The sequence below is a fragment of the Thrips palmi genome, unplaced genomic scaffold (genome assembly GCF_012932325.1).
Source record: "Thrips palmi isolate BJ-2018 unplaced genomic scaffold, TpBJ-2018v1 HiC_scaffold_7, whole genome shotgun sequence".
Lineage (NCBI taxonomy): Eukaryota > Metazoa > Arthropoda > Insecta > Thysanoptera > Thripidae > Thrips > Thrips palmi.
In genome coordinates this window covers 2,234,580-2,299,518 of record NW_023144634.1, presented here as the reverse complement: position 1 = coordinate 2,299,518, position 64,939 = coordinate 2,234,580, and the positions used below count along the sequence as shown (strand labels likewise).

General features: G+C 53.0%; 5 protein-coding genes across 10 annotated transcripts in view; 2 read left to right on the top strand and 3 right to left on the bottom strand.

Annotated features, from left to right (window-relative positions):
* Nucleotides 1–4,274: 4,274 nt before the first annotated feature.
* Nucleotides 4,275–28,587, top strand: LOC117652707 (protein eva-1). Its single transcript, XM_034397800.1, has 11 exons — nt 4,275–4,431; nt 10,858–11,007; nt 12,477–12,620; nt 12,718–12,957; nt 24,970–25,238; nt 27,607–27,629; nt 27,674–27,772; nt 27,852–27,908; nt 28,029–28,056; nt 28,235–28,331; nt 28,490–28,587. The coding sequence occupies exons 1-11, from the start codon at nt 4,275–4,277 to the stop codon at nt 28,585–28,587; spliced, it is 1,362 nt and encodes a 453-aa protein (XP_034253691.1).
* LOC117652432 (phospholipid scramblase 2) lies at nt 27,972–32,163 on the bottom strand. Of its 3 annotated transcripts, none has more exons than XM_034397330.1 (9): nt 32,013–32,163; nt 31,359–31,603; nt 31,111–31,257; nt 30,337–30,444; nt 29,968–30,185; nt 29,690–29,857; nt 29,454–29,615; nt 29,326–29,367; nt 27,972–29,101 (listed from the first exon to the last, which is right to left on the bottom strand). In XM_034397330.1, exons 2-9 carry the CDS (start codon nt 31,588–31,590, stop codon nt 29,090–29,092), a joined length of 1,089 nt encoding a protein of 362 aa, XP_034253221.1. In that variant the 5' UTR covers nt 31,591–31,603; nt 32,013–32,163; the 3' UTR covers nt 27,972–29,089. The 3 variants fall into 3 exon arrangements, with proteins under 3 accessions (XP_034253221.1, XP_034253222.1, XP_034253223.1); XM_034397331.1 differs by lacking the exon at nt 32,013–32,163 and adding an exon at nt 31,878–31,997; XM_034397332.1 differs by lacking the exons at nt 31,111–31,257; nt 31,359–31,603; nt 32,013–32,163 and adding an exon at nt 30,520–30,838.
* A 1,542-nt stretch (nt 32,164–33,705) lies between these two features.
* On the bottom strand, nt 33,706–41,404 carry LOC117652415 (beta-taxilin). Of its 4 annotated transcripts, none has more exons than XM_034397308.1 (11): nt 41,251–41,404; nt 39,634–39,884; nt 39,364–39,546; nt 39,147–39,293; nt 38,860–39,054; nt 38,634–38,762; nt 38,324–38,482; nt 38,029–38,242; nt 36,570–37,936; nt 34,676–34,832; nt 33,706–33,920 (listed from the first exon to the last, which is right to left on the bottom strand). In XM_034397308.1, the coding sequence occupies exons 2-10, from the start codon at nt 39,862–39,864 to the stop codon at nt 34,713–34,715; spliced, it is 2,745 nt and encodes a 914-aa protein (XP_034253199.1). In that variant the 5' UTR covers nt 39,865–39,884; nt 41,251–41,404; the 3' UTR covers nt 33,706–33,920; nt 34,676–34,712. The 4 variants fall into 4 exon arrangements, with proteins under 4 accessions (XP_034253199.1, XP_034253197.1, XP_034253200.1 ...); XM_034397306.1 differs by lacking the exon at nt 41,251–41,404 and adding an exon at nt 40,360–40,502; XM_034397309.1 differs by lacking the exon at nt 41,251–41,404 and adding an exon at nt 40,121–40,272.
* A 5,572-nt stretch (nt 41,405–46,976) lies between these two features.
* On the top strand, nt 46,977–60,823 carry LOC117652325. The gene is made up of 7 exons (XM_034397150.1): nt 46,977–47,248; nt 50,652–50,860; nt 56,543–56,674; nt 58,312–58,569; nt 59,067–59,154; nt 59,238–59,328; nt 59,821–60,823. Exons 2-7 carry the CDS (start codon nt 50,654–50,656, stop codon nt 59,915–59,917), a joined length of 873 nt encoding a protein of 290 aa, XP_034253041.1. The 5' UTR covers nt 46,977–47,248; nt 50,652–50,653; the 3' UTR covers nt 59,918–60,823.
* A 638-nt stretch (nt 60,824–61,461) lies between these two features.
* The window catches only part of LOC117652324, an 8,561-nt gene continuing 5,083 nt past the window's right edge, over nt 61,462–64,939 (bottom strand). Inside the window, exons 7-13 of the mRNA XM_034397149.1 lie at nt 64,910–64,939; nt 64,192–64,306; nt 63,528–63,791; nt 63,024–63,227; nt 62,522–62,668; nt 62,024–62,437; nt 61,462–61,776 (exon numbers count right to left, since the gene is read on the bottom strand). The exon at nt 64,910–64,939 is cut by the window's right edge and continues 149 nt beyond it. Coding sequence (XP_034253040.1) covers nt 61,631–61,776; nt 62,024–62,437; nt 62,522–62,668; nt 63,024–63,227; nt 63,528–63,791; nt 64,192–64,306; nt 64,910–64,939 — 1,320 coding nt within the window. The 3' untranslated portion in view covers nt 61,462–61,630. The remainder of the gene's footprint in view (nt 61,777–62,023; nt 62,438–62,521; nt 62,669–63,023; nt 63,228–63,527; nt 63,792–64,191; nt 64,307–64,909) is intronic.

The following is a 64,939-nucleotide window of genomic DNA, read 5'->3' as shown; positions in this document are numbered from 1 at the left end:
CGGCCACCCGCCCACCCCCCCCCGCGGCGTCGGAAAAGCCCGCGGCGCTGCCGCCGCAATTTTTCACCCGCCCGAAAAACCACACAAAATCCGCACCCCCCCCCCGTGGTCTCCCCCCGCTCTCATCATGGGGCTTCCGGGGCGGCCCCCCGGAGCAGAGAGGGGGAGACGAACCGGGGCCACCGCACCGCACCCACCGCCGCAAAGGTTTTTTTGGCCCGGGACGAAACGCCCGCGCCCCCCTGGGGGGCCCAAACCCGGGCCACCCCGGGGCCACGCCCCCCGCCCCAGCACACCCCCACCACCCCCCCCAAACCCCCCCCCCCCCCCAAGGCAGGGGGAGCAGGCGCAACGCCCAAACAGGGCCCAGCCGACGCCACCCCCCCCGCCACCCCCCAAACGCCACCCCCGCCACGCCACCCCACGCCACTCGAGAACGAGCGCGACCATCTCGAAGGTCGAAGGGAGTTTGGATTTGCATCGGGATCAAGTTCGGGCTGGTTCGGGCCTGCTCTCCAGCGCCTCCCCCGGCCCGGCCTCGCCCTTTTCAATTTCTGCACCATCACGGCACGGCACGGCGCCGAAAAAGCCAGGCAGGCCGGGCACCGGCCCCCGTGGCTGTGGTTACAGGGGTACTCTCCTCCTTTCCAAAACCCGCGATCCCCCCCATCTCTCTTCCCCCCACCCCGCTTTCCCTTTTTTTCCCGTACCCCCCCCCTTTCCCTCTCTCTCTCTCTCTCTCTCTCTCTCTCTCCCTCTCTCTCTCTCTCTCTCTCGCCCCCAGGGAACGCTCCGTGAGTGCGAGAGAGAAGCAGCTCTGCAGGCAACGGCGCTGCGACCTCGCGGAGCGCACTCGTCGCGCGCAATACATCACGCTGCAGTATGGAAAGTGTCGCGAGTCGCGATGCGTGAAAGCAGGAAGGGGCCCGACGAGGCCCGAGGGGGACCCGAGCGACCCGAAGCGCGACCCGAAGCGCGACCCGAAGCGGGGACCGCGCGTCATGGACAAGGCGGAGGATAATTAATGGCATCATGTTGTATTGCATTTATGTGGCTCATTACAATGGGGCACACACACGCACTCACACTCAGAGACACGCAATTTACACACACACACACACACACACACACGGGCGCGCGCACTTGCCTGAGCGTCACGATAATGCATGTGGCCTTCTCGCGCCTTTTTCCCCCACGTCACATTTGCCCTCCCCATTGTCTTTCTCTCTCGCACTTCTCGTTCCGCCTCGTTCCGCCCACAACGCGTTGCAACGGGCCGAACTTTCTCGGCTAATTTTACCTGGAGGAAACTGTTGCTCCAACTCGCGCAAGCTAACACGTGTCTTCTCCTCTTTTTTTCCCCCCCCCCCCCTTTTCCTCCGCCCGGCGTCGTCGGGTGTTTCGTCCTGTTTTTCGCACTCGCCCGAGTGTTTCTCCACTTGTCCCAGTCGGCTTTTCCGCGCCGTACACATTGTCATTTACATTATCCGCGTGTCGGCCGGGAAACGAGAAAACAACGCGCAGGAGGCGACCGCTCAAGCAGCGGGCTCTCGTGGGACAGGCGCAAGGCCGCGGCGGCCGCGACGCGCGTAAACCTGAAAGGGGCGGGGCGGGGCGGGGCGGGGTGGGGCGGGGGGGGGGGGGCGGGGGGGGGGGGGGCGGGGCGGCGTGGAGCTAGCACACAATGCTTGGCTTTGTGCTCGGGCTGCGGGTTCGCCGCCTCGTCCCGGCAACAAATAATATCCGCGTCCGAGACGGCTATATTCACTACCCCGCCGCCCCTTCCCCCCCCCCCCCCCCCCGGTCCCTGCAGCCGCGCTGCAAAGGCGCGGCACTTGCGCGTTAAAATTGCTATTTTTCATCCGCGCCCAGGGCGGCCCTAGGCGGGGCGGCCCAAGGCGGCCACCGAATCTGCCTAACCGCCGCGCGATTTTCCATTTTCTCTCTCGCGGACATCGCGCTGCCTCGCCTTTGGCTAGCAGCGTAGCGGCGCCCCCCGGCCAAGCCCCCCGCGGCCTTGGCGACACAAAGAAGGCGAGTCGCGCTCACTTTCGCTCGCCCTCCTGTACGCCGGGCTCATCTAACCGGCCGCACTGGGAGCAGCGCCCCGTCTCTGTCTCTCTCGCACCCTTGCAGAACAGAGGGGAGAGGGGAGAGAGAAAAGGGGGAAGAGGAAGAGAGAGAGAGAGAGAGAGAGAGAGGGATCAGCCCCGAGCCCGGTCCCTCGCTGAAAAACGGCATGCGAGCACGCGAGTTCGAATTTGTCCTTGAGGTCCTCAGGAGTTCAACCTGATCTCGCTTGACCCGGAAACGGGAAAACCTCACGAAACGGACCCTGTAAACGTGGAGGTGGGTTTTCCCGGGACTCGCTCCCTAGCTTACGGACGGTCCCCGGGTCGCCCTGCCGGCCTGCCGGTCCGTCTACCCGTGAGGTCCGTCCCAGTTCACCCCGGTCGCGGCCCTGCCCAGTCCTGCCCAGGCTCCGCCCGCCGCCTTGCAATGACCCTCCCCTCTCTCTCACTCTCGCCAACAAAGCCATCTCCGTTTCCGGTCCGAGTCGTCCCAGAACGCAAAGTGGTTGTCACGGCCCCGACTTCCGGCGTCGCGCCACCCTCCCGGGAGGTGGACGGCCAGGACGACGGGCGGGGCGGGGCGGGGCGGGGGGGGGCGGGGCGGGGCGGGGCGGGGCGGGGCGGGGCGGGGCGGGGCGGGGGCGGGGGGGGGGGCGGGCGGGGGGGGGGGGCGGGGGGGGGGGGGGGGGGGGCGTACCACAACAAACTGTGCTGCACTCTTGCGGCATGTCCCGTCCGCCGCCTGTCGAGTCCAGGGTAGGCTGTCCCGCCACGCAGGCGTGCCGTCGACCTGCCTACGCTCACCATTACCATTGCCATTAAGGACTCACGGCTGCTCGCCTGCCCACCATGGCCTGCCCCGCCCCGGCCTGCCCCGCGGGGACCGGGCCCATCCAGGCCAGCCAATCGGCGGCGTCGGCGAGGCGCGTCGCTGCGCTGCGCGTTAACAGCCCGTGACGGCGGCCGTCGGGGCCTACTGGCTGGGCCCGCTGGCTGGGCCTGCTGCCGGCAGCGCTGGGAGCAGAGCAGGAGCAGAAGCAGGAGGGGGCGCACAGTGGGCCAGAAGACCGGGTGGAGGCGGACAAAACTCTAGACGCGTTTTGAGCTCCTGAGTCGCTAAATTGGACTCGAACCGAGCGTGTGACCCCATCAATGGATTCCTCGTTCGAAGAGCAATCCATTGGTGGGGTCACACGTTCAGTTGGAGTCCCATTTAGCGACTCTGGAGCTCAAAACGCGTCTAGAGTTTTGGCCGCCTCCACCGGTCTTCTGGCCCACTGTGGGGCGGTCCCGGATATGGCCAGCGTGGCGTGGTCGTTTAAGGGGCCGGGGCTCATCACCGGTCCCAGGCGAGGCGAGGCGGCTGCTGGCTTATTCATCTGCAGATGGCTGCGGGACTTATCCACCCCACCGCTAGGGGGAGCCACCTGGGGGCGCTAGTGCGGCCCGGCCAGCCCGGCCACGGCCTCGACAACGGCGCCCCGGAGGAAAAGACGGACCAGCCCGTCTCGGAGCGGCCGCGGCGCTTCCTCCTCTGTCTCTCTTGCACCCCCGCAGCACGTCCGCACGCCGCGTGAGTGCGAGAGAGACCGAGCAAACCCAATCAAAGCCCAGGCTGCACCAGCCGCGCGGAAGAGACTAAGCGCATTTCGAGCGGCTGGATTCCGGCACAGCCTGCTCGCGGCCACTTTTCCTTGTCCTAGAAAGTAAGTCAGAGAGCAACAGGTGTGTGAAAAACGTCCAAAGGACGAATTTAAAAGACTGGGGCCCTTCGACTGCCACGCCAAGCACTCGGCGTCCGCTTTGATGTAGTTTCGCCGACGTCTGTGATGTCGACGTCGTTTCATGTTTTTGACGTGTTAATCTGTGTGTTTGTGTGTTGCTGTGTGTGTGTGTGTGTGTGTGTGTGTGTGTGTGTCTGTGTCAGTTTCTATTTTTCTGACGAACAAAGTTCATTATCAAGGTCAAAAAGGTGAAAGGAGGTGGGGCGCCATTCGTTTCTTCCCCCCCACCCCTCACACACACACACACACAACACACACACAACACACACACACACACACACACACACTCACACACTCACACGCACACACACTCAGTGAGGATGGAAAATGAATCTGATTAAAAGCGCTGTGCTGTCGCTGCTGTTGCCTGGCGCTCATGCCTCACGCTCATGCCTCATGCTCATGGCTCGTGTTGCTCATGTCCTCGTGGGGGCAGTACTCTCTGTTGCAGACCGTGGTAGAGGCGTGCCAGAAGAAGCGTCTCTGCCAGTTCCAGACGGCGCCGCGGACCTTCGGCAACGACCCTTGTCCCGGGGTGCGCAAGTGGGTGGAGGTGGCCTACAAATGCAGACCATGTAAGTAATTGCCGTTTAAACCAAAATAATTTAACGCCGGTGGTTTGTAGCTCTGCTTTTCGGCAAGATTCAATCGCGATTTAGAACGTTCGCTCTCATGAATCTTTAGTACTTTTCCTTTCTTTGGAGGGGAAGGGTGCTCTGCAAACTCAAGAGTGTACTCAGTACACACACAAAATCTATGTGTGTACTCAGTACACACTTCTAGGTGCGTGCTTACAAGCATGCACTTCTAGGTGTGTACTTGCCTAAGCACGCACCTAGAAGTGTGTACTTGAATGAGTACACACTTATAAGTGTGTACTCAGTGAGTACACACATAGAAGTGCATGCGTTTTCCCTATGCCACGCATGCACCTCGCAAGTGTGTACTCACTAAGTACACACTTATAAGTGTGTACTCATTCAAGTACACACTTCCAGGTGCATGCTTAGGCAAGTACACACCTAGAAGTGCATGCTTGTAAGCACGCACATAGAAGTGTGTACTGAGTACACACATAGATTTTGTGTGCACTCTAGTTAGAGTGTGCTCATGAGTACACTCTAACTAGCGTGTACTCAGATGAGTACACTCTAACTAGCGTGTACTCAGATGAGTACACTCTAACTAGCGTGTACTCAGATGAGTACACTCTAACTAGCGTGTACTCAGATGAGTACACTCTAACTAGCGTGTACTCAGATGAGTACACTCTAACTAGCGTGTACTCAGATGAGTACACTCTAACTAGCGTGTACTCAGATGAGTACACTCTAACTAGCGTGTACTCAGATGAGTACACTCTAACTAGCGTGTACTCAGATGAGTACACTCTAACTAGCGTGTACTCAGATGAGTACACTCTAACTAGCGTGTACTCAGATTAGTACACACCTACTCCACAAACTCAAGTGTGTACATAGTACACTTCAACCTGAAGTGTACATGCATGTACACTTCAACCTGGAGTGTACTTGGCATGTACACTCCAGGTTGGCGTGTACTTGCCAAGTACACGCCAGGTGGCGCATACCTTCAGGTACACTGTTGCTGGCTCCTGCAGGTATGAGCCACCTGGCATGTACTTGGCAAGTACACGCCAACCTGGAGTGTACATGCCAAGTACACTCCAGGTTGAAGTGTACATGCATGTACACTCCAGGTTGAAGTGTACATGCATGTACACTCCAGGTTGAAGTGTTCATGAATGTACACTTCAGGTTGAAGTGTACTATGTACACACTTGAGTTTGTAGAGTAAGCACGCCTGGCAATTTATGCAGCTGAAAGTGTGTACTCATTTGAGTACACGCTAGTTAGAGTGTACTCATCTGAGTACACGCTAGTTGGCTGAGCGATAGCGAAGCCTGTTACTCCAGTGGGGTTGAAAAGTTTTGTCTGTCTGTCTGTCTGTCTGTCTGTCGGTCTGTCGGTCTGTCTGTCCGCACTACTCCTCCTGAACGGCTCGGCCGATCTCGGTGAGATTTTGCACACTTCTTAGGTATGTCCTTGGCTCGGCACACGCGAAATTTCACCATCCTAGCTCAACTGGTTCAGTTTTTATAGGCGAAAAACACCTAAAAAACGGCGATAAATAGAGATTTCTGCAGATAGACCACTTCTGTCTTGGAGAAAGGGGGGTCTGGGGGGCGGAGCCCCCCAGCCTCGACAAGTTAAAAAGTGACAAGGGTCAAGATCGTGTTATCTGTAGATAAAACAACTCTATTTACAATGTAGGGGGGTCTGGGGGGGCGGAGCCCCCCAGCATTCAACAAGTTAAAAAATAACCGACAACGGACGAGCCATTGCCTGCCGCAGGCAGGCTAGCGCCGCAGGCCAAGGTAGGTACGCCAGGCGTGGATTGGAGGAACAGGCAGCGAGACATCGCGAAGCCTGTTACGACAAGACGCGGTCTGGCGTAAACCTACCTTGTTAGAGTGTACTCATCTGAGTACACGCTAGTTAGAGTATACTCATGAGCACACTCTAACTAGAGTGTACTGAGTACACTCTTGAGTTTGCAGAGTGAGTTTTGGTCCTCAGTAGTAGAGTTACCCCCTTTGCTCTTCCCGTCAAAAGTGAGCCGCTTATTAAGTGTGTAGCTCCACGTACGTGGCGTGAGCCCAGCCCTTGGCCCAGCCGGGCTAGCCCTTGGCCCAGCTCTTGGACCAGCTCCTTGGGCCAGCCCTTGGGCCACCCCACTGCCTTATTAAGGATTCACCTTCATAAAACAATTTCGCTTCCTTCTTTTTATGAACCCGGTCATCAACGGCTTGCGACGGACCGAGCGGGCTGGCCGATCAGAAAGACCCTTTTTATCATTTTTTATTTAAAAAATCGCTTCATTTTATTTTGTTTATCCAAGAATTTAAATTTTTGCGCGCGCTGGGTTGTGGCGCGTTGCGGTGGGGGTATTATGGACTTGTTGCGGCAGTTGATTAAATCTAGAGAGGCTTTGCATCTTTGTACGTCCTTCCCCTTCCTCTCTCTCTCTCTCTCTCTCTCTCTCTCTCTCTCTCTCTCTCTCTCTCTCTCTCTCTCTCTCCCCCTCTCCCTCTCTTTGTCTCTCATTCCCTCTCGTTCCCTCTCAGTCCGCTCTTATTACCGTCTCACAGGGGCTCCATTCCCTATATCAAAGCACACCCCCTCACCCTCTTACCTTTATCAAGAAGAAGAAGGAAGGGAAGAAGGGTGGAGGGTGGGGGGAAGGGGTGTCGCTTTGCTCGCAAAGCACGTCCCATAGGCACGCTGGAGGGAAAAGTTGGCCCACCTCCGCTAATCTTTGCTGAGTTACATTGTTCTCGACGCGAACCTAGACGTGCCCGTCTCGTCTCCGTTCGGCTGTGCCCGGCTCAGCTCAGCGGCTCGGCTCGGCTCGGCTCGGCTCGGCGTTGGCAAGTAATAGCCATATCGACGCCCCACAATGGAAGCTGAGCGAAAAGGTTTACGAGAAGCAAGCTCCAGCCTGGGCCCTGGGCCCCGTCTCGAGGCGGGCTTGGCCCAGCCAGGCGAGCCCCACTTGCCCCCTCTTCCGTGACGTGATTTCTGGATGTTGTTATCGCTTCCTTCGGCCATGAATATTTATCAGAGTTTTATTTTGCGGGCCGTGCGGTGCGAGGAATGGGACCTAATTTACCCGAATGGCATCATACCGCGACCCCACTTTTATGTTCTTTTTTTGCTGTTGTTCTCCTCTTTTTTTCTGGACCGCGTAGTGGAAGCAGATTGGCCGGTTTTAGTGGGGCTCTCCCTCTCTATCTCTTTTTCTTTGGATTGTCACCGCCGGGGAAAAATATGGACCGCGGTGTCGTTGAGTGTAATTCGGTCTTTCCACCGGAAATAACGATGGTCTTTGCATGCCATGCCGGTGCAGCGCGGGAGGGAACGCCCGGGGAACGCCCGGAGAACGCCCGGAGAACGCCCGGAACACCTTGTGCTGGGCCGTGCTGGGCACAACACGCAAGCGGCGCACCGCGGAAGGTGGTTGGGGCGGGACCCTGTTGGGTGGGGGCGCAGAATTTCGACAAGGGTCGGGATTTTTCCATTTGCCCCGGCTCTTGGCACGGTGCTGTGTTCATGCCGTGCCCGCTGTCTTGCCGTGGCGTGGCGTGGCGTGGCGTGGTTCGGCCACGTGCCTCGAAATCATATCACAGAACGCCACGCCAACGGAACGTGATCCCGCCCATACTTTATGCAGGTGGTGATGTGGGGTGTGTCTGGAGGGCGGGGTGGGGCGGGGCGGGGCGACGTGGTGCGGCGGCCTAGGCGTGGGCGTGAGTAGGTGCGCCGCCCCACCCAGCCCCGCCTGAAGCGCGAAGGTGCGCGCCGGCCCGCCGAGGTGGGCAGTGTTTTTATAGTCCTCTTTTTATCGTCGGTAAAACTTTGGGGAGGGACAGAGAAGGGACGCTAAAAGTGACCGTGGTGGGGAGGGAGGGGTGGAAGGGTTGCGTCTTTTGACGTGGTCGCGGCGAGTAGCCCGAGGCTAGCCGCCCCGCGCCGCGCCGCCCCGCCCGGCGCTGAATGGCGGATCGAGTGGGAAGGATGACTGTGCCTGGGGGCTCGCTCGGTCGCTCGGCCGCCCGGCGTGCCCACCCCTACCCAGCGCAGCCTGGCGAAGCCCCGCCGAGGGTAAGGACCTCCTTGAGACTGTGCGGCTGCTGGGCAGACCAACGTCCTTGCCGTCCAACCGGAGGAAAGCCTTCTCTTCTTTCAGCGCGCGGTCTCTTGGGTGCTCTGGAGCGCTCTGGAGGCTCGCGGCGCTACTTGATTGCATTTACCGGCAGCACTGCACACCGCCTCGGTTCAGCAGGACCCGCTTCGAGAGGAGGGCTTTCATTGAGTAGCCGTCGAACCGTCGCCGAGGTGGCGCTGTCCCCACACGGTAAACTGTTCCTGGTCTTCCCAGGAACTCCCTGGAAATCGTCTATGCCTTCACCTAGGGCCTCCTGGGAAAACCAGCTTCCGTTTTTACCGTGCAGCAAGCCCCGGCCACTCCGCGGCCCTGGAGGCCACGGGCTGCCACGGGCTCCTAGGGGCCACGGCTCCTTGAGGTCACGGGCTCCTGGAGGCCACGGCTCCTGGAGGCCACGGCTCCTGGAGGCCACGGCTCCTGGAGGCCACGGCTCCTGGAGGTCACGGCTCCTGGAGGTCGGTCACGGCTCCTGGAGGTCGGTCACGGCTCCTTGAGGCCACGGGTCCTGAGACACGAGTCCGGAGCACCCAGTGCCTTTCCAGGAACACGAAGACGGTCCACTGTTCTCTCGGTAAAGCCATGCAGGAATCGAAGCATGTACGATCTACGCAGCACCACCCGGCACCACCCTTAGTTGACTCGGTTCGCGGAAAGACCATGTAGTTCGAACTGTCGCGTGCCTCCGAGTACGATGTGGACCGAATCCGGTACACTCGGAATAATTGATTCAAAACAAATACAATGGGCCCCTTGTGGGGTCCGGGTGGGGCCGGCCGTCCCGGCCGGACACGCGCGGCTAATCTCGTGCTGTCAAAGCACCGCTCTCGCCTTGCCGCTTAATTGAGTTGCCCCGGCCAGACCCGACTTGATGTGCCGCCCTCCTCGCTGGGGTGCGAGTTGCTGGAGGACGCCGCCACGCCGCCAGCCGCCAGTCTGTGGCGCTGCGGCGCGCTGCGGAGCACTGCGGAGCTCGGACCGGGGCACAGCTTTGTTTTAGAACACAATGAAGCACTCCGGGTATCGAGATCAGAGTGCGGACAGTCTGTGTTCGGCCGTGGCTAGCGTCCCCCCCCCCCGGCCCGCCCAAAGGCCACCACGCCACGACACAAGGGCCGGCAGTCATCAAGCCCCTGAGCCATCTGCGACTACACTGGTTCCTTCGTCCCCCAGATTTGGCCCTCTCCAGTGTAGGCCATGTATGTATGGATGAAGGACACGATTGCCGCAGGCGGCCGTCTCGAGCTGGCCGCCGCTTTTTCGCTGCGAATCTGGAATTGATGATCGATGTCCTCTTGGCTGGAACGCGCGGTACATGGAGTGCACGCGGAGCGACGCAGAGCGACGCAGGGCGATGCGGCGGCAAGGTCAACATCATGTTTCTGCTCCTAAGCCGGGGAGGCTGCTCCTCTCCGGGAAAAACACGCTTACTACTTTTAGTGCGGGAAATGGCCGGTTTCCGCAGAGGATTAGAGCGAGACGGAGGCATTCATCTCGCGTGCCAAGGCACTGCCAAGGCCTGCCGAGGCCTGCCCAGGCCTGAGGTTGCCGCTGAGCGACGGAGAGAGCGTCGGAACGACTCGTGTGATTTACTCGACTGCATTTGCATAAGTCGAACACCCTTTGGCATGCGTTCACATACTTGCTGTGCGGGTGCGGCATATTTCACTTCGCCTGCTGCCCGCCGCTATAAAACGTACGTTGGCTGCATTTCATCCGTTCAGAATTGTAGATGTATTGCCGCCGCAAAAATGCGTGTGTCGCTCTGCGCGTGGGCGTGGCAGGGCGTGGCAGGGCGTGGCAGGGCGTGGCAGGGCGTGGCAGGGCGTGGCAGGGCGTGGCAGGGCGTGGCAGGGCGTGGCAGGGCGTGGCAGGGCGTGGCAGGGCGTGGCAGGGCGTAGCAGGGCGTAGCAGGGAGTGGCAGGGCGTGGCAGGGCGTGGCTGGGCGTGGCAGGGCGCGGCGTCGGAGGGGGTGTTATTTAAATCAGTGTACACGCGCGGACTCCAACGTGTGCTTGGAGGGCAGGCTGCCACCAATCATTGCACCGCCGGAGTTTGACAAGAACAGTCATCACATGGTCGGGCGGCGCCGCGGGCTGCTCTGGCCTGGATGCCGTTAGCGCGCACTAACAAAGCAGAAACTTTTACACCCCGACATTTAGGGCGGCCAACTTCCCGCTCCTCGGTTTTGCGTCGTCGTCGCGAAATGAAAATAATTAATTTGTCTCCATTATTCTCGTGTTTTTTTGTTGCAGACGAATTCCGCTCCAAGGTGGCCTGCGAGAATGAGATAGTGCAGCTGCAGTGCAACCCCAACTCGAGGATCGCAGTGTACTCCGCGTCGTACGGCCGCACCGAGTACGAGTCCATCCAGTGCCCGCAGCCGCAGAGAGTCCCGGAAGAGAGTAAGTGCACCGACAGGTTGTTGAGGAACAATAGAAAATGTTCTGCTGGGGGAAAAAAACTTAACAAGGAGGAAATCTGCCTGGTTTAAGCGCTGCTGTCGTGTTTTGCGTCGGCCGCGCCGCCTCCTAACGATGCAGTACCCGAGTCCAGGGTTGTGGGTTCGAACACCAGCTGGCCGCTTCGTTTCCCCACCCCGCAAGAACGGCGGAACGCAACGCGGCGGGACGGCCAGTTATTGTTGCTTAGTTTTCATGGCCTTTGCTTTGATGGTGCCGGGCGGCCCGCCGAGGCCGCGCTCGCCAATGCCGATGAGAGATGCTCCGCACAGTGGGCCAGAAGACCGGTGGAGGCGGCCAAAACTCTAGACGCGATGTGAGCTCCAAAGTCGCTAAACACGAGTCGAACCGAACGTGTGACCCCACCAATGGATTGCTCTCCGAACGAGGAATCCATTGGTGGGGTCACACGTTCGGTTCGAGTCCCATTTAGCGACGCTGGAGCTCAAAACGCGTCTAGAGTTTTGTCCGCCTCCACCGGTCTTCTGGCCCACTGTGCTCCGGCCGGCGTCCGAGGATGGCCACGCCATGGCCACGCCGTATTTTAATTTCGTCTTCCTTTGAAAGGTTCGAACGGCAATGTTTTGATAATTTATCGCGCCGTTGGGCGAAGCAAGGCGAAGCAAGGCGAGGCAAGAACAAGGGTGGCTCTGATTTCCCCGCGGAGTCGCAGGCCGGGGCTGGCCAGGGCTCGGCCAGGGCTCGGCCTGGGCCGGGCCGCCGTGAACAAGTAGCGTCGCGAGGCCGCCGTCGTGGCGCCGTCGCCAAGTATGATTCCGCGGCACTGCCCCCCAGGGGCCGCGCCGGGCCGCGCCGGGCCTGTCGACGGGCGTCGCGAAGGCGCCACGTCGCCGTCAATCATCGGCCAGGTGCTTGTTTACCGAAGCCACGGCGGCGGTCGGCCGGGCGCCGCACAGTGGGCCAGAAGACCAGTGGAGGCGGACAATACTCTGGACGCGTTTTGAGGTCCAGAGTCTCTAAATGGGACTCGAACCGAGCGTGTAACCTCATCAATCGATTGCTCTCCGAACGAGGAATCCATAGGTGGGGTCACACGTTCGGTTCGCGTCCAATTTGGCTACTCTGGAGCTCAAAACGCGTCTAGAGTTTTGTCCGCCTCCGCCGGTCTTCTGGCCCACTGTGCGCCGTCGGAATAGAGATTGATTCCGAATAGCCCGACAAGCGTTTTGTCTCGCTCGCTCCTCGGAACGCCCCATGTTGGGGAGAGAGACAGAGCGACAACGCCACTGTCCGGAATCGGCCAGCAGGTGGGGGCCAGCCCTCGCTGCGACCAGCCGGTCCGGTGGCACCCTTGTCTGTCTCGCTCTCGTGCGGGACGCCCCACGAGTGCGAGAGAGAGGCCTGGGAACCAGTCTGCTTGACGCTCTGCTTGACGGCGTCTCTGTTCGCAGCCTGCCTCACCAGCTACGCCACGGAGACCGTCATGAACATCTGCCACGGCAAGCGGACGTGCAACATCGCCGCCGACAAGGACACTTTCGGGTCGCCGTGCCGCGCGGACTCCCGGAAGTACCTCAAGGTGGTGTACACGTGCGGTAAGTACGGGGACCGAGACGGGGACGTGCAGTCCCGTGGAGCACAACGGCGCGCGCGTGAGAGAAAAACTTAATTTGGTTCTTCGCTTCCTCTCAGTGCCGCGCAAGGTCCTCAAGGAGGAGTACGAGGGCCGGCCCGAGGCGGACGAGAGCCCCGACGACGTGGACAACGACTACGAGGGCTTCGACAACACCGACGAGTACCGCGGCGGCGCGGCCTCCTTCTCGCCCGCGCCCAAGCTGCACGGCGAGCCGCCCGCCGACAACCGCAGCGCGCCTGTGCTGCTGTCGCCCGGCACCAGGGCCACGCCCAGCGCCAAGGCCGTGGCCGACTCCGGTGAGTGGCCGTCGAACCCGGCCGTCGACTTGTCTAACAAAGAGTCACTTTGGGCATCTTGGCCTGTTAGAGTGCTAGCGTACTGCATGTGTATGTTTGTCTGGGTCAGTGCATGGCGGGGAAGCGACACGGTTTGGGTGACCTTTAGACCGGGGTTTTGCGGAGCACGCCGTGCTACAGTGGGCCAGAAGACCGGCGGAGGCGGTCAAAATCCCAGACGCGTTTTGAGCTCCAGAGTCGCTAAATGGGACTCGAACCGAACGTGTGACCCCACCAATGGATCGCTCTCCGAACGGGGAATCCATTGGTGGGGTCACACGCTCGGTTCGAGTCCTCCTTAACGACTCTGCGGCTCAAAACGCATCTAGAGTTTTTTTTTCCGCCTCTACCGGTCTTCTGGCCCACTGTGCGTGCGCGTGTTGTGTGGCGCAACGTCGTTCAGCTTTTCACAGTGCAGGCCCCGGAGTCGCTGGCGCGGCATGCCGCCCGGAGAGTCGTTCCGTCGCTCTGTCCCTGTCGCGCTCACGGGGCGCCCCCAGGGGTGCGAGAGAGACAGAGCGACGCTCTTCGGAATCGCTCGGCGGGCTCCGGGCGACGGCGGCACGGCGGCACGGCGGCGGCGGGGTTAAAGTCTCTCCAGGGTGTCCCTCTGCAGTGGCGCTGCGCTGCACTAGGAACAACGAACAACAACAAGATGCTGTTCGGGGCTAATGTACCGGAGAGCGAACCACAAATTAGAAAAAGCAACCCCGAAAAACAAGCGACAAACATCCCCTTCCGCTCCAACGGGACGACGGGGTCTTTTCCGAACAGTGCAGCCAATGCCTGGAGGTGGCAAAACTCGTGCGCGTTATTTTGACATTTTTACTGACAGAGGAGCGCAAGGCAGGCTAGAGAGAGAGGGGGGCCAGAGAGCAGCCCGCGGCGGCGCCCGTACTTACTGTCAACCTGGAGTGTAGGGGCGTGTGCGTCGGAATGTGTGCGCGTGTGAGTGTTTTTCCAGAGGTGTGTGAGCGTGTGTGTGTGGGGGGGGGGGTGTGGTGGTGTGTGTGTGTGTGTGTGTGTGTGTGTGTGTGTGTGTGCGGCTCCCCACTGCCCTCGAGATGGTAATACCTCAACTGATTTCACGGACAATTGAATCCGGTAGACCGGCCCCGCCGCTGGGTGGGACAGTGCCGCTCCGTATCGCATCGGATACAAGGAGGAATAAAACTTAAAATGGGGCGGCGGGCGGGCGCGGGCGGGGCGGGGCGGCGGCCCTGAGGGGCTAAAACGAGAAAAAGGGGGCAATGCTGCGTAAATGGCCGCCATAAAGAGTCCGGGTCTGGGCTGGGTGCGAGGCTGGGCGCGACCACTGCCCGGGAGGTGGCGCGGCGCGCGGCGCGCTCAGGGCCCATCATGGACTGCCCGCGCCCTCTCCGACACCTCGCCCCGTCAGCGCGTCAGCAGCGGCACGTGAGTGTGTCGCCCTTGTTGTGTATTCTTCTCGTGCAGTCCGTGCTCGACGATCGTCGTGAGTCTGTTAGTCGTGCCTCCGTAATTCTCCGTCGCGATCCGCGTTTGAATGCAACTCTATGTGCGTTCCTGCTGAGGGATCCTCGGGCTCCGCCACACAGTGGGCCAGAAGACCGGTGGAGGCGGCCAAAACTGTAGACGCGTTTTGAGCTCCAGAGTCGGTAAACAGGACTCGAACCGAACGTGTGACCCCACCAATGGACTCCTCGTTCCGAGAGCAATCCATTGCTGGGGTCACACGTTTGGTTCGAATCCCACTAAGCGACTCTGGAGCTCAAAATGTGTCCTAGAATTTTGGCCGCCTGCGTTGGTCTTCAGGCCCACTGTGCGCCATGGCTCCGCGGTGGCCGGCGGGGACCGCGTTGCCGCCATGTCGAGCTCGGCGACAGGACAGGACCGCGCTCGCCTTGCCCAAGCCCGGCCAGGGCCGCGCCCGGCCACGCCGCCTTGTGCCCCGGTGAACCGGCAGAGAAATCAGTAATGAAAGGAAGGAAAGGATGAATGATTCATGCCACATAATGAAAATAACCTGACGTGACTTGATGAGCCCCGGGCAGCCCTGGGCGAGACCCAGGTAAGGCGCGGCCAGCCCCAGCCAGCCAGGCCCAGCCAGGCCCAAGGCTCGCCCAGGCCAGGCCGCTCCTCCCGTCGTGTTTCAAGGTCCGCTGGGCCTGGCCGGGCCGGACTCGGTGGCCGGAACTACCCCCACCCCTCCCACCGCCAGCAGGCCGGGCAGGCCAGCACCACCCTGTCTGTCTGTATACATTGTCGAACCATTCCGCCGCCGTCTTCCTCTCTCGGAACCACGAGGTGAAACAAGGAAAGGCCGTCGCCTACTTTTGCTGCTTCGAGGCGCAGACGGCGACGAGAGAGGGACAGACAGACAGACAGACAGACAGACAGACAGACAGACAGACACACCGACAGACAGACAGACAGACAGACAGACAGACAGACAGACAGACAGACAGACAGACAGACAGACAGACAGACAGACAGAAGTGAGGGAGAGCGCCTGCGATGCAGAGGGTAGGCAACACGCTCCACGTCGATGCGTTACGGGCGAGTCTACGCGCGGTTCCGCAGGCGGCGCAGGCCGTGCAGCCCGCGTGGCAACGGAAATGGGAGACTCTCTCTCTCTCTCTCTCTCTCTCTCTCTCTCTCTCTCTCTCTCTCTCTCTCTCTCTCTCTCTCTCTCTCTCTCTCTCTCTCTCTCTCTCTCTCTCTTCCCTGGGCATATCTGTGTCCTCCGCTCCCTCTTTTCTTCTCTCCTTCTGCCTCTACCTCACTCTGAGGAGAATCCCTCCCTAAGCACTAATTTTAAGTACCCGCCCGCGCAATCCCAAACGAACGACCAAAAAGGACATCTTCGCGTCGGTTTTATCACTAGGGCAGACCGTCTAGGCCGTCAGACAGACCGAATCACAGACAGACCGAATCACAGACAGACCGAATCACAGACAGACAGACAGTCAGACAGACAGACAGACAGACAGACAGACAGACAGACAGAGAGACAGACAGACAGACAGACAGACAGACAGACAGACAGACAGACAGTCTGGGCCGGCAGACGGACAGACAGACATCACCGACCCGTCCCGATGTCCAGACCTGCCACGTCTCAGAGATGGCCTACCCCGTACTGTGTGCGTACGAGGCAGTGCGGGGTGTTTGTTTTCTGTGGCTGTTGTTGCTGTTGGTGGTGGGGTGCCGCGGGGTGCCGCGGGTGGCTCTCGGAATGGAGCAGCCAGGCGGGCTCGTCTTTTTGCTCCCCAGTCGGCTTATATCCACACAACCACCACCACCAGAGGCAGCAGCAGCACTTGCCACATAGTGTGCACACATTCTCGTGATGCAGCCACAAGGGGGACCGGCGCGGCCTGCACTGGGGAACGGCTTCACTGTCAACTGCTTCCGGTCTCACACACTCAGAAGGGGGGGGAGAGGAAACAGAAACGACGAACTTGACATTGTATCGGACGAATGCGGACTTGAAGCGATTTTGTTGGTGTGGGATACTCGTCCTTCCACCCCGACCCGCGCCCTCCGCGTCCGCGGCGTGTCTGTGCGTGTTGCGCACACTGTGTACACACTGCAAAGAGCGACCTGCCCCTTTCTCACCTTAGGAGCGTGTGGACTGGAGGAGAGAGAGAGAAAGAGGCCAGTGCGGTGTTCGTTCGCCCCACGAGCATTTGTTCCAATGAGACTTTGAAGAAAGAAGTGTGAGCTGCGCTCGCCGTTCTGCTCAGGGGAGACTTGTCAGTTTGGCCATCCATCGCATCGTCCCGGGCTGCCAGCCCTGCCTGCCTGGCTGCCTGCCTGGCTGCCAGCCCTGCCTGCCTGGCTGCCTGGCGGGCGGTGTACACGGCAGGGCTCCCCTCCAGGCCCGCCTCGCCTTCCCCGGCGCTCCCTCGGCCCATGTAGCCCGTCGTGTAGTAAAGCTGTGAATTGCGTCTCGGCTGTAAAAAGGCGTTAGCGACGTGTAGGGTGCAAGGCTCGGGGGGCGGTTGAACGCGGCCAAATCTGGGTCAGACTAGCAGTCTGTCTTTTTTTGTGGCTTTTGATTTCGTGCATTCCCTTTTGCTGCATCAGATAGTCTTCGCTTTCATCTCGACCTTTCGCCGAGGTCGTCGCTAATGGGCCCGCCAGGCTGCGCTAGCCCCTCGGCCTGTCATTGGTCGCCTGCTTGTGCCGATGGCGGCGTGGCCGCTGCACAGTGGGCCAGAAGACCGGTGGAGGCGGACAAAACTCTAGACGCGTTTTGAGCACCAGAGTCGCTAAATGGGACTCGAACCGAACGTGTGACCCCACCAATGGATTGCTCTCCGAACAAGGAATCCATTGGTGGGGTCGGTCACACGCTCGGTTCGAGTCCCATTTAGCGACTCTAGCTCAAAACGCGTCTAGAGTTTTTTTGGCCGCCTCCACCGGTCTTCTGGCCCACTGTGCGCTGACCAGCCCGGCCGAGCCCGGCCCGGCCTTCATCTGGCGAGCCAAGCCAGCTCCCCCATTTCTATTTGGCGGCAGATGTTTTCTGGCCAAATGAAAGTGAACTTGAAAGTGTCTTCTTTGTGGAGCGCGCTCGCCTGCGGGCGGACCAGGCCGTGGACCAGGCTGTGGACGGGGCGTGCAAAGCGGCCGGCAGCTGGGCCAAGGTGCCCGCCGCCTAGTCGCCTGGCCGCCTCGCCGCCTCGCCACTGGGAAAGGAAAGGTCCTTCAGATTCCTCCTGATTCCTCCGGGCGACTCGGTGCCGTGAAGCCAGTGCCATTGTAGGGCTACCTCGCCTCCAGTTTCCCTTGGACATGATTTTTACTCGGAATAACACAGCAGCAGAGCGCGCAGAGCGAGCAGAGCACCTTGCCACTAATTCCAGTCCTCTGTCAGCGCGACAGCAAGCTGCGTGCGAACGGCGCTGTACGCTCCGTCTCGCTCGCTCTCTCTGGTCGCCGCTTGGGAGACTCAACCGAAGAGAGAGGCAGAAGCGGCGGGATCGCGCTGCCGCGAGGCGGTGGTGCCAAAAATTTGAAGCACTTAATCAAGAGCGGCGCGTTGTCGGCGTGGCCATCAGTAACCGAATAGCGTCCTCCTCCTCGGTCTCCTCGGTCTCCTCGACCCGACGAGCGAGTTCGAAGGCTGCTTTCCTGTCTCTGTCGCAGCCCGGCGCAGCCCGGCGGGACGGGCCGTGAGTGCGACAGAGACAGCGACACTCTTCGGAATCAGCCCGCTGTCGCGGCTCGGCATGGCGAGGCGTGGCGAGGCGTCAGCTGTCCTCCGGTGTCCTTCAGGAAGGCGAAGCGGCAGTGGCAGGCAGCGGCAGGCAGAGGCAGGCAGGGCGGGAAGGAAAGGGGATCCCAATTAGACAAGTGTAGCCGCCGAGCCGCCGAGCCCAACCAGCCATCGGACATGGCCGCCATTCATTACCATCCTCTTCCAAGTTAGCAGCCCCGCTTACCCATCCACACTGTAAAAAATATGGCCAGAAAAAACTCCTTTCGATTTTGAGGCGTGTGTCAGAGGGACAGATCGTTGTTTCACTTGATAAGGTGTAAATCGGATTGCGCCACTGTGGCATCTTCATTTTTCTGCCATATTCAGTACGTAAAACGCACCACTGACACTCCAAACGCCATGAACATTGCACGTATGGTGCAATGCGTTGAGACATTGCACCACAAGTGCAATGCGACCCGAAAATGCCCTACGCTAACGCATGCGAAGGCATTACACATTCACGTGCGATGCAAGTGCACCAACTGACGCAATACTCCCAGTGTTTGGAATCTCAGTGACAGTAAAACCATCTCCTGAGATTCTCAGTCGATTTTCCTCGGAATGGACCGTTATATCCTGAAATCCTTGGGGATGGATTCGTTCCCAACGCGACAGGTGGAGGGGGAGGGGGGCGGAGGCGTAGCCTCCTGGAAGGTGGGCAAAAAGTCGCACGTTGCCCCGTAGGTAGGCAACTTTCGTGACAGCGTCACCCTTACCCCTCCCCCACCCCACCCCACCTCCAACCCCAACCCCTATCTGGATCCGCGCCTGCAACGCGAATGTGGTGTACACAGGGTCTTCTTCTCCTCCTTGGAACTTGGCGGCTTGTAATTGAATTAACCGCGCTGAGCCCCGACGGGGCGCCGGGCCGGCCACGGTTCCATGGTGGCCAGGCCACGGCCCAGGCCACGGCCCCATGGTGGCCAGGCCACGGCCAGCCACGACCCATGGTGGCCAGGCCACGGCCCAGGCCACGGCCCCATGTGGCCAGGCCACGGCCCAGGCCCGACTCCATGGTGGCCAGGCCACGGCCCAGGCCACGGCCCATGGTGGCCAGGCCACGGCCCAGGCCACGACTCCATGGTGGCGGCCACGGCCCAGGCCACGGCCCCATGGTGGCCAGGCCACGGCCCAGGCCACGACTCCATGGTGGCCAGGCCACGGCCCAGGCCACGGCCCCATGGTGGCCAGGCCACGGCCCAGGCCACGGCCCCATGGTGGCCAGGCCACGGCCCAGGCCACGGCCCCATGGTGGCCAGGCCACGGCCCAGGCCACGGCCCAGGCCACGGCCCCATGGTGGCCAGGCCACGGCCCGGCGGCCGGCCCGGGCTTTTTATCCCCCGATTAGGACGCCATCTTCACACCGAACGCCACACTGCCAACTTGTTTTGACTTTGACGCAAGTTGTTGTTGTTGTTGGGCGATAAAGAGCTTAGGCCGGCCGGGGCTTCTGGACAGGGGCGAGGGGCGGGCGGGGCCGAAGGCAGGGTGGTGTAGGGCGCCAACGCCAAAGGGCTATTCTTGTGCAGGACGAGAGATTCCCGACAACATGCCCGTAGTTGTTGTGATGGCGGTCGGATGCCGCAAGGGCACTGCGATAAGACGCCCTTTTCGACAGGAAGGGCGGCGTGGCCTGCCTGCCTGCCCGCCCGCCCGCCTGCCTGCCAGCCCTGCCAGGGCGGCGCGTCGTCCGAGACAAGCACGGCGTCAATGGCCACGCCGCGAAGCCTCATTGTCGTCCGCATGACGCGCCCCATTCTGCCAACTTCAAGAATTAGTTTATCAAAAAAGTTGGGGCGGGAAATTTACCGGCCCCGCTGCTGGGCCTGCATTATTTGGGGGGCAGGGCGGGGCGGGGCACACCGCGAGTGGGAGGGCGGGGGCTTTGGCGGGGGCCTTGGCGGGGGCACGGGGGTTAGTTTAGTTGTTTTCCCTCGTTCATCCCAGACGACGCCCTATCTCATTCCAGCCAGTCCCTCTCTCTCACTCGCTCCCCCTTTCCTCCGGCTGACATGAGGAATAGGTGTTTGTGACCGCACCCCGCCCCGGGCCCGGGGTGTAAAGCCCCCGCCCCCGATAACCGCTGAGGACACGACTATCTTCATCTCTCTCATTGCGCGCCCTTTTTGCGACGCCAGAAAGAGACAGCGGCAGCACGGCAGACAGCCCCGAGGACGTGGCGCCATGTCTGGCTGGAGGTAGCAAAGACGCCCTACATGGCGGGGCGGGGCGCTGACCCGACGCCACCAGACAGAGCCAGCGAGGCTATTGCGCGGGGGAGAAATCAGTGTGTAATAATAGCTCAGCCTCGATGTCTGTTGCTTTGTCCTTATCGCGGGTCGCGGAGTCGCGGAGTCGTGGTTCGAGTCCCGGCACCGCGTCCCTTTGTCAGCGCGGCCGTTGCACCCGCCGCGACTACACCGCCAAAACTTGCCTGCAGTGTGAATTGAGACGAGTCAAGTTGCCGGGCGAGCAGCGAGGGCCGAGGGGCAGACTCCAGAGCGGACAAGTCGTCGCGGTGGACGCCCCGCCGCTCGAACGCCGATCGCCTAGTCGGATCGACAGAGCGTAAAGCAGCGGCCGGGGCCAAATTCAGCGCCCAGCGAGCACAGAGCGCGCGGGGAATGACCGCAACACACGCCCGCCCCGCCCCGCCCCGACGCGTCTCTGCGACGACTAACTTCCCCCATCAATTCCTGCTCGGCAGGAACACCGCGAGCAGGGCGCGGAGGCGCGGGCTGCGGTAGGACGGGGCGTGGCGCCTGCAGCCTGGTGAATGTATTTACCCACGTTTAAAGTTGGCGTGCGCAGTGTTGGGGCTCATGTGCAAGGACCTTCCGTATACTACCCTCCCTCCCTCCCTCCCCCTCTCTTTCTCTCTTCTCTCTTTCTCTCTCTCTTTCTCTCTCTCTCTCTTTCTCTCTCTCTCTCTCTTCTCTCTCTCTCTTACACACACACACACACACACACACACACACACACACACTTGCACGGGCCTTGCCTGACCCAACATAATGCTGGTTCTGGTTGCGGCCGGCCTGTGGTTGTGATTGTGCGGATCGTGCGATTGTGCGGGGCTGACGGATCTGCACTCCGCAAGCGTCGCTGTGCCGCCGAGCCGCGCCGAGCCAAAAAGCCCGTGCATGATTGATGTCCAATGATGGATCGCTGCATTTTCAGAACATGCGAAGCTCGAGCTAGAACGCCGCAGAGTTGACAATCATTTCAAAAAAAACTTCTTCAATTTTCAGTATTTTTTTCTGAAGTTTAGAATACATTTTCTGAAAAAAAAATTAAAAAGTGCCCTGAAGAAAAAGCGTGGCGAAACCATTTTAGTTTACGCACGGGTCCGCTCGAAACCGGCGGTGGGCCTTGCCCGGCCTTACCCCTTTTCCGGCGGTGCCCCACTCCGCTGTCTTGCAGCCCCAGCTGGTGAGTGCCACCCTTGGTGCCGCCAAGCCACGCCACGCCGCGGCCGGCTGAAAGCATATTAATTAAATCCGCAGGGCAGATACACCTGCTGCACTGCCGGGACTCGAGTCAGAGCCGACCGAAAGCGACGCCACGCGACCCCGGTGGGGTCACATGCCTCGCCCCCTTTCACACACACACACACACACACACACACACACACACACACTCATACGGGCACCAACGCGTTGGACCGCTGCTGTGCTCGGCTCCACGCCACCGGAAAAAGCGATTAATTATTCCATCCAGGATGCATTGGAATTAATGGACGGAGTGCTCCTGCGTTCAACCACTACAAATATCCTTCCACTGAATTATTTTATTTTTTGTTCATTTTTATTTATTTTTCGTGTTTTTGGCCCGTTTTGTAGGTTACGACCAAATTTTTTATTTTAAGTTCGACATACGCTTTCGAGGGTGCTGAGGACGGAATGACGCCCAACGAAATTAACAAATTTTATAATGTACGGAGTTGCCGATTTGTATCACCATTTTTCCTGTTATTCCAAAGATCCACGCCTCTCCACTCCCTAACATGCTCCCCCTCCGCGGTGGGTCTTCATTCGTTTTGATTTCGCTGAGCGAGGGAGCTAATTGCACTGGGATTTTATTTACCTTTCGCACACTGGAGGTGAAATTGGCAATATTTGGCTGGAGCCAAGCTGTGCTGGGGTGTGGCGTGGTGCGGCGCGGCACACCAAGCGTAGGGAGGGAGGGAGGGGGGTGGAGGGGGGTCGCCTCGCGCCAACCCTTCGTCGTCGCTGCACCTAGGCTGGCTGCCAGTGCACGGCATAGGGTGGCAGAAATGGCAGAAAAGGACCCCCTCTCCCCCCAATCCCTCTTTCCCGATCCCGCCCTCGCCCCATAACTGTGCTGCCTGCTCTGTTTGTTCCTCTTTATATTTTCACGGTCTCCGCGGCGGTAAACAAGCGGGCGCGCTTTGGGCCGCAAAACGGTGTAGCGCCGAAATAATAAAATAGGGAATAGTACACCGTAAACGGCGCTGCGGGAAAGCATTGGAAAAGGGGAACACCGCTCCAGATCCCACAAGCGACGACGCGACGACGAAACGTGTTTGTATTTTTCGCGGGGGTCATTTTCAAACGGTCGCGTCGAAATTTCTCCAATAGATTGGTGGAAAAATCGTGGCGAATGTGACGGAATTCCCTGTCTCGGCCCGTTTTGCAGAGTGTCGCTTTGTCGGCGGGTCGTGCATTTTTCAGGATAGCATGATTGCGTCGCTCTGCGTCGCTCTGCATCGCTCTGGGTTCGAGTCTCGTTCGAGATGCTGTTCAGGCCGGTACTAGCAGAAGGCGGTGGGCTTTACCCTGCTCGAGACCCAGTCCGTTCGGTCCAGTCGCTCCAGCCCTTCTCGCTGTTTTAGTGCCCCCGTCTTGGCGTGGCGCGGCGGCGTGGCCATCGAGGACCTCGTCCCGGCCGTCCCGGCCATCCCGGAGGCACCATTGGCACCTCGCAGAGCTGCCCAGTGCCGTGAGCGCCGTGTGCCGTCCGAAGCGGAGTCCGAAGCGCGGAACAGAGTGGAGTGGAGAGCCGGGATTCCAGGATTTCTGGGTTCGCTCCCGAGGGAGTGCACTGCCGCACCTCCTTGCCAACCCTTGTCTGTCTGTCTGTCGGTCGGTTTGTCTGTCTGTCTGTCTGTCTGTCTGTCTGTCTGTCTGTCTGTCTGTCTGTCTGTCTGTCTGTCTGTCTGTCTGTACGTATGTCCGTCCGTCCGTCCGTCCTTCCGTCCATGTCCCTTGGCCCGTGCGGTCACCGTCAGGGCGGCGGTCACCGTCAGGGCGGCGGTCTCCGCCACCCTAACCCACGCCACCCGCAAAAAACGCAAAAAAAAAAAATTACCGAAAGCTAGGAAACTTGACTGTGAAAGCTGAACGACTTTGCGGTGCGGACGTTAGCGGAGTGTCGCCAGCGCGCACTGACTACGCCAGCTCGCTTCCAGCCAGCCTTCCTGCGCAATAGGAAACCAGTGCGGGAGCATGCTGTAGTGTTGTCTAGTAAGGTGGACTTGCATGGCCTGCAGCCTGACTCACCCCTTGTAGTGGTTTTCGTTCTCGCCGTCTTCGCCGCTGCCAGTGGCGGGGAAACTGTTCCGTGCTTGCTTTACTGTGGCGTGCCGTGCATTCCGTTTGATTCTGTCCTGCCAGGCTCGCCAGGCTCGCCAGGCCATCAGAACAGCGTCTCCAGACCCGGCAGCCCCCGGCCCGCTAAACAAATCGACGCCCCACCCCCCACCCCCCGCGCCGGCCCACGGCCTCGGCCCACCAAGCGGCCCCGCCCCGCGCAGCACCAAGACCGCCTGGACCACCAGGACCCCGAGCAGGCCGACGACGGTCGACGGCGTGCCGGGAGGCCGCTGGCCGCGCTGCCCACGGAGTCCACCGCCGAAGACGGCGTCGACGGCGCCCCGGAGGAGCAGCAGGACCTGGAGCTGGACGACCTGGCGCAGATCAACTGCACCGTGACCATCTACACCGGGGAGAAGCCCTCGCCGCGCGTCATCGGCATCATTTCAGAGTGGATTAACACGTACAGTTTCATGAAGCGTGAGTATCTGGGGGGGAAGGCCGGACGGGACGGGAGGCCGCGGCGCCGCGCGGCGCGGAAGACAAGAACCGTCCTCTTTAAAACCTGCCGATGGATTTTTGCCGTTTTTCTCTGTTTTGACGTTTAAACTAAAATCCGTGTGGTTTGAAAATGATAATACGTCCGAACTGGTCCCAACTGCCTTCAAGTGGGTGCAATTTTTTTAATGTGACTGGCTTTTGTTCATTTTTTGAGAAGCGTGGCTGCCGGCACGGCCAGCTCGAATGCGGAATGGAGACACGCCGACGTGTTGCATGGCATGCAGTGGACTCACAAGCAGCGCAATCATTAGTGTTGAGCTTCATTAACATGCCGTAGTGGTTCAGCAGACATGTAATACCGTTCTTTTAAAGTTCTCTATGGTAGTTTATACGTTACCTTCTGGCTCCTTTTTTCTTCTTTCTTAAGAACCCTAGTTAAGAATCTCTCTCGTAGACACTGGTGTAGAAGTTGAAGTAGAGTATCGAATTTTTACTCACTTAGGAAACAATAAACTTAGTTTTGATTTTACTATTAAACTGGTTTTTTGGGGGGGAAGGTGTCCTGAAAATCAAATTGCGGAAACGTTTGCTCTGCATTTCTCCCAGCAGCCCTCGTGCCTCTGTTCTCTGTTGCCCCTATTCTAACGCCCGGCCCTCTTCCACAGAGAACCAGGAGAAGCTGTACCTGTACCTCACGCTGTCCATCTCGGGTGGGCTGCTGCTGTTCCTGGTGCTGGTCATCGGGCGCCTGCTGGTGCAACGCCACCGCGCCAAGTCCGAGGCCAAGTTCCGCGCCGCCAACTCGGCGCCGGACCGCATCCCCAACGGCTTCACGGACGACATCAGCGAGATCGACGCCGACATCGACCTGACCACGCCCGTGGCCGTGCCCGCGGTCGCCATCCACTCGCCGCCCCGCCACGAGCCCGCCGAGGTAACGTGGACTTGCAAACCAAGTGGAAGCCAAGCGGCGACCATGGCGGCGAGGCGATACCCCGCGCGCCGCGCGCATGCATGGCGGGGGTATCGTCGCCGACAGCCAGGTGCACTGGTGTCTGTGTGTGGGTGTGTCGCGTCGCGTCCTGAACGCAGTCTCTGCTCTGCCCCGCAGGTTGTGAGATACGGCACGCTCCGCCGCGGCCAGAACTTGGGGCTCGGCGTGGCGGGCGTCGCGGGCGGCGCCCCCGTGGACCTGATGGAGGCGCCGCGCAGCCTGAACCGCGGCGGCGGCCCCAACCAGCAATACTACTACGGCTGACCCGAGCTCCCGGCGGGGTCCGGGCACCTCGCCACCCTGACAGTGGTCCCGCCGTCGCCCTACCGAGGGGTGCCGGCACCGCTGCCACCCGGGCCTGCCCACGGGCCGCCGCCAGTGGGGGTCGTCGTCGACCCGACCTCCTCGCCGCCGTCGTCCGTCTGCCCGCCGTCGCGGACCTACTGCTTCTAGCGGTTCGCCTGCACCGCCACGCGCGGAGGCAGCAGCCGTGGCGGTGCAGGCGGAGGTGGGCCCCCGGAAGACGCCTACATGCTGGAGGACGACACGCAGATCCGGCGGACCAAGAGCGGCGGCCTCATGCTGCCCGGCGACGTCGTGGACGACGCGTCGGTGAGGCTTCCGATGGACCTGGTGGACGTCGTGGACGTCGTTGACGTGCTGCCTGGGCTGCCGGGGCTCAGGCCGCCGGCGGGGATCGGCGGGTGCATGCCCGCCGTGGAGGCCGCCAAGGCCGCCGTCAAGCCCGCCGGCCCCGCCGAGGGAGTCGCGGGAGGCACCCTGACGCGGGACACCGGCACGCTGACGCGCGGTGGCAAGCGCAGGGTCACCTTCTCCTCCGACCCCCCGGACGTGTCCGTCGTCCCGGACGTGGACCTCGAAATGGACGAGCTGTGCGTGAAATTGTGATAGCGTTGCGAGAGCTGGCCCGCCGCCTGCCGAGCCTACGCTTGAGGCCGCAGGGCACCGCAGGGCTAGGAGCCCCAGGGAAGCACCAGAAAAGCCTCCGTATCCTGCCTTAGACTATTTCGCTGTACCCGCCATCCGTCCCCTGAACCGATCCCTAGTGGAAATCTAGTCAAATGAACGAATGTATTGACAGGAAATAGTGTTATGAGAGTGTACCCGAGGCTTTTCTATCCGTCCCTGTGGTCAAAGTTTCGCTCAAGTGCACTGTAAGCCATCAGTGTGGGTCGCCTCGTTGCTGCATCTGTGCTAGGCTAGTGCTAGTGTAGACGATATGATAGTTTTCATCAAGTAACTATGATGTGACTCAAGTGCATTGCTTTCAAACATCAATGGTGTTGCCTTGACGGTGAGTAAACAAATGGAATGACTTTGTAAAAAAAAACTATTTTATAAACAGTTTGTATTTTTTGTACCTTTGGTCGTAAGCCTAGATGATATTGTCAAAGCTATTACACTTGTTGATGTTATACAGTTATGGATACTTATTGCTGGTGTACATTGTTTTGTTTGTTACTTATTCACATGTTGAGACTTTTGTTCATTAATAATAACTTATTGTGCCTCATGTGATGTCATCATACCAAATATTAAGCTATTATGGATTGTTACTGCACTGTGAACATGATTCAATATTTATTTGCATGATTTTGTTGTTTAGATTTTTCTTTGTCAAAACAACTTACATTTATTTATTCTTAATTTTTCTAACTCATGCCATTTTTTTAACATGTTCAGGCCTTTTACTACTTAAAACATTTGTCGTGCAAATTATTTTGGGGTGACTTGATAGGAAAGTTTAAAGAAAGGACGATCCCACCTCTATTCAATGCAAGGAAAAGACTACTTTCGAAACTCTACACTATTGTTTGTAAGAGAGAAAAATTATTTTTATACTTATGAATGTCATTTTATGCTAGTGGGAAAGTACTATCAGATGTTTTATGATTCTGTTATCATTAAATTTTTAAAAAACTTGTTTGGGGTAATATCATAGAAAATCGCTCAAATATTACACCAGATATATTTGTTGTTAATCAGAAAATACTGCTGTATGTCGCACTCCCTTCCTTACATGTTGGCCTCAGTAAAAGTTCTGGGGCCCCTTTCAAAAAAATGGAAAATTTTACAGTTCAAAGAATACAAACTATAATTGGTCTTCGATTAGCACTATTATTCTAAACCGCAAGGAAACAAGTAAAACTTGTCAGGAAGTTTTCGCACAAAATAATTTCAGGAGGTGAAAACAACATGACTGTGAATAAGAATTTAACCATAAACGTACTACAGAATGTCAAATGTATTTGTGTGTTGTATTCTGTTACGTACTTCTTTCCAGCAGGTACTAGTCTCACAGGGTTACAGGTAAAAGCAAACTAGAATTAAGAGTCATTTATGTTGAATTGTAGAAAACTTCAACTAAAAAGGTCTTATCTCTTCTCTGAAACTCAAGTTTCACATAAGAGAAAAATGTTGTATCATTACAATATAAGAGACTTTGAACCAATGTTTGCCCATATTTTTATTTATTGACAAGGAAAGTAAAATACATTTGACTGCTAATTCATGGATCACTGTTGTTTACAGGACTCCTTATCATCTTTCAGTAAAACTTCTTTCAGTTTCACTAAACAGCACTGAAAGGTAACATCACGTACTGTGAGATTTTGGCATGAGGAACAGAAACTAAAGGAATCTAGACTTCAATTCAAATCTTTGGTTCATATATTTCATAATCTTTTAACACATCATCAAATTTTACAGAGTATATATTTTCTCAAAAGTGGCAAGGGTAACAAGATGGAATAAAAATACAAATAATACCATGATCTGTTAAGTCTTAAATTTACACAATATTGTTCCATAAAAATTCTTATAATAATTGTAAGTTTTTTTATAAAGAGAATATTTTGTTTTTCTATAGCATAAAAATAAGACATTTTAATTTTTTTGAGTTTTATGCGATGCAGACTAGAGGTTACAGTCATGACGAAGCACCAAAAGCAATGGTGAAGAAACTTAGTCAAATTGAATTAGAAGGCCACATTTCATTATGTGTGTGGTCAAGTACACATTGAAACAAATACAACAACGTAAATACAGACAGTCACACCCAAACTGGACAGCCGATGTTGCCGTTGTAAGAAATGGTCTTTGCACAATCAGCTTTGAGATGTCTGGGCACCATTGCATACGTATTAACATTAACATGATTAATAAAACAGCTAGCAGTATTAAGGGTCCTAACATTCAGGTAACAATCAAGGAAGGCCGTCACAGTATGACATTCAGTCAGCTAAAGCACTTCTGGAATAGTTTGTAGTTTTTATCTAAGTACACAAAAATACTGAGTGTGCAAAGATTCTTGATCTGTATTTTAAAAAGTATGAGAGATACTATAACAACCAGAACACTCAAAACACAATACCTCAATGCAATTTAAAAAAAAGAAAGAAAAAAGACAACACACAACTTACAAGAACAAAATTTAAAAAAAGAGAACACACAAATTACGAAGGTAGCCCTACTTAGGGTAAATGACAGTTACTACTAGTAGGATTAAATACCAATAAAGGAAGCACAGCAATAACTTTTGTTTTACCTGGCATGGCAAAAAATGCAATAAATATCCAAGAAAAACAAAAAGGACAATACAAACATGTGCTAAGTTTCAAGAAACAAGAATAAGGCTTTAAAGACTATAACTCAACATTAGTCTTTTCTTTCAGTGACAGCATAAACAATAGCACAGAAAGTTTCAAAACGTGTCATGACTCACCGGCTTGTTACGGTGAAGTATGTTGCTTCACAATGTTTTGCAGATCCTACAACAAAGCCTGCACAGAAGATAAGATAAAATTAGATGTTGCATAACTAGGAAACACATGCAAGGCTCAGCAAGTGGTAAAGCCTGAAGTGCTGCATAACAATTATTTGATGCTGGGCACTGCATCAAGTAATGATTATGGGTTTGCCAACAAGCTGTGACAAAACATTGACTTGTCCAGCTTGTCAGGTGTTATTGTTCAAATGATGAAATCGCTCATAATATTGGACTTACTTGCACAGCACCATCTTGCTTCTTCTCAAAAAACATTGCATCCTGAAAATAGTTGTTTCATTAAATAGTAGCTGGTGAATACTAAAATTACATTATCATGTCTACAAATTGGAGGAAGGTCTACTCACTATGAGGAAACACGCTCCAAGCATAACAGCCTTCATACGAACATCCAAGTCCATGGGGAAGGTGATCCCAAAGTGATCAGCATCTGTAAGTGCCTCTCTCAAGACACCAGCCCACTGTTTGTAAATTTTGCCGACTTCATGTTCCCCATCTTTACTCAAAACCTGAGGAACAGTAAATGAATGTGGAGAGAAAACAATATGACAAACAAAAGGAAGATAAGAAACAAATGGCACACCTTGAATTTAACATCACTGCCACAGATGCTGAGAGTGCAGAAAGGTCCTTCAATTCGTAGAACGACTTCATCATTATGATCTTTGATGACAAATTTGGGTTTCAGAATACTCCATTCTTGTTCGATTCTGCCAATGGTATTACCAGGCGGGGAAGATACCTCCATAGACTGGTAAAAATATAATCAAAAATTCAGGACACAGTAAGACTTGACGAAATTCTTTCAACATTCAAAATAAAAATGAGACAAAGATAATAAAAAACTGGGTATTTAATTACCTGCAAGCAGCATGGGAAGCAACACGAGTCACATGCTAGTGGACGGTTGAGGTGAATTACTTGATTGTCAAAATTATCCAAAATCTTCATGTCAAATGGTCGCAATGGACCACAGCAATTTCGTGTCAAGCAATCAGTGTCTTCAACCGCCTTGTATACTTTCTGACCCATTGAGTTTTTCACAGTAAATTTGTTTTTGGTCTCAAAGCCAGTCAGAGCTAGAACAACAGTTACAAGATGCAGTAGAAACAAAATAGGCAAAATCAATTTAAAGTACAAGTACAGAAGTACCAATGAACCAACAAAATTCTTTTTGAAAAAGAGCAAAAATAGACACACCAAAAATAAAACAAAAAAAAACATCTTTACCTTCAAGAACTTCTACTTTTTGGTGCACAAGGAGTTGGTCAATCGATGTAAGGTATTCCAAACCTGGCGGGCACATCGGAACGCCTTGAGGCAAATTCATCCAAACGTCTGGAAAAAAGACAGCCAATTCAATGCAAATTGAAATCTTACAATGAAATGTATAAAGCAATTCTTAAAGACAACCTTTGTTCGCTTTCAGTTAAAAAGCGGAAATAAGAAATGTCAGTTGATGCAGAGAGCCAGAACTGGTCGGGTACATTGCACACAGTATTCTGAATTTTTGACCAACATTTTCTCATGCTGAGAGTCTTCAAAAAAAATCTGAGTTGTTTCCACCAATGCTGCTTAAGCTTTTTGTTCTCCCAAGACAACTCACAAGGACAAGATGGATCAATTAACTCACAACCTTTCATTTTAAGAATGTCAACCTAGTAAGAATCCAATATTTCACCAATGTTGTGACTCTCTTTCTCTCCTGCTACACAACAGTGGAGCTTATCTCACAGGTCTTCTACCCACGAACGTCTCCCCACTCCTGCATACTTCATCTTTATCTACTGGAGGCACTCTTATCAACCCTAAGATAGAGGCAGTAGCCGCAGAAGCAAACATCACCCTCCCAGTTCAAGCCAAAATTGAAAGCCTCACCCAAAGATGTTTGGGGGAGGCGGTAGAATTTATTGTCTAGTTTACATCTGGGCTAGTAACCCGCCTACAATTTTAAAAGACTGATGTATTGTGGAAAACCACAAGTCTATTGGAAGAGCATCTTACCTCCTGAAGCTGCTCCAACTGAACCTGGCTGAACAGTTACAGTTTGTCCCGACGGAGGGTAGGCTTGTCCTCCAGGAGGAGGGTATGCAGCTGGGGCATACTGCGGCGGCTGTTGCCCTCCAAATCCCATGGGCTGCCCATAGCCACCTAATACGTAAGAATACAAATCAAGAATTGATGAAAATGTCAGAACAACAGGTAATGTATTTAACTAAAAAATGAGCTTAAAAATGAGACTGTGTACAAACCAGGTTGGGGGTAAACTTGTCCATCCGGAGGGGCATAGCCAGGCTGCGGATAACCAGGCTGCGGGTAACCAGGTTGTGGGTAACCAGGCTGAGGGTAACCAGGCTGAGGGTAGCCAGGCTGCGGAAAACCAGGCTGGGGATAACCAGGCTGTGCATTACCTGGCTGAGGATAGGCAGGTAGTGGATAACCGGGAGGAGGAGCAGTAAAACCAGGTTGTGGCGGTTGTGACATTATTTATTTTGGTCTGAAAACACAGAAAAGAAAAGAAGCGGTGTAAATAAAAATTCAAGAGCTTGTTTGCACCAGGGTGCTAATAGTTATCAGGCTTTTCTTTAAAGGTAAGGGGTACTAAACTTAACTCAGAAACCGATTTGCCTTAACAAACTATAATGTCAGTGCATTGGATCAATGAACATTGACAGTTGGAGATGATATGAGTAAACGAAAATTTCTTGTCCAAGAGTAAAGAACGATCGAAACAAAATGAAATGAAGGAAACAACAAAACAAATGGCTTACGATTCTAAATTAAAAGAGGAGAGGGTGTGGTTTAAGTTGGGTTAAATTGAAAACTGTCAGGCACCAATTGAAATTGCGCCACAATGAAAGCAGCAAGAGTAAAATTATCGTATATAACACAAGAAATGAAGAAACCTGTATTCCAGAGAGGGGAGCCCAGCTGATGTCAAAGAGTTGTAGATGTTAGATGTGATAAATGAAATTTTCTAGCTTTTGCTAATTTTCTACTGCTGCTACTACAGAGGTATGTGGCGCTGTGGGTGGACAGCAAAAGAACTTCTACTGCCAACATAAGCCGGCCCTTCTACTGACGTAGACGTAGTTTGGTTGAGGTGATTGTGAATTAAAAATGCTTCCCTCTCCCTCTCTAAATTTTTGATTCGGGACAACGGCAACGATAGCGTTTTGTTTAGCTTTATTTGTTTTGGAAGAGTTAATGCTTCTTTGTGGGAAAGGTGGCACCTTCAGGGCGGGCTGCCGCAAAGGCACAAAGCGGGTACGCATCCGTCTGACTCTGGCCTTGTGTCTGAATATTGTTTTTGTAATTCCTGAGAAAATTGAAAATTTTTACAGAAATTTTTTTTAGCACCAACCTTTTCCTCACAACGACGTCCAAGATTCTACTCCGAGGAGAGGCAGAAAAGGCTTGCGGGTAGGGACACGGGTCCCAAAGAACACGAAGCACTCATGAAAGCAGTCAAATGACGTCAACATGACGTCAAAATGATGTTTTTTTTTGTCGAGACGAGGGTGGAGGAGTGTGGCACCAGTTCTTTCGTTAGCCGGTCTCTCTCGCACCCTTACAGGACGCGCCAAGAGTGCGAGAGAGGAGAGCTCCCACTTGAAATCAGTCTTGAGTGCGTTGCAGAGGGTCTCTAGTGCGCTAGGAAAGTGGTTGTCTCGTGCTGCAAAGTGGTTGTCCCGTGCTGCGGACTGATCCTGAGAGTAAGTAGTTTTGTCTCTCTGGCACCGGCAAGGGACGCCCCAGGGTTGCGAGAGAGGAAGAGCGACGAAAACGACTCAGTCAACTGTTGCCGCATGAAGGGAGGGCACGGTGGAGACGGTGACGGCACGAGACTGCCCACCCAGCGTGAAGCATGTTTTTGGGCGAGATGGGGGTTTTCAACCCCTCGCGAGATAGCGCGCGCGACGTGCTTGAGGGGAGGGATGGAGCCACGGCGGCCGCGGTTGGGTCGAGAATGGTGACGCCAATGTGCCGAGACACGTTCACGCCTCACGGCTCCAGCGTCGGAAGGCAACGGATCAGCGCTGTGGACTGCGGGTGGGCCCGTTGCTAGTTTGCTAGGAGCCCGTCTTGCACATGCTTGCTCAGCGCCTGTGAGGTAGGCTACCAATTCGTTCTGCGGCACACTCGTGTGGAGATGGTGGCCTACCTCGCCCCTGTGAAGACGTCAGGGGTAGACGTAGGCCACCGTCTCCACACCGGTGCGCTGTGGATCGGATCGGTGGCCCAACCCACAGGCGCTTCAGCATACTGTGGCTATATCAAGTTAAGGAAATTCACAGTTCACAGATAGGGTGAGGGGTGAGGCGGGGAGCTGTGAATTGTGAAGACTCCCCGCCTTACCCTATCTGTGAACTGTGAATTTCCTTAACTTGATATAGCCTGAACCCACAAAACTTTCTTTCGATTTGAGTGTTGGGCTCGCCTGGCCTGGCCATGCTGGCAGGGAACTGCCTTGCGATCCTTGTATGCACTGTGATTGGTGTAGGTGAGATGCTCGCGGCCTTCCCTTGAAAAATCACCACAGCAATACTCATTAGCCAGAAAAAAAAACACACAATTCAGTTTCGTTCAAAACAAAGAAAACAAAAGAAAAGGTGTAATTCACAGCAAGAAAAACAGTTAACAAACAAAGGATAGTTGATGATTTTGAAATAACAAAAGACAATTCGGATTGTAGGGAAATCACAAGCCTTTAACACATCGAGATAATGTTCTTTTGCTACTGAGCTGCAGGCTGCAGCGTACACGCGCCGCGCGCCGACTCGTGTTCACTTCTTCCTCTTCCTGCCACTTTCCTGCAACACAGACAAATTTATAAGGTGGTTGATTGAAGAGCAACAACTGTATATTTTTGCAGTGCAGCAAGCGACATTGATTGGGCAAATCGAACAGGATGGACACCATTGGCGATTTCCTCTGGGTCGAAGAGAGAATGGACAGGAGTTGCATAACGACCATTTTCAGGGAGGGGAATAAATGTTGTAAAACTTCAAATAGAGAAATCATTATGGCATTGAAAAAGGCATTCACATCTTTGAGAAAGGCAACCTAACCAGCTGCTTTTGTTGGTGATGTATGTGGTCGAGCCTGTGAGATCCAGGAAGAAGGAGGGGAGGGGGTCAATAAGGCAATTTCTTGAATTCATTTTTTTCAATTTTGCCTAATCTTAAATTGTTGTAAAATGTAAGAATTATTTAAGTCATCCTACACTATACAATAAACTGCAAATAATTTAAATAAAAGCAAGTAAGGGTGGATCAGAGCGCAGAGCAGCAAGCTCTCAAGCTGGACAGCAGAAACAACCCATGCATTGAACCTATGTGCAGGTGACAGCCTCAAGCATTCTCCAACTGATCTGGAATCCTCTTTCATCTTTTGTTTTTCACTTTAAGTTTTTTTTTTCCTCTAAAATTATGGTTATGAAACATCAATTCAAACAAAACAAACAGGAGCAGGAAATTCCATTTCCGAAAACAAAGTATTTTAATGCTTTAAAACAAAAAGACTTGGATATTTCAAACGAAATGAAAAGATAAACACAAAACTTTACCTCGTTTCTAAGAGATATAAAATGGATGGCTGCATTCTCAACTTGTGTCATGCGTCTGAGTTGCCCGGCCCTGTCGCTTGAGGCAACCAAACAGCTTCGAAAGCCGAAACAGAGATGCTGAACGACCTTTGATCCCCAGTGGCTGCCCAACCCTTTTCTATAACCAAATTGAAAAAGCATCAACTGCTGGTTTGAAAAGAAATCCATTCGCGATAATCTAAAATGAAAAACTGAGACGCTGTCCTGCATTCAACTTTGACTTGACTGTTTAAAAAAAAATGTTGAACCCTCTGTCTGAATGATAGTTGAACAGAGGAGGGAGTATTGAAAATTATAAGAAAGAGGACTGGGATAAAAGAAAATCTAAAATTCAAGACATGGACTTGCTACATCTTAGTATGCCATGATGACTTCCTCATAATCTAAGATCACTCAAAACACACTCAGAGTGAACAAAACTACAAAGTTATGAGAACATATTGAATGCATGGAGCTACCCAATATCAAGCCATAAGATATATTGTAAAACTTCAACAGAGGAGGACAATAGGCTTCTTACATAGTAACGACAAATAATGCAGGCAAGCCAAGCTGAGTAATGAATACAATAAAAAGGTATTAGTAAGAAAAATGGACGAATGTAGTTAAATAAACTGAAAACAACCTTACGACAAACCAGTGGATTTATTTTTCTGTTACAATGTCTACAGGATGGATTACAGGCGGAAAGTTTGCCATTATCATTCATAATTAGAACACAGAAAAGAATTTCACTACAGATAAAACAATGAAATCCATCGGAAAAAAAAGAAATTTTCTTACTTCTGGTAAACAGGATTTAGTCATGTCATAGACTATCTATCTTTGCTTTCTATGACTAAAGTTGAAACATTCTTATGGTAAGAAAATGGATGGGATAAATGAGGAAAAAATTGAAAAAAACATAAAAAACTTTTAACTTTTGTTTCTGGTAAGGATACCATTTTATTTAAACGAGATAGCCGCGATTTAAGTTACAAAATCGAACCAATTTAAGTACCACAAAAAAAGCTTAAGTTTTTATTGCCCTAGAGGTAGGGAAGACGACTATAAATAAGTTTACTTAATGAGAAAATAAAATATGTTGCAGTCTTAAATATCAGTACAGGGATACTTTCATGTAAAATAAACTACTGTAAAAATAGGGGTGGACTTATGACACATTTGGTGGCACAAAATCAAAACAGATTGTCACAGTTCTGGGCCCAGACATATTATGCGGAGAAATTATTAGTACAATTGTAATAAATAATATTAGGCTATGGCTAATCAACATGGAGTATTTCATAGGGGTGGTCAGTGACTAAAAGGATGCACAAGATGCAAAATTATATCAGCTTTCATCCAACTTTTAAAAAAAGGCCTCCCCCAAGTAATATTCCATATTGAAAACAGCATAATGAACTTTCAAACACTATATCTACTATAAAAGGCACAGGATTCATTCCAATGCATTTCTCTAAAATTTATTATGATCATTTCATTTTATGGCAGCAAATTATGGCTAGATGATATGATCATAATAAAACAAGACAAATGAGTTGTAATGTATTGGAAAAGAATGGTAATACCAAATGAACATGCATCACAGACTACAGCTAAGGTAGAAATGTGAATCCTTCCTTAATGTGGAACAAGCAACATTTTTGTGGAAGGAAGTTTATTTAAAAATTGCTTATGAAACAATAAATAAATATAATGGATAGGAACATTGAGGCCAAGCAGAGCAGGAATATTAAAGTAAGATAGGTAAAAAACCCTTCAGCACAAACAAGGGTACAGATCAGGAAGATGCGTCAGAAAAAAACTCGCACTGCACTCAACACTCATAGAAATAGAAATGTTTTCATGTTACCTTGCTCTTCTTGGGAGGCGAGACTACAAGGGGCACGGCAGCAGTAACTTCTTCAGAGGGAGTTATAGCTGCCTCCATCGCTTTTGGCTTGGGAACGCCATTAACTGCATCTACAGTTGCAGAAACAGTGTTCACGGTCTCAGGCACTGCAGCGTCAGTGTGAGGCACTGCAAGTACCTTTTCAGTCTTTTCAATCTGACTCTTTTCTTTCACTGGCTCTGTGGGAGTCTTTTCAATCTGACCCTTCTCTTTCACTGGCTCTGTGGGAGTCTTTTCAATCTGACCCTTCTCTTTCGCTGGCTCTGTGGGAGTCTTTTCAATCTGACTCTTCTCTTTCACTGGCTCTGTGGGAGTCTTTTCAATCTGACTCTTCTCTTTCACTGGATCTGTGGGAGCCTTTTCAATCTCACTCTTCTCTTTCACTTGCTCTGTGGGAGTCTTTTCAATCTGACTCTTCTCTACTACTTTCTCTGCAGGAGTCTCTTCGATCTGACTCTGCTCTACTACTTTCTCTGCAGGAGTCTTTTCGATCTGACTCTTCTCTACTACCGGCTCTGCAGGAGTCTTTTCAATCTGATTTTTCTCTGCCAGTGGTTCCGCAGGTTTGCTGCCTAGAGCAGCAGCATAGCTGAATGTTGCAGGTGCACTTGGTACATTACAAGCAGAATTTGATGGCGCAACTGCCTCCTTTGAAGCCTTAGGTTCTTGGGCACTGAGAGGTTTGGAATCAGGACTTGCTACTATCAACTTTTCTGTAACATCCTTTATCTTTGGTTGCACTTGGCTTAGGATTTCAGGCTCAGTAATAGGTGGGGTCGACACTGGTAGGGAATCGGACAAAGAGAGATCAGTTACAGGAGCCGATGATCCCTGAGCTTCTACTTGATTTTGTTCTGCAGAAGTTGTAAGTTCAGCTTGAGAGGGATTTCCATTAGAAAGATCTGTATTGCCTGATGGAGATGCAGTACCCTCTTTCAGTTCTGGTTTCAGCTCTTCAGAGGGTGTTGGTTTATCAGAGGGTTGTCGGCCTGATTTCTGCTTTTTGCCTTTCTTCTTTGATTGTTCAGCATTTTTACCTACAGGTGTTTTTGTCTCAGCAGGCTTAGAGCAACTTGTTTTAGAATCAAGCGACTTTTCAGCTGTCTTTACTTCACATGCTTCGGCTTTGGGTTCAGCAGCTAATTGCTTCTGAAGTTCCACTTGAAGTTGCTGCTGCTGCTTCTCCAATTGTTGCTGCTTGTGCAGAAGCTCTCTTTCTAATATGACAGACTGAAGACTGTCCAATGTGTCATTCAATTTCCTACGATCTTCTGCAATATCAGCAGCCAACTTATCTTCTTTAGCAGTATCTGTTGGTGTGTTGGCACCTGGCAATATGAAGAAAACATTTTGGTATTAATTATCATTGAAAAGAAATGAGAGTGAATGCTCACCCTTGAGTGAATCAAGCCCCACTAACCAATGGCATTTATCTGGGCCATAAGTTTAGCTCGTTCTTCCGTTAATGTCCGACACAACTTGTGCAGTTGGTTAAGTTGGCGGTTAGCTAAGGATAATTCAGCATCTCGTTGTTGCTTATCAGTTGCCATTTCTAATAGTGCCTGGTGACTTTTTTCCCATCGCAACTTCCAAGTTGAAGTTTCTTTCTCCAGTTTGACAATTTTCTTTGACATCTGAATAAAAAGAAAGTAGACCATTCAATATAAAATCCTTTTTTTAAAGGGGGAAAGTTGTGATTAGCTTAATTTTGATACCTTATCCATTTCATCTTTGAATCCTCCAAAAACCTCATTACTACGGGACAAGGCTGTCTGAAATTCATCATACTTGTTGGTGTAAAGTTCAACTTGCTCTCGTAGCTTCAACTCAGTTTTTTCTTGCTCTCGTGCTCTTACTTGACATTGGGTAAGTTCCTAAAAGAGTAGCAAAAGTTGAATTGCCTATTATTATTATTGATACAAAGAAGAAGATCTGTGCTATTGTACTCACATAACATGTATAAAATCTAAACAATCAAGGAAATATTCTAATGTTAAAAATTGTATAATCAATTTTAATATTTACCAAGAGCAGATCCTGTTTCTCTCGAAGCATGTTCTCCTTCTCTGCTTTAGCCTCCAGATGTGCCTTAGCAAGTTTTGCATCAGCTAATTGTGCTTCCAGCTGCATCTGTTTTGAGATCTTTTCAACTTGCTGTAGGGCATTGAAATGTCAATAAATATGAACAACTTGTTTGTAGGGAATAATCATAATTTTAACAAAATAACAATAAGACAAATTTAAACCATACCTGCACTCTAAGTTCATACTGCTCACATACAGATTTAAACTTAGTAGTCATTTCAATATTGTCGTCTCGTAGTTTAGAATTCTTCTCATTGTTTTGTTGCATTAATGATGTTATTTCTGCAAGAGTGCTCTGAAACTTATTGGACACTTCTTTCCTCTTTTCTTCTTCTTCGCGAATCTTCAAAACACTCTCTTCCTGCAGAACAATGAAAAATGTCATTCATAGTTTGATGTGCTTTAAAAGAGTTCCTATTTTACAGAGTATACATATGCTGTCTATTAAAATACCTTGATAGCTCTGTTTTGTCTTTGAAGCTCACGGCACAGCCCCTCCAAACGACTTCTAGCTAACACAGATTTACTGTGTTCACTTTGAGCAGAATCTTTTTCACGCTCTACTTGAATTAACCGTCGCTCATAGTTTTTTGTTTGAGTCTAGAAGTTAGGAAGAGTCGGTAAATAATTATGACGATATAGAATGAATCAGTTTAAGGCTTTATCATACCTGAAGCTTCCGATTTTCATCATAGATTTCTGAATACTTCTTAACAAGGGCATCAAGCTTCTCCTGCGGTGTTTCAAATGAGTTGAGGCCTTTCATGACTTGATCAACACCTCGCTCATCCTTCCTGCGAGAATATTTCTCTTCTCGGGAGGACTTCTTATTCACAATTTCAGCAGATTTATTCTGCAAAGAAAGAAGAAGGAAGAAATTAGAGCTGAGTAAAATAATTGATTAAATAATTTCAAGTTATGTCATAAGAAAAACACGTACACTGCCCTGTTTCCCTCCAGAAGGTTCAGACTGTTTGATAGGGATTTTAGCTTCGTCTTTTTCCACAGATTCTTTCTCCTGGGAGATTTTTTTCTCACTGCTGCCATTAAGACCACCATTTTCAATGGCTGTTTTATCCGAATCTCCTTTGGTATTTGGAGAAGTGCCAGAGCCCTCTTTAAGGGAAAGGCTTGAAATAGCTTCTGAACCTTTATTATCTACTGCTTCCATTGTGCTGGATCATTCAACACCTGTGAAAGACAACAAAAATGCAACAGTGAACATAGTATATTTTTCAGCGATGGGCAGATCATGGAAATGGAAGTCAGTTGCAGTGTGTTCGAATCAACAACAAGCAACATAAAGGCAGCAAATTGGAGTGAAAAGAAGGATGGGAATCTGAGAATGTTCAAACACAGCATTTACAAAATGCAACATTGAAAAGGAAACCTTTTAGGTTGGAACAGGCATATTTTAAACATTTTACCAGATTAACAATCTATATGAGGGTCGAATGTAGGAAGACAGAGAAAAGTATAGGAGCAAACAACAGGCTATGACAATAGATCTGAAACTGATATTGTAAAGAGAAAAGTGCCTATTTGACGAGTGCCTACAAATGCAGACACGTTTGTCAGACAGTTCGGCACAGAGCAAACTTGATTTCTCTGATTCTGAAATGAAGTGACCTTTTCAGACCTCTTTAACTCCATCCCTTAAACTTACAGTCAACAATAAATATAAAACTGAGGGAAAATCAATCAAGTCAACAACGATTAATGGAAATTATGTCGATACTGCCGTCGGCAAAAAATGTTAGTTTGTTTATATTTCAAGGCGCTGCTTCCGTCACCAAGCAAAAAATAACAAAATAACATAAAACATATGGTTGTTAAAATCAGGAATAAAATGGCTCAAGAGAAACTGGAATTCCCTTTAGACAAACATAAAATGTTGGTAGTCGCTAGTAAAAGTTTTAACTCACGATATTAATGATATACCTAGACTTTCTTAGCTGCATTGGTTGGTGCACATGCAAGAGATTTCTCCAGTGCAGCCAACACTCATTAACATTTTAATGAACACTTTTCTAAAGTATACGCCCGATTAAACTGTTCATACGCGCTAAAAGAACGTTAGAAATCAGGTATGGAAAACTAAGAAATTGAGCTGGACAAGTGTTGGTCCCATTTTCAGTCATGATTGCCCTGGAAGAACTCTCACTTTCGTGTCATGTCGTGCCATACTGGACAACAAAAATCAACGGGGGAATTACAAATAGACAAAAAAAAAATAATTGGAACTCATTCAATTCTACAGATTCTACACCATTTTCTTAATGAATTGCTTTTGAAATGTTGTCTGCGAATCTTCAGAAGAGACAGTACGAAGCAAGTGGAGGTTATGCTTCAGTAGGAAAGACACACATGCTCATACTCGGATACGCAAGCGCGCACCTATAATGTTTCAGAACTTCTCGAAACTATTGTTAGTCTAGTGATCAGAGCTGTGTCCTCCTCTAGGTACTCGGAGATGGGCTTGATAAAAGAGCACGTTTCTGAGAAGCTCGCGGCTGCGGACGGGAATGACGGGAATCGGAAACCTGCTGAAACTCACCCTCGGGAAGACGAGATGCACTCACTGCGTCCGAACAGACTTGTCGAATCCTTGCGGAAGAAATTTGGAAGAAAGTAGGTGAAGATCATGAGCGACGAGCGGGTGCGAGCGGGCGGGGCGATGTCCTGTCTTAGCAAGAGCCTGCGAGCGACGATTCTTTTTTTTCTTTTCTTTTTCTCTCTCTGCCCGGTTCACCGCGCCGCCCTTCCCTTCCCCGCCCCTCCACTGCGCTTATTTTAGACCCCTTGTTTATTCCGGGACGAGACGACGCGGCGCTGCGCGCGCTGCGTCGCGACGCCAGCCGAGCGATGCCGAAGTACCGAAGGGCACCGAAGGGTCGCCTCGTCTCTCTGTCTCTCTCGCGCCCCTACGGAACGCCCCTACGGGACGCCCTACGAGAGGCGCGCGGTGAGGGAGGTGAACAGTAGATTGGGGGGGGGGGCATCGGCAGAGCTCCGGGGAATGGATACGCGTGTCTAGCCTAGAGAGCTGTGGCAAGTGCCGTCAGGGACTTCATTAGCGAGACCCTGGAGAGTTTTCTAAGGGCTGGGACGGGGCTGGGAGATATTTAGAGAGTTGGTGCAGTAGAAAGAAGAGAAGCGGCAGAGTACCGCGCATTGTAAGATGTAGTTTGGACGGGTTTGGACGAGGACGTTATGAATCTACTACATAAATCGCATCGCAATCGCCGCAAACCGCACAGCTTCGAACTCCCCGGCCAAGTCGCGGCTGGCACACCATTATTCTACGCGCATCCGGCAGTCCGGCCCACAGTGGGCCTCGCAGTGGGCCGCCAAAGACGCGTTTTGAGCTCCAGGGTCGCTCAATTGGACTCGAACCGATCGTGTCGACCCCACCAATGAATTCCTCGTTCGGAGAGCAATTAATTGGTGGGCTCACACTCGGGTCACACGTTCGATTCGAGTCCCATGTACCGACTCCGGAGCTTAAAACGCGTCTATCGTATTGGACGCCTGCGCTGCCCCTTCCCACAGAACGGCCCGGTCAAAGGGGCTGCCTATCCTCCCGGCGCGCTGTCTCAGAGCTCACTCGCCGTCTGGCTGCCGCACTCTTTGACTTGACTCGACTCCACCTCGCCCCAGTCGGCGGCACGGCGCACAGTGGGCCAGCAACCGACGCAGGCGGCCAAAATTCGAGACGCGTTGAGCTCCAGAGTCGAAAATGTTTCATCGAACGTGTGACCCCACCGATGGATTTCTCTCCGAACGAGGAATCCATTGGTGGGGTCACCCTCTGGGTTAAATCCAGTAAATCCCGAAGCTGACAAGCGCTCCAACTGTAGTTCAGAGACAGCGTTTACTGTCACTTTTGACGCTCTACTTACTTTGTACGGGATCTTACCTGTCGCTCACAGTAGTGGGTCGGAATGCCTCGTCCCAGTCGGCAGCCACATCTGAGCAGCACGTAGTCTGTATATCTAAACCTACTGAGCTCCAGAGTCAAGAGGCGAACGAATAACCGACCATGGATCTCTGCGAACAATCAGTGGGCACACCTGGAAAAAACCCATTAGCGACTCTGTGATAAAACGCTCCCCGTGTTGGAGCCTGCGATTACTGTACTTTTTTGACAGGATCTACTGTACTTTGTACGGGATTTACTGTACCACAGTAGTGGAGTACGGAATGTCCTGTACCAGGTACAGTAAATACTGTAGCCAGGCACAGTAGATCCTGTGTTCTAAACTACAGTAAATCCCGGCAAAAAAATTAACGGGATTCACTGTGGTTTTTTCGCACAGTGCACACGCTCGGTTTGAGCCCCATTTAGCGACTCTGGAGCTCAAAACGCGTCTCGAATTTTGGCCGCCTGCGCCGGTTTCTGGCCCACTGTGCGGCGGCGCCTTGACCTTGCCTTCGTCCGGAGCGTCGCTCCCGGCGTCGCTCGAACGTGACCAGAGCGCGCTGGGCCCTGGAGAGGCCTGGCGTGGCCCGGCTTGGCTTGCACACTGATTCTGAGATTTCGTCGCTCTGTCTCTCTCGCACCTATACGGGACGCCCCATGAGTGCGAGAGAGACGGAGCGACGAAAAGGACTCAGTCTCTGGTGTACTCTGGAGCGACGGAGCGTGGCTGCAGCCCGACTAGAGCGTGGGTGGGGAAAGGATACGACACTGTTCAAACACGTCTGCAATGCTCGGCGAGCGTGGAACTTCAGCAGCATGCTGATTCCAAACAGTGTTTGTGTCACTCTGTCTCTCTCGCACTCACGGAGGCTCATGGGGCTGCGAGACAGTGACAAGCATTGCTCAGCATCCACCTGCCGGCCCGTGTCCTGGACACATCCTGCAATCAGGGATCCTGGTCGCTCGGCCGCTGTGTGTGTGACTCATCGAGTCGTCAGCATCCTCGCCGCCGGGCGAAATGAGTATTAAATTAGATTTTGACTGTCGCGGTGACGCCGTCTCGGCGGAGGAAGGACCCGCTCGGTTACTCGGTGTAGTGTAGTGGCGGCACGTCGCGGACGGAACCCATCAAGACATCCCCCCCCCCCCCCCCCCGCGGCGGCACGCCACCGCCTTGAGGCCCTGGGCCCTTCTCATCCGACCCCAACAACGTGCCCTCCGCTGGCCGGGGTCAGGAGCCTCCTGGAGGCCAGCAGGGCTCCAGTCTCTGAGGCCACCGCAGCCAGTTGGGCTGCAAAAGAGCGGATCCAGAAAAAAAGAGGGGAGGATAATCCCCCGGACGACTAGATAGCCGCCTGGAAGGTAGGCTCTAGGCAACCCGGTAAGTTGGCAAAATGTCCCCCCCCCCCCCGCTCCTTTGGGCCGACTTTGGATCCGCAACTGTTGGCTGCGGCCGCGGTGGAACCGGCCTCGCACGCCAACGATACCTCTTTTTCATTTCCATTATTTTCTGTGCGCACTTGCAGTGCCGTATTCACGCAATACAGAAGGCAGCACTCGAAAAAAAATTAAATCAAATGGACTCAAATTTACTTGGATTTTCAGATTTTTGTTGCTTTGCTTCCTTTCGGGAAAATATTCGTACGGATATCCAAGGATGTGTTTGGACTGCTCTGCAAGCTTTTACACTGCGTTTTTTACCCCAGCGACCCTGTTCACGGCACTGTACTCCCTGTGTTCAGCGCGGTCTGTCTCGGCCTGTCCGCTCCCCTTTCTGGAGCGCCTCGCTTCGGCCAGCAGACCGATTCCGAGGGTCGTTTGAGTCCATGTCTCCCTCGCTCCAGTACGGGACGCCCCGTGAGGGCGACAGAGACCGAGCGACGAGAAGGAACTCTCGGAAACTAGTCTGCTGCAGCCAATTAGGCTCGGAAAATCGAGATGGACGCGGAGCAGCAAAACCAACGCCGCCGCCGTCCTTGGGAATAAGCAAATCGTCAAGGGTGCGAACGTGAGCGTGCGCCTCTGTGTGTGTTTGTGTGTTTGTGTGTGTGTGTGTGTGTGTGTGTGTGTGTGTGTGAATGTATGTGAGTGTGTAGGTGTGTGGGTGCCTGTGTGTGCAGGTGCGTCTCCTCGCGTGCGTGCGCCAACGCGCTACGGTTTTCACTAACCGCGTGCTTTATTCGCAGCGATTCCTTGAAAGTCTCAAACTCGACACTACACTCAAAAGATTCAGCAAGGAGATTTTATTTTCAAGGAAATCGAGTTGATCTTTCAAATCGACTTAAGCGAGGGTTTTAAAAAGATGATCAGCGGTCTGACTGAATCCATTGTCACGACAAAGGAGCACTGATCCAAGCTGGACGCCATCGCGACATTCGCGGCAGTCGCGGTCTAGTGGACTCATTCCGAGAGTTCATTTTCGTCGATCTGTCTCTCTCGCACTCCTGGGGCGTCCCGCATGGTTGCGAGAGAGACAGAGCGGCGAAAACGACTCTCGGAATCAGTGTGCAGTGTCGTGGACACGCCTTCTGGACCGGCCTTATCTTGATGGAGGATGGGACCCTGGGCCGCCCTGGGCCTGGTCATGCACGGCCAGCGGCGGGGCCTGCTCGGCCTCGACGGCGAAGCGCAGCACCGCGCAGCACGGCGCCAGGATGTGACTGGCATGCAGATGGAGTGCGAGCCGCCAAATCCGAGACTCGGCACAAACCAAGGCAGAGACGCCGAGCCCCGAGGTCGCAGGAAGCAGTCGCCCAGTGGACAGCCAACGGTGTAGAGTCTCCCTGGAACGGGTGAAGGGTGAAGGGCGAAGTGTGGAAGGTAAAGGGTGATGGTGACTGGTGAACGGTGAACGGTGAAGGGTGACTGGTGAACGGTGAAGTGTGACTGGTGAAGGGCAAAGTGTGAAGGGTAAAGGTTGATGGTGAAGGAAGGGTGAAGGTTAAAGGATGAATGGTGAATGGTGAGGGTAAAGGGTGATGGTGAAGGATGAAGGATAAAGGATGTATTGTGAAGGGTGAAGGGTAAAGGGTGATGGTGAAGGATGAAGGAGGAAGGATGAGGGAATGAAGGATGAAGGATGAAAAGGATAAAGGATAAAGGATAAAGGATAAAGGATAAGGATGAATTGTGAAGGGTGAAGGGCGAAGGTCAAAGGGTAAAGGGTGATGGTGAAGGATGAAGGATAACGGATGATGAAGGGTGACGGGAGTGTGAAGGGTGAAGTGTGACTGGTGAAGGGGGACGGGGGAAGCGGAATGGTAAATGGCCACCACGACGGAACCGGCGGCGTCCAGCATACGTGCCAAATAGTTGTACCTTGATGGGATGGCGTGCACTTAGAGGTGTCAACGAGTGTTGCGATCCCCAAATTTAGCACAACGGCGGTGTGGCCTCGCACGGGGTCTGAGGTGAGTTGTGGCCTGTGGAAGACTTAAAGAAGTACGTCTTGTTTCGTTGAAAGGGGAGCCATACAACTTTTGTCGCGTGGGTGTCCCGTACGAGTAACTCCGAAAAAAAATGTCGAGACTTATGTGCTCAGACTTCACGAACGTCTACAGTACCCTTGTTCGCACAGTGGGTCGGGGAATTTTATTGTGAGCACGTGACGTGAAATCACACCGCTCAAACTTAAGAATGGCTTGGCATTGCGGGACCTTTAGTGGCCCACTCGGCAGCCCACTGTGGCTGCAAAATAAAACGACTGCCGGAGACGGACGGCGGAGTGAGGTCGAAGAACCCGCCGGGAACCAGTCTGCGGCAGACGGGGGCAGGCGACAGAGGTGCAGGGCAGGACGCACCGCACCAGGACCTTCTCGGACGGAGAGTGGATGCACCGCCAGAAAAACAAAGGATAAAACAACGTGAACTCACATTTCAACCGACACCTTGACCTTCGTCACCAACACAGAGCGCCTGCGCTCGGTTAGGGTAGGCCAGCCCGCGGGACACGCATGCTCGCATACGCAGAGGTTGCCTACAAACCATTACCATTACCACTAAGGGCTAGACCACACATGATCGAGGCGCTTGACAGCGTGTTCGCATCAAGCATAATGCAGCGCGGCATGCGACTCACGTGTCCAGGAAAACATGTTATTTGACGTTCATGTTCTTCCAGCAGACAGAAACGGCCAGGCCACATCGAAGATCGAGAACAATTACTACTTTTTGTTTGTGGGTGCAATCTTTGGCACGTCATCACATTTCTGGAAAAGCCCCGAGTGAATCCTTTATCGCCCTGCCGTGCGGTTGGTCGCTCCGTGTTGTCCGGGACAGAGCGGGACCATGGTGAGACGGGGGCGGGGAGAGTGTGCGGGAGAGAGGGGGAAGGGCCGGGAGTGGCGAGCGGGAAGCGGGCTCATTCAACCTCTCAGTCCCGCCGCGTTCGCAGCGAGGCTTGCTGCTGGCGTTGCTCGCGTTGCGAACCCTGCCGGCTTGTTCGCGTCACTGGAAAAGACGAAACTGAGTCTCGTCCGTGTTGAGTTTGTGTGTCTCGTGCATGGAAGATGGAGGATAATTTGTGCAAAAGGTGAAGTGAAGTGCAAAAGTGGGTGCTGCACGGCACCATCGGAATCGTTGGTGCATAAAGGATAAAGGATATATTTTCGATTCCCTACAAATGGAAAACAGAGTAAGTCTCAACTCCATTGATTTGTATTCGCAAAATAGGATTCTGATGAAGAACTTTGCCGTAATACGCAGAAATCAACACAAGCATAATACGAACTATCTTCAAGAAATTGAAAATGGGATGGTTTCGGACAAATTCTGCTTCATATTATGCTTGTGCTGAATTGACTGTGGTGCGATTTGGTTGTAAGAATTTCAGTGCGTGACCCATACCGTGACCGACGAAAACGAAAAAAAAATTATTGGAAAGTTCACACTTATAAACACGTACTTGGCAAGTACCCTCATCAAAAGAATAAATTAAAACTTTCATTTTTAAAAAATCACAAATGTCTAGAAAAATAAGTACCTTTTTGTAGCATGTTTAGTTAAGTTTAATTCATTTGTAAAACTAGAATTTGTTCATCTTTAATGAGCTACATACATACTTGCCCAAGCTGGCCCAAGCACACACTTACAATTAAGCAATTAAGCAACTGTAGGTGTGTACTGGCCAACTGTACAATAAATATGTGTTTGTAAGTGTGAAGTAGACAGTTAGGAAGTGTCATCGCCGCAAAAACTGTGCTCCCCCAATGTTCTGCAGGTGCATGCTGGCCGTGCTGGTCGCGGTGCCACCAAACACGTGGCGTAGATCGTGTGAATCCATGTCCACGCTGGGATCACGGCGCTCACGAAACACAACCCGTCTCCATTCAATGACTGCACTTAGTTGTTTCGTCTCCGCTTCTGGGACGCTGACGTCGTTTCAAATTACTGGCCATCCGACAGGCAGACGCTGTACGATCTACACGTGTCTACCTGCCTCCCCCCACCTCCCGGGGCTAAGCGCGCGCTCGCGTATGTGTTCAAAGGCGTCATTGCGTGGTGGCGAGCGATGCCGGAACTCGCATCAAAGTTAGTGCCGCCTGACGCCTTGAGACTCTCGAACCAAACAATGCGCAGAAAAAATAGCAGTCGCCGTCGAGAGACTCGCTTCTTGGACAGCCGGCGGCAGATGTTCGAAGTCAGGAAAATAATCAGGAGGGCAGAGGGCTACGACTTGGGTAATCCGTTATCCAGATTACCAGAAATTTCGAGGTAATCCGGTGGCAATCCGGGGAATTCCGGAGGTAATCCGGGATAATCCAGCAAATGTGATCCTGTTATGTCTTCGTAATCCGGCTGACATGAATTTTACCAGTCGCTATCCCCTTGGGCAAACGCAAACTCAAAACCGTTTAGCTACAAGACTCAGAAAAACAGAAAATTTAGTTGTTGTTGAGGCGAACAAAGCCGCGAACAGCAACCCTGTACGAGGGTGCTGCCACCGCACCTGTACGCCTGCGACATCTTTCCTTTCGCGACTGAGTTGCGAGTACAATTCGATCGAAGTCCAGCAGCAGGGGCAGATTGCTCGTTTTTGCCGCCACGTCTGGAGGAATATTCCCAGAGGTCGTCGGGAGGCCCCGTGAGCACCGCCAGCACTCAGCCGAAAGCGATTTCGATTTAATGCGCGCTGCATTTGCTGGGGCCGTAATGAAGGAGGGCCTCGTCGTAAACCTCCTGCAGGATCTCCGGCCGGTTGAGTCCTTAGTTTTGTTCTCTTCGTGGATTTCAAGGTGCTGCAAAGCGTGCACTTGCAATATCCATTTTTCCTCGTATTTTTTGATTTCTAGAGACAACATCTCGCATAAAAATGACATCTGGTTACCGGCTTCATATACAGATTCTAAAAATCGCGAAAAAAACTACAACATTGTTGCCTTCGCACTCTCTGAAAACCGTACGTACTATTTTAGGCATAACAGATCTGTAATTCCCAAATGTCGACAAAAGTAGCTTGTTATATATTTTGAACACACATAAGCTTACAAAGGGTACTCCGTAATTTACGGACTAATTCTTCCTAAAACAAACTAAATAGCTTGTAACTTGCATATGCTCGAAATACTTCGTAAGGTTTTAAGCGCGCACGCTTTGTTCTAGAACGCGATTTGCCTAGCAAGGCCACTGGAGGGACGAACGGGCGCTTGGCCCTCCCAGTGCGAATTGTAGCCAGTGGCGTAGCGCGGCGTTCGCGAACTGGGTGAGAATTGGTTTACTACCGAGCCCGGAAGTGCGTGACCAACAAGGATGGCTGCCTATGAATTGGGCAGTTTTAACACCGGTCTAGGCTAGGGCAGGGACAGCGGCTGCGAGGTCAAACGTGAATCTTGTGGGCAGGTTTCTGGCCACTACTACCTGGTTCGGACTGCCACGACGGGCTGAGGGCGGAAACGACATCGATAATCCGGCTGAAAGCAAAATTGGTTATCCGTAATCCCGGATTACCGGAAATTTCGAGGTAATCCGGCGTTAATACAAGGCGTAATCCTAGAAATTTTTTGATTTAGTCACGAAGGTAATCAACACCAATTTCGAGGTAATTCGGCGTTATTCAAAGGTAATCCGGCTGACAGCAAAATTGGTTATCCATAATCCCGGATTACCGGAAATTTCGAGGCAACCCGGAGTTAATACAAGGTGTAATCCTAGAAATTTTTTGATTTAGTCACGAAGGTAATCAATACAAAATTTGAGGTAATTCGGCGTTATTCAAAGGTAATCTCAGAATTTTTGGGTTGTCAAGAAGGTAATCCGCGCGTAACAGGCGTAATTCGTAACCGAGATCCGACTGACTCGAAATTTGCCTGTCGTCACCCCGCATCGTGAAGCTTTTGGTTTCGATCAATCGAATGCATTGAGAGGCGCAGCGTTGCCGGCTGTGCGACCGCTTCGCTTGCGGCTGCGCTCCGCCGCGCCGCCCTCGCGAACGCATCGAAAGGTGCAAGGCCAGCCGGAACCGGGTCTTGTCTTCACAGGTGTGGCCGCTCGTGTGGCCGAGACTGACCAGGCAGCAATGCTACACCGAGCCCGAGTGTCCCGAGGAGGGGGACTGAGTGGGGCAGGGGAGGGAGCTGCGAAGGGACAAGAGGGAATGACAATGGAAGAGGGGAAGCTCAAAATGCAAAAATTATTTTCAAGTTTTTTTTTTGTTTTTTTTTTCAAAGAATACTGCTTAAAAGGTTGACTCAAAATTCTTCGTTTTTTTGTGGTTTTTTTTTGCCGCTCTTGACGAGGCCCACTGACTCGGTCGTGCTAGACGTGTTTGACACCTTCACCGGCTGTTCGCAGCGGACCAGCGAGAGGAAAGTGGACCAGACTGCTTCTTTCTCCCGACGCCTCGCCCTGTCTCTCTCGCACGCCTACGGGACAGTCCATGAGTGCGACAGAGACAGAGCGTGGACGTCACGGTCCAATGCAGCGCGAGCCGGCGCGCCAAGGCCACACCCCTTTTCCCTGTTTGTTTCTGCAGTCTCTTTGTTGAGCGCTTCCTGGTGCGTTTTTCATTTTCTCGCTTTTTGCTTCTTTTTGCGTTGCAGGTATGACCGCTTGCGGCGGGACCAGGCTCCGGCCGGACCCCGGAGCAGGGAGAGGGCGAGCGGGCCGAGCGGGGCCCCCGTTGGGGCAGGGGCCCCCGTTGGGGCAGGGCCACGGCCAGGGCCTCGGCCAGGGCCTCGCCTCCATCTGGTCCTGGCTCCTGGGCGGCGCCGGATCCAAGAGCTGCAGCCTGCGCGGCAAGAGGGCACTGGTGCGTATGTCTTTAGTTGTAAACCTGATTGATGTGAGTGTGTGTGTCCTTAGATGACCCACTTTGCAAACTCGACAGTGCACTCAGTGCACTTCGTCATGTACTCACAAGTACACGCCTACGAGAGTGTTCTCAGATGAGGACAATCCTACGAACGAGATCGTACTTAAATGAGTGCAATCCAAACGAGAATATACTCAGATAGTACACTTCCACAGTGTGTACTCAAATGAGTACACCCCACGCCTAGCAATATATGCTAGTGAAGTTGTACTATACGCTGACCTGAAAACGAAGAGCCCTGGGTTCTCGCGGTCGAGGGCTACCTGCAAAGCTAGCCAAGGCGGCAGATGCCATAAAACGCGAGAACTCAGGGCTCTTCGTTTTCTGGTCAGAGTATACTCATCTGAGTACTCGCTCGTGGGAGGGTACTCGTTGAGTACGCTGAAGAAAACTGACACTGTAGAGTTCGCAGAGCATGTAACGGGGTGCAGCACGGCAACGGCGAATATAAGCCAGGAGTCCGTCCTTGGTTCAGTAGAGCGCCGCTTCGCCTTGGACCTTCCCACTGGACGGCCGCGAACCGCTTCCCCACATCAATATAACTCAACGGCGATGGACCTAGTCGCTCCGGGCTGTGGGCTAAATTCGGAAGCTTGCCAGGCTGCTTAAGCAGTGCATTCGTCGCTCTGTCCACGAGTGCTCGTCTGTCGAGCCTGAGGCATGCACTTGAGGCAGAGCGTTTTGGTCAGAGTTGGTTGCAGGGTGGTACACGGCCTATCAAAAAAGTGACGTCATCTTCGTCAGAATGTGAATTACAGCCAGTTCCTTTAAATACAAAGTCACATTCATTGGAACGTGACTCGGCCGTCTAATTAGGGTGTCACATTCGTTTGAGCGTGGATCAACATTCCAACCCATGTGACATCGCATTCCATGAAACGTGACAAAAATCGCATTCTCACAAATATGACGTCACATTGGTTGAATATCAGTGTACCGGTAGGATCGCCAAGGCCATCAAGGTCGCGTAGAAAGCGTTCCGCAGTCAGCTATGCTCCGCTTCTAACCTGTGCCAGCCGCTTCAATCCCCCCCCCCTGTTTTTCTACGCGCGCACACACACACACACACGCGACGCGCAAGGGCATCAGGTCGACCTACACATGCCAGCACTGTCACAGTTATTGCCCCAGTCCGCTCCAGCTCGGAATCGGGAAAAGGATCAAGGATGAAGGCAGGTTGTACTTTTGCCACCAGAATCGTTTCCTTTTCGGTGTGAAGCAAGTGACATGGAACGACATCTGCCGGTAAAACTAGCCGACACGCAGCCGCTGTAAAAGTAAGACAAGATTCTTCGTCCCAAGCGTTTCTTTCGCAGTAAACACAGCATCCAAGCACTCTGGATTTGCATACAGGGGGCCACTGAGCGGGCGGCCCAAGAGTCCACTCGTTGTCGCTCGGGACACGCCGCAGGCGCAGTGTGCACTGCAGGCTGAGCTGTGCTTTTGCGTCGCTCTGTCTCTCTCACGCTCCATGGGGCGTCCCGTACAGGTGCGAGAGAGACGGAGGAGCGGCGGAGTACACTACATTCGAACCGACCTGCTGCTGCTTGGCACGTGGGTGTCTGTCCACTGCTGCTGCGTGCGGGCATGGGAGGGGGTCCACTGCGTGGCGGGGTGGGTGGGGTGGGGTGGGGCGGGGCGGGGCGGGCGCGGCGGGGCTGCGAAGTGCAAGGTAAGATAGCCCAGGGCAGGGCGGGGCGATGGAGGGCGGCGTCCTGGTTTGGTGCACCTCGCCACACCCTTCACTGCCGTGTTTACCTTCCGCGTGCCGGACCGCGCACGGCTTACAGTCTGTTGTTGTTGTTGTTGTTGTTGTTGTTGTTGTTGTTTTGTTGGTTTTGTTTTGTTGTTGTTGTTTGTTGTCGTTGTCGTTGATGCTGATGCTGCTGCAGAGTAAGTAGCGCGGTGACAGCGCTGGCGGTGAGCAGGTTCTCGGTGCTATCCAAGGCTAGCGCCATTCTGGCGTCGCGGTGCGTCGCGGTGCGTCGCGGAGGTCCCCTACAGTGTACTGGCGGCGGTGCTGTGGGGCAGTGGGAGAACGGGGTCGCGTTGCGGAGGGTCGGCCGAAGCGTTGGCCGCACCATGCATGGGAAGCGAAACCCACAGGAAACTCACAGGCGGGCACGGACGCACGCCGCCGAAAATCGCTTCTTCGTGCAATATTCGGAATGACCACCGTGTGCGTGGGACGCGCCGGGAACAGGGCTTCCAAATCGAATCTGCTGGCCAAAATTGGCCTCGACGTGCACCGCGTCCTGAGCACTGTGTCGGGATCGCGAAAATACAATGAATATACCTTTTTTGCCAGCTACTTTTACGTAGTTTGCCAACGAACCATAGCGCATTTGTGTGGGCGATATTTCATATTTTGGCCACGGTGTCCCATTGCTTACAACATTGTTACAACATTGTTACATTGCTTACAACATTGTTCAATGGCCATTGCTCGATGGCAAACAACGTAAACATAGCTCGGAAAAAGGTGCATTGACAAAAATAAAAACTCAAGTACTGCTGGGCGCAGCTCTCGGACGCCAATATTGTTTGGGTTCGGCTGCACTCGTGTAAATTTTGTCAGAATGTCAGAAACATGTCTGAAATCCTGATCAAAATTCGCGCACCTCTGAAAGCTGAAATTCTGAAAACTTACTCTGATATTGATGGTGTGAGTTCTACAGAATGTCAGGAGATGTTTTCAGCTTTCAGAGGTGCGCGAATTTTGATCAGGTTTTCAGACAGGTTTCTGACATTGTGATAACATTTACACGAGTGTGAGACACTGAGATGAGAGTTTAGCTGCGCCTAGAGAGTGGTTTCGCGACAACTAGTCGCACTAGGGGCCGTGCGGGGAAGAACTGAACACCTCGGGGGTGGGGGGAAATCAGACGCCCCACTTTCAAACTGGATGCCCTTATTCTGAGACTTACTAAGTTCTGTCACACGAACAAGTACGGCACCGCAACAACAACCGGTAGAGTTTATTTTCCGAGCATCAAAATGCGACAATTCAGAATAAAATAGGCGTGGTGTGATTTTCTCCCCGCTCCTGCAATGTTCAATTCTTCCCCGCAAGCAGGGCTAGATAGACCCTAGACAAGCTTCACACGGGTTCCAGAACTGGTCTAGAGGCCGGAGAATTAAACGCAGGTCAAGAATAGGAGCCCCGCCTGGAATCAGGGCCTCCTCTGACGTCACATTCGTTGGCCACTAGTGGAGCAAAATTTTAAAACAGCATACTTTTGTCATAGTTATGCACGTGGTGTCACACAGCTCCAAACATGCGAACTTTTTCGTACAAATTGAAACGCAGAATCGCAAAACTTCGTTCGAAACTGTGTACAAATTTGTACAAAAAGCACGCAAGCGCAAAATTGGGTGAGACCACATACAAAAATTGTACGAAGGGATTTGGTGTGCTCGGGGCAGGGCGTGAAGAAGCCTTTCCTGTTTACGGAAGCTCTGGGAGTGACTGCACGCACGCAGCGTTTGGTACCGCGCCCTCTGGAGCCACTCGAGATCCGGAGCGGTCTGGGCAGGGCGAGCCAGGGGCCGCCAGGGCCGCCCAGGCCAGGGCTGTCGGGATGCCTGCGCAGGACCTTCCGCGGACCTTGGCCGTGGCCGTGGCTGTCGTGGCGTGGCTCGGTGAATCCCCCCTCCCCCTGCCCGTCCCCCCCTCTCTCTCTCTCTCTTTCTCTCTCTGTCTCTCTCTCTCTCTCGCTGCCCTCCACGACCTCCGTCCGGTGGCTCGGCTCACTCTCACGGAGGCATTGTTCGCGTGCAGCATCGGTACGGGCTTTGAACCCGTCCGCGCCAATGTCAAGCCGAGTGCAATTTGGGGATTTGTTTGTCCGGCCGTGCCACGCCGCCACGCCAGGCCACGCCACGCCACGCCACGCCACGCCTCAGGAAGCGACTGCCGAATCGCCGGACTGGGCGCTCGTTAAATGGTCGTCAGCTGGGCGCGAGCTGGCGCGAGCCGGACCTGTGGCAGGTCAAGGATCGGAGCCTCCAGTCCCTCGAGACGGACCTCATCTTTTATAACAACTCTCTAATACACTAACAGAAATAATCCTTACGATGTGGCCCGGAGGAAGAATCCAAGTGTTCACTCTCATCCTTCAGTCGAAATTTTATCATTACGTATTCATTGACGTTTCTCAAATTTGGGCAACGAAACGTCTGTTACCGAATTTCGACTAATGAATTTTTCGTCAACCAATATTGAGCATCAAAGTTGCATCACCCATTTGAGGGGCGATGGTGGTGACTCGGTCATTCTCAGTGATGTAGTCACTTGCTCGACCAAACATTGTGAGAAAAAGGAAAAATCCTTTCAAGTTGGAAATGAGGCGAGCGCGCGAACTGCCTTTTAATAATTGTCACTTGGAAGCGCGTCACCGCGACGCTCGCTTTAAGCGCTGCTTCATTGTTACGCGCGTCATTATGCGGTTAGCAGCACGCACTTCTAGTGTAGTGGTGTCTAGGCTAGGCTGGCCAGTGTTTGCTATCGCCGGGCGCATCAAAGCGTGGCGACCCGCGGCACACATGCGCACACACACTCACACTCGAACACACTCACACACTCACGCACTCACACTCGAACACACACTCGCTCTCGGACACACACACTCTCTCACACACGCACACACAAACACACACACACACACACACACACAAACACACACACACACACACACACACACCGACACGCGAACGCACGGAAACGCACGCAAAACGAGGTGCAAGCGCACGCGCGACGCATGCTCAGGCGCGCTGGCTGGTCTACGCACCGCCATAAGCACGCAGAGATTTGTCAAGGCTTCCTGGAGCCTCCATGGAGCTGCGCGCACCTCCCAGAGACAAGGGGTGCCCCGACGAGTCAGATCCAGGTCCGTCTGATTGCAACATCGAAATTTATCAAAAGCGAACCTGTGAAAACCTGATCAACGGCACCAAATGATCTCTGCATTCGGCCCCTCTCAGTATGACACCCGGGTCGCGATTTGATCAGATCAGGTTAAATTCTGAATTACAATCACACAGACACACCTAGACACACACATATTTTTTCGCTTCAGTTGCAGTGGTTTAATCGGAATTAATTCATTAACACTCAACCACAACAAAACAAATCCAAATAATGTCAATGTCCCCAAAATAAGCGTCTTATGGTCAAAAATTTAGGGCTATATGATGTTATTGACGTCACATTGACCTGGATTTTGACTACCCACCCGTTCTCCTTGGGCGGAAATTGATGATCGATGGTTGGCTTGTGATAGCTGCGTCCAAATGCGCTTTGGGCTGCGAGCCCAGCCTGATAGTGAGCTGCCTGACAGTGTGCAGCCTGTGACAGTGTGCAGACTGACAGTGTGCAGCCTATGACAGTGTGCAGCGTATGACAGTGTGCAGCCTGTGACAGTGTGCAGCCTATGACAGCGTGCAGCGTATGACAGCGTGCAGCCTATGACAGTGTGCAGCCTGACAGTGTGCAGCCTGTGACAGTGTGCAGACTGACAGAGTGCAGCCTATGACAGTGTGCAGCCTATGACAGTGCGCAGCCAATGACATAGTGTGCAGTGAGCGCGTCTCGCCTGATTGGTCCCTTTCTCTGCGCAGGTGTCGGGCTGTGGGGACGGCCTGGGCCGCGAGCTGAGCCTGCAGCTGGTGGGGCTGGGCTGCCGGGTGATCTGCATCGACCAGAACGCGGTGCAGGTCCAGGAGACGCTGGGGCTGGTGCAGTTGCAGCAGGTACAGTAAGCACAGTGGTGCGCAACGAGTCGAAGGACCTTTTTATTCCTCAGACTACACTAACTTACTTTCTACAATTTTTGTTGGTCTCGCATAATTTTGCGCACGCGTGCTTTTCCGACAAATTTCAAAGCAATTTTGCATTTATGCACACAAATTTGTACACAAAAATCCACATGTTTAAATTTGTGTGAGACCACTTAAGACATTGTACAAATACATATAGTGCGTCACTGTTTTCGGTCTTGACGCTCAGCTCAAAGTGAAAAGTTTCGAAAGAAAGCGCTCCCCCCAGGAGTCAAAATCAGGTCAAAATCACATCAAATAATGTCAATGTGACGTCAAAATGGATCAATTTCTGACAAAAATCTTTTATTTTGAGACTGTTCACAACAGGTGAGCTGTTTGGTACTCCCTGGTTCTTAGCGCCCCATGCTTCACCATGGTGCATCATTTTTAAAAAAAAATGAAACTTGTTATCTGATTTCTGGTTGAGGTCACTGCTCTGTCCTCACTGTAAAAATTAATGTCCGGAATAAACGACGGATCCTTCGGCAAAAAAATTGCCAACGGTTCCTTCGTTAATTTACGAAGCTCTTCGTATATTTACAAAAACCTTCGTTAATTTTTTGAACGATCTCTGTCGATTTTACTATCACAATGGAATTTACGAAGGACCTTCGAAACACAAAGATCCACTTTTTAAATATAGGGAACCTTCGTTAATAAACAAATCCCCATAAAAGTGGTCCTGTTTTTGGGTCTTGAGGGCCTTCGGCAAAAAATGCCGACAGTTTCGAAAAAAAGGTCCCCCCGGTAGTACAAATCGTGGTCAAAAGCACGTCGTACATTTCAAGTGACGTAAAATTTACATCAATTCTGACATTTACTTTTTTTGAAATTTACTAAGAAGTTTGTTTGGTACTTCCTTGTTTTACCCCATGTTCCATGGAAAAACATCATTTTTGGACATTCAACTAAACCTTTTTAAATCTATTTCGGGTTGAAATTCACAACTCTTTTTCCTGTTGGTAATTCTTTGCTTGTTTTTGTGCTGAAATGCGTCAGCCAGTGCCGAAAATTGCAGCATAGATAATTTTGGCCATGGCCACGCAGGCAAAATCCGGCGGCAACGGACCGCGGCATGAAAATTTCGTTTTCGCCGTCAAGGTTGGCGAGATTTGGACGGAAGCAGTTGCAGATAGAAAAAGTAGATAAGCGGGCGCGGACAAGAGTTTGTCTGCTTTTCGACCCTGCAAAGCAGAAATGAGATACATATCTTCAGTGGAAGAAGGGCTCGTAATTTATCCTTCCAGCTGAGAGACTACTGACCCAGAGAAGCAATCGTCGCGACGCGTCGCTAGTCATGGGGAAAGAGAAGGGCCCCGCTGTCCCAGCGAGACTTATGTCCAGGCTCAGCTCTTCAGAAACCACTGTGACTTTCACGATTAATTTTCTCAGCATGATCTTAATCAAAAACAGTGCGGAATTTTGTTTTCTGCTTTTTGCAGTTGTTTCAATTTTTGTACCACTTTTAAAATATAATAACAACATGGTTGACGCAATTGTTTGGCAGTCGTCTGCCTCCAGTCAGCTTTTCCGCAAGACTGTACGACCCCCTTTTTCTGCCTTGCCAGCTCGAGACCGAGGCGTCGCGCGACCACGGCGATGACGACGACGGTGACCACCTTCACGGCCAGGGCCGTCTGGGAGACTCCCTGCCGGCCAGGGGCTTCGCGTGCGACTGGCGGAACCCCGGCGAGGCGCTGGGCCTGTCCAGGACCGTCACGACCGTCGAGGGTGGCGTGGACCTCATCTTCGTGGTGCCCGAGAGCAACAACAACAACCCCAGCGCGGTGGACGCCACGGGCAAGATCGTGGGCAACGAGTTCTGGGTGAGGAAGCCGAGTCACACCCAAAAAAATGACTTCTTGGATCAAGAAAAATTTAACTTTTCTTGGGTTTTTGCAAGAAAATTTTTCTTTATCCAATTTTTTTTCTTGAATAAAGAAAATTTTTCTTGGGGTCAAGATTATTTTTCTTACAAAAACCAAGAAAATCAAAAATCAAGAAACCATTTTTTTTGGGTGCAGTGTGCAGCGCGGCGCAGTGAGTGCTTTGCTTTGCTGGAAATAAGTCGGCGAGTGGTGCTGGACGCCAGCCTAGCCGGCTGCACGGCTGTGAGGCTAGACCTCGGCCCGCGCGCCCGGGCTCGCGTCTCGGCCATGCAGCAGCGCGTGTAGCCTTGAGCAGACTGGCCGGTTCGGCATAATTAACCAGCTCAGAAATACAATTTGAATCCTGAATTCACCTTCGTTCTTCCTGAAGCCAAGCCAGTTGATTGATCACATTTTGTCCGTTCCTGCACCATGCTCTCTCATTTTCGTTTCAGCCGCTGCTGGGCTTCCTGCCCGGGATGCTGGCCAGGACCAGGGGCCACGTGGTGCACGTCCTGGACGAGCAGATCGCGCACAAGAGCGGTAGGGAGGCCCTTGTGCCATTTGAGTTGGGCCCTCTCGCGTTATGGAGGGACCTCACAGACCTGTTTTCGTGTGTCGGGCAGGGATGGTCGCCGACGCGTGGATCGAGAGCCTTCACGAGATCGGGGCCGCGGTGCGCTACACCAAAGTCCACCTGCACTCCGACCAGGCCAGGTAGGACCGACAAGCTCATGGGTTTGTTTAACACATTCACGACCGTACTCATATCCAGACGCGAGGTCTGGGAGATGCATGATTTGGTCAAAGCAGACTCCGATCCTGAGCGGAAGTTTGCCCAAAACGATTCCGGTCGTGAATGTGTTAATAACTGGCCTTCGATGTACCTGATGCTCTTCACTTTGGCATCAGTTTTCGGCCTTTGAAAGCACTGCAATGCCAGTGGTAAGTGGAAAGTTTACTTGCCACGAATTTGACAAGCCGTTTTGAATTGCCAAAAATTGGCAAGCTTGGCCCGGAAATACTCCCCAGCTTGCCAAAATTTGGCAAGCTTATGAAGATTGCCAAATTAGTAGCAAGCAAACTTACCACTGGCTTGTGAACAAGCGTCGGACCTCCCTTGGAAATGGGTCATTAGTTATTTTTGGACGAAGATTAAAAGTGGCTGACGCCCTTTTCCAGACTGCTGACTGCTTCTTCGCTTTGCAGGCATCGGCCCTGCCGGGTGCAGGACGCCGCCAGGGCCATCCTCGCCGCCGTCAAGCAGGGCTCTACGGAGGTGCACATCGCGTACCCGGTCTGCTGAGGCGTGTGTACAGTGTAACTGAGTGAAAAGACCCACGAATTGGACGTTTGCAAGATGAACGAAGGCAGCGCGTCGTACGGACAGACTCGCGGGCTACCCGGCGTGCAGCCGAGCACCATGCCGAGCACCGCCGCTGTGCAGCAACAGGGCATTTTTCACCTGGGCCGGGAAGGCGGCAGGGCAGGCCGAGCGTGGCCGAGCGGAGAAATGGTTTCCACTTCCATCGCTTCCTGGCTCGCCTCCGACCACACGGCAAATCTTCCTCAAACAATGTTACGCGGCCCCGATGCCGCCTCCGGCCCGGACAGGATGAAGCACCAGTGCAGTCCAGTGCATCCTGCCATCCTGAGTCAGGTCAGACTGCGCCCCACAGTGGGACGGAAGGCCGGTGGAGGCAGTCGAACTCTCGGACGCGTTTTGAGCTCCAGAGTCGCTAAGTGGGTTCTCGAACCGCACGAGTGACCATCGCCAATGAATTGATCTCCGAGCGAGGAATCTATCGGTGGGTCACGCGCTTGTTTGGAGTCGTGTTCAGCGACTCTGGAGCTCAAAACTCGTCTAGAGTTTTGGCGGCCGGCGCTGGTCTTCTGGCCCACTGTGCAACCCAGCGCACTCCAGCCTTTGACTGTACCAGAGTGCTAGGAGCAATTGTAGTCTTAATAAGCATATATGTCTACGTCTATGTCCATCAGTCATAAATTTACGATAATTTTAAGTCTTATTAATTTTTTGTTGAGAAACGACTTGAGGTTTGTCCAAAAAAAAAACGGCCGCTCTCAGAGAAGACTGAAAAAAAGAGTGTTTACAAAATCATTGTTTCAGATTTATTTGACTATTTTTACACAGTGTTTCTTATCATACTAACATATGTAAATGGTATAAAATAAATGAATGATGAAAATCCTACCTAACAGTGCCATGACTTTGTGCTGTGCAGTCCTTCAGTTCATTAAGTAATGGCAGTAACACTTACAATAACTTATTAATGATATTAAATTTATTTTTAAAAAGGAAAAACAATCTACATATGAATGCCTTGATGAGACCTCCGCTACCTCACTTGTATCAAGTTGATCCAAAAGTGTTACTCACATCGATTGTCTTATGGATGACGTTTCTTATCTTGTGGGGTAGGGCCAAAGATAACTCGAATCAGCTAGGTCGTATTGTGTGAGAAAAGAGAGCATTCAGCATTCCTCCCAAGTAAAACAGCAAAAAGAAAACAACAGGTAAACTTTTAAATTAGTCTAACAAGATGAGGTGAAGGTGAAATGAAGAACACAGCGCCTGATGAAGAAGCGCGTGGACGCTCTGTGGCTTGGACCGCCGTTTCGGGCCGACCCCGCCACCGTTTCCATTCCTGGACGAGTAAATTCCAGAAGCCAGGGGGATGCTGGAGTGGAGTTTCCCCGGGTCACCGCGGTGGCGGCCCGGCACAGTGAAATTGCCAGAAGACCGGCGCCGGCGGCCAAAACTCTGGCTGCGTTTTGAGCTCCAGAGTCTCTAAACAGGACTCGAACCGGGCGTGTGACCTCACCGATGGATTCCTCGTTCCCAGAGCAATCCATTGGTGGGGTCACACGGTCGGTTCAAGTCCCGTTCAGCGACTCTGGGGCTCAAAACGCGTCCGGGATTTCGGCCGCCTCTACCGTTCTTCTGACCCACTGTGCCTAGGCCATGCCTTGGCGGCACTAGTGCGCTGCTAGTGCACTGCTAGTGCAGCAGGACGGACGACAAGGCCACAAGCAGGGTCGCAAGCACGCCGACGGCCTGCAGGCCGCTCGCAGAGCTCCAGCAGCCAGCCCGCTCCAGGATCACGCTGTACCGCACCATGTCGGGGAAGCGGCACGCGTTCTGGTCTGCAAGCGGAAAACAGAGGAAGGGCTTCAGACTTCGGACTCCATTTCACGCACGCCTTCGCGTTGTCGTCCGCGCGCCCGCGAAGGTGTGGTCTAGCCCGTAATGGTAATGGTACAAGGCTGGGCAGGCCCGCCGAGCAGGCGTGCGTTGCGGGCTGGCCTACCCTCGCCTCGGCAGGCGTTCCCTCCGCAGACAGCGCAGCACTTAAGAACAAAAAGAAAGAAAAACTCAAAATGAACAACTCACCCTGGCAGCGCGTGCTGGCGCCGGTGGTGGACTGCGCCGCGGACACGGCCAGGTACAGCGGCGCGCAGTCCCTGACGAAGTAGGCGTCGGGGCACAGGTTGACGATGGGGATCTCAAGGCCGTTGTTGCCCACCTGGCTGCAGGTGCCCGCGCTGGTGGCCTGCGAGCCGATGTTGCTGCTGGTGCCGTTCAAGGACGGGAAGGACCTGGAGTAGCACACGGTGAGGGTGCCGAGGCCCTGGTTCATGGTGACGCGCAGCTTGGCCTGCGTGTCCGTCGTGCGGTAGAAGTTGTTGGGCGCCAGGCGGTAGTAGTTGACGCCCAGCGGCTCCACGTAGTCCACGAACTCGGAGTTGCCGGAGCGGTCCTCCCTCCAGTCCGGGTCGCAGTTGGGGTTGCGGAGGCGTCGGGGCACTGTAACGCAAACGTGTTACTCTCGACTCGACAAGTGCTCATGCAAGTGCTTCACTGGCAGGTCGGAAAAGCCTTGAGCGTCACCTCTTTTGATCCTGTTGACCAACTGTGACATGGAGTTGTACGGGTCCGTCGGCTCCAGCGAGAACACGTCGTTGTTGGTGTCGTTGGTGAAGGCGCTGAACGCGTTCCGGTTGATGTTCCTGCTGGCCAGCACCAGCAAGTCCACGTCTGGAACAACGAGGAAACCTTGACAATTTCCCATCCTCACAGCGTACTTTACCGCCGGGGCCATCGGAAACGGATCTTGCCGCGGCGTTTCACAGTGGGCCAGAAGACCGGTGGAGGCGATCAAAATCCCTCACGGGTTTTGAGCTCCAGAGTCGCTAAATGGGACTCAAACCGATCGTGTGAGCCCCATCAATCGATTGCTCTCCGAATGAGGAATCCATTGGTGGGGTCAACACGCTCAGTTCGAGTCCTGTTTAGCGACTCTGGAGCTCAAAACGCATCTAGAGTTTTGGCCGCCTGCGCCGGCCTTCTGGCAAATCCACTGTGCCTTCTGCACCCCGAACGCGCAACGCACCAGGGTACAGCATGCGGTAGTTGGTCATGCGCTCCCAGAGCTTGTTCTGGTCCACGCCCTTGTTCTGCTGCGGCACGAACAGCACGGCCTGGCCGCGGCCGCCCAGGACGCGACGGTCATGGTTGTCGGCGTCGTGCGTGCGCAGGCGCTGCATGGCGGCGCCCAGCGAGGACAGCATGTCGAAGCCCGTGGCGGTCATGGCGGCTGCGGAGCAGAGACAATGCAAGTCAGGCCTGCCCGAATCCCGAGACTAACACTGTGTGGGCCTGAAGACCGGCGCCGACGGCCAAAACTCGAAACGCGTTTTGAGCTCCAGAGTCGCTAAACAGGACTCAAACCGAGCGTGTGACCCCACCAATGGATTCCTCGTTCGGAGTGCAATCCAAGGGTGGGGTCACACGTTCGATTCTAGTCCCATTTAGCGACTCTGGAGCTCAAAACGCGTCCGGGATTTCGACCGCCTCCCCCGGCCTTCAGGCCCAGTGCCGACTGCACCTCACTGACCGTCCGAGTGAGCGTCGCTGGTGTAGGCCACGTGCCAGTCCAGGCGCGGGTACGTGGAGTTGAACAGCACGCTGCCGTCCATGGCGTTGAGGATCGTCACCTTGCTGCCGAACTGGCCGGCCTCCGTGCGGTCCAGCAGGAACGAGATGGCGGGGTGGATGTCGGTGTACTGCCACGCCGTGTCCAGCAGCACCAGCAGGTTGGCGTAGGGCCGCGCCAGCAGCCCCGTCGACGTCACCTCGCACGCGGGGGCGCTGGCCGTCGCTGCAGGCGGACAACAGGAACGTCAAAGGCCAGGCGCGGATACAGAGGGGAGGGGTTGCCCCTCGCCTAGATAGCCGCCTGAAAGGTAGGAAGCAAGTGCTACCCCTCCTCCCTCTCCCCCGCCCCGAGCGTCCCAAACCCCCTCCCAACCCCCTCCCAGCCCCCTCCCAACCCCACCCAACCCCCACCCAACCCCCACCCAACCCACTCCAACCCCCACCCAACCCCCACCCAACCCCCACTCAACCCCCTCCCAACCCCCACCCAACCCCCTCCCAACCCCCACCCAACCCTCTCCCAACCCCTCCCACCCCCTCCTACCCCCTCCTGACCCTCCCACACCCGAAGGACTCGCTTTTGGTTTGGGGTGTGGTGTACTTCCTAACGGAAAGGTTCTTACGGATGTAGAGCTGCAGCTTGGAGACGGCGGTGTCCGCCAGATCGGAGATGACGTCATCCGTCATGGTCACCGAGATGGGGTTGTTTCGGCCGTAGAACTTGGAGAACGCCTCAGTCTGTGGAACAGAGGAAGCTGGGCTAGTATTAAGGTATGCCCGGGAGGAGGACAGAACCTCTCGAAAGACTCCAAGAACAGCACTACAAACTTAACTGTCAACTGCACTGGTAAAACAAAGGCAAAAAAAACTACGCCCTTTAGGGTATAAACACTGTTTATTAAACAGTCTTTAACGCCCTTTAAGGGCGTAAGTCATCTCATGCCCTTGGGGAGGGCGTGAATGGTATTGGACTTTTAGGCAAAATTTTAATGCCCTATCAGAGGCATTAACGATTTACGTCTTTCTAGGAGCGTACGTCGTTTACGCCCTTTAAGGGCATACGTAGTTTTATGCCTTTGTTTCACCAGTGCGAGTACACACTTTCAAATGCATGCTTGGCCCACACGAAGGCAAACTTAGCAAGTTCTCACGTCCGAATGCATGCTTAGCGCCATACGTGATCTCCAAGCAACGCATATGCATTTGTAAGAGTGCACTTTGCCAAGTATGCGTTTCAACTTGCAAGCTCGTATTCAAGTGAGTACTCAGTAGGCCGTGAGGTTCAGGGTGAGTGTCCTATCGTGCTGCCCTCTGCCGGCGTGCTGGCACGTGCTGGCGTACCTGCGCGTTGAGGGTCTGCGTGGTCGCCAC

Excerpts from the sequence above, each read along its gene's own strand:
- LOC117652707 (XM_034397800.1), top strand. The coding sequence starts at position 4,275 with ATGTCCTCGTGGGGGCAGTACTCTCTGTTGCAGACCGTGGTAGAGGCG. Across the intron at positions 12,621-12,717 it reads CAAGGTGGTGTACACGTGCG|TGCCGCGCAAGGTCCTCAAG; the intron begins GTAAGTACGGGG and ends GCTTCCTCTCAG. Across the intron at positions 25,239-27,606 it reads CCCGCCACGAGCCCGCCGAG|GTACTAGTCTCACAGGGTTA; the intron begins GTAACGTGGACT and ends TCTTTCCAGCAG.
- LOC117652432 (XM_034397330.1), bottom strand. The coding sequence starts at position 31,590 with ATGTCACAACCGCCACAACCTGGTTTTACTGCTCCTCCTCCCGGTTAT. Across the intron at positions 30,445-31,110 it reads AGTTGGAGCAGCTTCAGGAG|ACGTTTGGATGAATTTGCCT; the intron begins GTAAGATGCTCT and ends TCTTTTTTCCAG. Across the intron at positions 30,186-30,336 it reads AAAAGTAGAAGTTCTTGAAG|CTCTGACTGGCTTTGAGACC; the intron begins GTAAAGATGTTT and ends CTGTTGTTCTAG.
- LOC117652415 (XM_034397308.1), bottom strand. The coding sequence starts at position 39,864 with ATGGAAGCAGTAGATAATAAAGGTTCAGAAGCTATTTCAAGCCTTTCC. Across the intron at positions 38,763-38,859 it reads AGTATGAACTTAGAGTGCAG|CAAGTTGAAAAGATCTCAAA; the intron begins GTATGGTTTAAA and ends AATGCCCTACAG. Across the intron at positions 38,483-38,633 it reads AGAAACAGGATCTGCTCTTG|GAACTTACCCAATGTCAAGT; the intron begins GTAAATATTAAA and ends CTACTCTTTTAG.
- LOC117652325 (XM_034397150.1), top strand. The coding sequence starts at position 50,654 with ATGACCGCTTGCGGCGGGACCAGGCTCCGGCCGGACCCCGGAGCAGGG. Across the intron at positions 56,675-58,311 it reads GGCTGGTGCAGTTGCAGCAG|CTCGAGACCGAGGCGTCGCG; the intron begins GTACAGTAAGCA and ends CTGCCTTGCCAG. Across the intron at positions 59,155-59,237 it reads GCAGATCGCGCACAAGAGCG|GGATGGTCGCCGACGCGTGG; the intron begins GTAGGGAGGCCC and ends TGTGTCGGGCAG.